This window comes from Nicotiana sylvestris, chromosome 3 (genome assembly GCF_000393655.2).
Source record: "Nicotiana sylvestris chromosome 3, ASM39365v2, whole genome shotgun sequence".
Taxonomy (NCBI): Eukaryota; Viridiplantae; Streptophyta; class Magnoliopsida; order Solanales; family Solanaceae; genus Nicotiana; species Nicotiana sylvestris.
Window position 1 is genome coordinate 218,158,865 of NC_091059.1, and position 72,089 is coordinate 218,230,953.

At 35.8% G+C, this 72,089-nt stretch overlaps 3 protein-coding genes and 6 pseudogenes across 15 annotated transcripts; 4 read left to right on the top strand and 5 right to left on the bottom strand.

The window, feature by feature from the left end:
• Positions 1–2,554: 2,554 nt before the first annotated feature.
• Positions 2,555–4,693, bottom strand: LOC104213370 (zinc finger protein ZAT1-like). Its single transcript, XM_009762871.2, has one exon. It carries the CDS (start codon positions 4,437–4,439, stop codon positions 3,051–3,053), a length of 1,389 nt encoding a protein of 462 aa, XP_009761173.1. The 5' UTR covers positions 4,440–4,693; the 3' UTR covers positions 2,555–3,050.
• Positions 4,694–14,090: 9,397 nt separating this feature from the next.
• On the bottom strand, positions 14,091–17,986 carry LOC104213369 (uncharacterized). 2 transcript variants are annotated; one of them, XM_009762870.2, is made up of 3 exons: positions 17,309–17,986; positions 16,195–16,339; positions 14,091–15,920 (listed from the first exon to the last, which is right to left on the bottom strand). In XM_009762870.2, exons 2-3 carry the CDS (start codon positions 16,331–16,333, stop codon positions 14,479–14,481), a joined length of 1,581 nt encoding a protein of 526 aa, XP_009761172.1. In that variant the 5' UTR covers positions 16,334–16,339; positions 17,309–17,986; the 3' UTR covers positions 14,091–14,478. The 2 variants fall into 2 exon arrangements, with proteins under 2 accessions (XP_009761172.1, XP_009761171.1); XM_009762869.2 differs by having other exon boundaries at positions 14,091–15,923; positions 17,309–17,985.
• Positions 17,987–21,622: 3,636 nt separating this feature from the next.
• On the top strand, positions 21,623–22,464 carry LOC104213378 (3-isopropylmalate dehydratase small subunit 1-like; annotated as a pseudogene).
• Positions 22,465–23,536: 1,072 nt separating this feature from the next.
• LOC138888860 (U6atac minor spliceosomal RNA) lies at positions 23,537–23,673 on the bottom strand (annotated as a pseudogene).
• Positions 23,674–25,862: 2,189 nt separating this feature from the next.
• On the top strand, positions 25,863–26,641 carry LOC104213377 (3-isopropylmalate dehydratase small subunit 1-like; annotated as a pseudogene).
• A 1,138-nt stretch (positions 26,642–27,779) lies between these two features.
• Positions 27,780–27,916, bottom strand: LOC138888858 (U6atac minor spliceosomal RNA; annotated as a pseudogene).
• A 2,174-nt stretch (positions 27,917–30,090) lies between these two features.
• On the top strand, positions 30,091–30,858 carry LOC104213368 (3-isopropylmalate dehydratase small subunit 1-like; annotated as a pseudogene).
• Positions 30,859–41,802: 10,944 nt separating this feature from the next.
• On the bottom strand, positions 41,803–41,939 carry LOC138888855 (U6atac minor spliceosomal RNA; annotated as a pseudogene).
• A 7,885-nt stretch (positions 41,940–49,824) lies between these two features.
• On the top strand, positions 49,825–57,520 carry LOC104219802 (3-isopropylmalate dehydratase small subunit 1-like). 12 transcript variants are annotated; one of them, XR_011406366.1, is made up of 6 exons: positions 49,825–50,712; positions 54,269–54,466; positions 54,869–54,962; positions 55,073–55,490; positions 56,673–56,755; positions 57,174–57,520. XR_011406366.1 is itself a non-coding variant. In XM_009770542.2 (2 exons), exon 1 carries the CDS (start codon positions 49,924–49,926, stop codon positions 50,698–50,700), a length of 777 nt encoding a protein of 258 aa, XP_009768844.2. In that variant the 5' UTR covers positions 49,825–49,923; the 3' UTR covers positions 50,701–50,712; positions 56,673–57,520. The 12 variants fall into 12 exon arrangements, 2 of the variants coding, with proteins under 2 accessions (XP_009768844.2, XP_009768842.2); XR_011406367.1 differs by having other exon boundaries at positions 57,445–57,520; XR_011406364.1 differs by having other exon boundaries at positions 55,073–55,145; positions 55,377–55,490; positions 56,673–57,520.
• The last annotated feature ends 14,569 nt before the right edge of the window (positions 57,521–72,089 follow it).

The window sequence follows — 72,089 nt, forward strand, 5'->3', positions numbered from 1 at the left end:
TGTCTCAGTCTATTTCACTAAGCTAAAGAGCCTTTGGAATAAATATGATGCCCTAGTACCTGCTCCATGTTGCCAAAATGGTAACAATGAAATCAGTGATTGCCTTAGCAGCTTCAAAAGGCTGGACTCTATATCAAATGGATATCTATAATGCTTTCTTACAAGGTGATCTATGTGAGGAAGTATACATGGAATTATCAAAAGGCTTTAGGAAGTAGGGGGAGAAGAAAGTTTGCATATTGCTCAAGTCATTGTATGGGCTTAAGCAAGCATCTAGGAAATGGAACATTAAGTTGACAGATGCATTATTAAAAGCAGGTTTCTCTCAAAGCAATCATGACTACTCCTTGTTTACTCTGCGCAAATAGGCTGATATGGTGGTGATTTTGGTGTATGTGGATGATTTGCTAATTACATGCAGTAGTGAAACCTTAATTAATCAAGCAAAACAAGTCTTGCATCAGAATTTCAAACTCAAGGATTTGGGTGAGCAAATATTTCTTAGACATTGAGGTGCAGAGGTCTAAGTCTAGAGTTATCTTTGAACCAAAGGAAGTATGTGCTTGAGCTGGTTTCTGAATTGGGACTTAGTGGAGCCAAGCCTGCCATTACTCCTATAGAGTCCAACTTGAAACTCACAACTGTAGAGCATAACAAAGCAACAAGTGCCAAAGGAGATTCACTACTACCTGATGTTGGGCCTTATTAAAGACTTATAGGGAAGCTCATGTATGTTACAATCGCTAGACCTGGCATTTGTTATGCCATTCAGACACTTAGTCAATTCATGCAGCAATCCAAGAGGTCTCATTGGGAATCTTCTCTTCGAGCGGTCAGATATCTTAAGAATTCACCAGGCTAAGGTATTTGGGTGAAACCTGGTTCTACAAATGAGCTCAGCTATTGGTGTGACTCTGATTGGGCAGCCTGCCCCAACACTCGTAGGTCTGTCACTTGATATGTTATTAAATTTGGTGATTCACTTATCTCTTGGAAGTAAAAAAAAAAAAGCAACAAACTGTTTCTATGAGCTCTGCTGAAGTAGAGTATCGAAGCATGGCTTCAGCAGTTGCGGAAGTCACTTGGTTAATTAGCCTTTTCAAGGACTTGGGTGTCACTATTCACGCTCATATCCCTGTGTTGAGTGATAGTAAGTCAGCCATTCAGCTCACTACCAATCACATCTTCCATGAATGTACCAACACATCGAAATTGATTGTCATTTCATTCGAGATAAGGTCAAGACTGGCATGGTCAAGACTGTGTATATGAACACCAAGGATCAGCTAGTAGACTTACTCACAAAGGAGTTGAGTCAAGCTCAACATTTGCATCTGCTAGGGAAGTTTGGTGTGCTCAACACTCTGCACCCTGTAGCTTGAGGGGGAGTCTTATGATATATATACACACACGTGGCTTAACTAGTTGAAGTTAGTTAAGTTTGTTATGCTTAGTTGTCATTAGCTTAGTTGTCATTAGCTGTATAATTATTCTTTATTGGTTAACTAGTTGTATGCTTGTATATATAGTGATTGACGGGTGTAATAAGATTGGCGGTTATCATTTTCTTCTCAACTCTTCTGAATATTCTCTCGAAGCTTCCGCCATTGATGAGCTTGCTAGCTCAAGCTGCAGCTCACTGATTCTCCAATATTTTGGCAATAGTATATGTTCTTTACAGTAGCAGATCCACATGGGCGCTTATGGGTGCTTAAGCACTCATTAACTTTGATCATATTTGGTAAAGTTGCATAGACAATTATAAAAATATTTAAATAAATATTGAGTGAGCATCCACAACTAAACTCATTTTTTCTTTTCTTATGGAATTTTTTTTGGCAAACACCCATGACTTTAAAATTCTAAATCCACCACTGGTTCAGTGTAACAATACTTCACTATAGCAGCCAAAAAATATCGAAACAAATAAGGTTGTTATAAAGAGATTTGGTTGTATAGGGAATGACATATAAGCTAATACTCAGTAGGACATATGAGCTAATACTCAGTAGCAGAGCAGAGTAGAAGCTATTTATTGATTAGCAAGAAAATTATGTAATCAATCCTAAGTCTTATATATTTCCAACATGTATTAAACAAATTGCACGTCGAAATAGGTGTAGTAGTTAAAGTGACTAGGTAAATGAACAATATAGAATATTGTGGAGTGTAAGGACTCTAACAATGCATATAATCAATCAACTAGATAAGTTTACTACTGATATTTCTTTATTTCTTTCAAGTGTAGAGGTGGTCCAATCTACTAAGTCTTCCTTTTTCAGTTGCGTGATAACCGTTCAAGTTAGAGTTTTGTGTATAGCATTAAAGACACTAATTGAAAAGCACTAGCATATTGTGACACTAAGAAAGGGAAATGAGAATGGGTTGTCATGTTATTTGGTAGGTCACTAAACAACCACCTTTGAGCTCACTTATCTTTGTTTACAATACATAATGGAGCTTTTTTTTTTCTCCCTCATGACTTCATAGTATAGTCCTATCTTCAACACCTCACTCAATTCCCCTTCAATTTCAAGAAAAGATTATCACATCATTAAAAAAATTACTCTTCATTACAATTAAGTCTAGCTCAAGATGAAGCTAGAATGTATACAAAAAAGAATCCAATATAGAAAAAGAAGCTTACATCTTGTACATATGAATTTTCATTCCCTAATTAAAATTGGTAAAAGATAATAGAATTGAGCCCCCCGGGGGAGGGGGACTTGTTCAATGAGCAAAATGGAGTTTGTTAAATGGGCTGGTTGAATAGGGATCAAGAGGGTCTATCGGAAAGAGCTTCTCTGCTCTTTCAGGGTAGGGATAAGATTTCTCTGCTCTTTCAGGGTAGGGATAAGACGATGTACGTCCTACCCTTTCCAAACCCTACTAGTGGAATTTATTGGAGTTGCAGTTGTTGTTGCGGCAGGTTAACAAATTTGGGTTGAATATTGCCACCACTAAGTTACTATTGAGAATTTAAACACTTCAATCATGTAAAGAATCAATGAATCTGTACACTTGTGAACCTTAGATGAAATTCCCAATGATTAATTAGAAATAAGGCCAAGTAGCTGCTCATGTTTGTGACTGTTTTCCATCCACCATTGCTGGAAACCAATATTCTCACTGCTAGAATCAAACATGTTCTCTTCTTCAACAGGAGCAGGCAGATTTAGATCCAAGAAATTTCTGATTTCTGGTACTGGTTTCTGTACTATTTCAACTGCTTGGTTATTGTGTCTTTTAGCATCAGCAATCAAATGGGATCTCTTATGACCACCTAAAGCTTGACCTGATGAGAAAATCTTGAAACAAATTGGACACTCATGATTCTTTAACTTCTTGGATCCAGAATTGGTCTCAATCTTTTCATTTATTGCACTTTCACTGCTGCAGTTTTTGATGAGTTTGATATGATCAACACCTTTATTTTCAATATTTTTGTGGCTTGCCCTATGACCTCCTAGTGCTTGGTAGGAATGGAAATTCTTATTGCAAATAGTACACTCAAATTTTTTCTTCTTGGAATTGAAATCCTCAGTAAAATCACTCCCTTTGACTAACTTAATAGCAAATTCAACTTCAGACTCTTTAACAAATCTGTTTTCATTGTCTACTTTAATCTTCTTCTTTTTCTCATCATCAGTTGGAACTTGTGATTTGTCCCTTTTTTGACCATTTGACTTGGAGCTCTCACCTTGTTCTGTTTTCCCATTTTTGACCATTTTCAGCTTGACCAATTCACCATCTTTATCATTTTGATGGGGTTGATAATTGTTATCAGAACACTCAATGACATGATTTTGACCAACCCAATTTCCCATATCTTTTGAAAGTAAGATCAAACTCATAGCAACTTCCTCTTGTAATTGATCATGTTCAATCTCAGAGATACAAGGAGAAGCATTATAAGCAATAGTTAAAGAAGAGGAAGTTGTAGTAGCCATGTACCTTTTCATCTTTCTTGATGATCTCTTCTTCTTATTTGGTGTTGCTGTTTCAGTATCAGATTGACTATCCATAACTTGTTTCTGATTAGTATTAGCACTGTTCCAAGAATCTTGTTCAACACTGTTGTTTATTGATGAGATTCTCTCTGAGTGACACTTCATATGGCCAAATAAAGCTTTCCAAGATTGGAAACTTTTGCCACATTCTTTGCATATTTTGTTCTTCTGATTTTGAAGCAAAGTATCTTCTTCACTTGACCCAGTAAATTTTGAAGTTTTCTTGGGATTTTCCCTCAGCACATAATTAACACTTTGATTACCTGCTTCAGTGCTCATATCTAAATTTGGAAGCATTTTTCTTGTAGTATTTCCATCAGTTGAATTAATCATATGAGACCTCATATGACCACCTAATGATCTACCACTATTGAAACTTTTGTTGCAGAATTTGCATACATGTTTCAGTATTTCTTGATCTTCTCCCATTGAAATTGAATCAAATAAAAATTCAAGAATCAAGAATATCAGATCAGATGATCAAGAAAAAAGTCCAACTTTTACCTAGTCTTGTTCCTTCCTATCTCAAAATGCTACAATTCTGTATGTAGAAAATATCCAAATTATGATGTGGAGAACAAGCTAAAAAAAAAAAGGAAAAAAGCTTAAAAGAAAGAGTAGTTTTAGTACTTTCTCTTTCTTAAGTTTTTTCTCTCTCTTAGAAAAAAACTATGTTTGGCAAATTGGAGGAGAAATCCATGCATGGAAGCAAAGATAAAAAGAAGTGGTAAAGGGAAAGATAGTAGTAGCACGTGTACTCAACTGACAATATTACGCCAACCCAAATCCAACGGCTGAGATTGATCCTCTCATTTAGTATTTCTATTGTGTTGAGCTAACAACTGAGCTTAGCTAGCTAATTGTCATGACCCGTCATATCATCATGCCATATAAGCGCCATTTGACATATATTAATGTCATGTGGAAGCTTACATAAGAAGAATGCTAGTATTTGTGAGAAGATTATAGAGAGGTATGAACATTTTCTTAGGAAGAACCTAGATCCTTATGAATTTGCTAGGAAAGTCCTTGGAATCTTCTAGGCTTGAGAATTCTAGAAAAAGTCCTTATCTTGTAAATATCAAAGACTTGTGTAATAATTAATATTTACACACTGGCCCCTAGGAGACTAGTATATAAAGGGGGTCATTCATTTATAATTCATCAAGCAAACAATTCAAGTTCTCTGTAATACAAAACTTCCTTTAGCAATTCTCTTGTGTTCTTTCGTCCATTCTCTTAGCGATCTTGAAACTAACTTGACATAGTAAGAACGTGAGCATGTTGTGCAAGATCGTGAGCGAGTTGTCAAGTGCTGCACGTATACTTAGTTAGCAACTAAGGACGTGACACAATGCTCAAAATAACTTACAACTGCTCTCAATAACTATTCTTTCCTTTGTCTTTGCTATTAAAGAAGCCCACAACTCAAAGTGAGACCAAAATTAAAAATTAAAGGTTCCACTCTTTGGCTGTTATTCTTTTAGGCTTATACTATTAAACTTTTCGTTTCTTTTGTATTTCCATTATTTTATGAGTGTAACTTCTTCTACACATTCATGGTCTAATACAATTCTTACATTGTCAAATCACAAGTAACCACAACAACAATCCAGTATAATTTTACTAGGGGGGTCTGGGGAGGGTAGTGTGTACGCAGACCCTATCCTGGGGCTGTTTCCAAATAGACCCTCGGTATCCTTCCCTCCAAGAAATCTTCACCTTGCTCTTGGAGTAACTCGAACTCACAACCTCTTGATTGGAAGTGGAGATTGCTTACCATCAGAGCAACCCCTCTTGTCAAATAATAGTAGAACGGTAACCTAAAAATTATGTACTACAACATATTAAAGTATTAATAGTACAAAAATCCTTCGCAAGGTTAGTATATACAAGTTAAATTTTCCAAAGACTTGAAATGATCCTTATTATGGTCCTGTCGTAGCTTGTTTGGATGGTTGTTACTTGTTGTATTGTATCGTATTGTTACTTTAAATATAATATTTATTTTATTGTTACTTAAATTTTGTTATATTGTATCGTTAAATTCATAGTTACGTAACGTCGAAAAGTGTCACTTTATGTATCAACCAATTTGATCATAAGGTGGCGTCGTTACCTTACTTTTTTTTTTTCATCTTGCCCTTATTATTATTAAATAATCATTTCATCCTTGACCTTACATTTTTATATAGTAATTCTACTCCATATCCTATTTTTTCTTACTAATTTTGCAAGTTTAATCTTTATATTGTTGGTGTGGGACATTATGAAATGAACAATACAATTTATCTAAACGTTGTATGCATTAAACAATGCAATACAATACGATACATTATGAAACGATCGACATGAACAACCATCCAAACAAGCTGTCAATTCCCATTACTGTTGTTACTTCGATTGGCAATTAAAACATTTTTCTATGTAAAAAAAATTCAGACTCACAACCACAAGTTTAGATCGAACCTATGGAGCGTGACAGCATGAGCAACAAAAGGCATCACCAGCACTCACAATTTCCTTGGAGGCATTTAATTATTTACTTATTAATTAATTCTAGGCCAACCCAGAATATTTTTTTGAATTTAGCTTCATTTAACATATAGTACTTGCATTGATTTTAGTATCATAACTCTAAGTTGTAGGGAGAAACTCAAAAATAACTAAATTTATAAGTGGCCATTCAAAAATCGCCACAGTTTCAAAAGTCATCAAAATTTAGCCATTTTTCATGTAAAGATAAATCTGAACGAAAGCACTGTTCAAAATCCGGAAAATACTCCAACATAATATACTGGAACTTCAGTATACCAATACTGGAGTTCCAGTAAAGTATATCGGTCCAGCATAATATGTGGAAGTTCATATACAGGTGCACCGAACTCCAGTATATTATGCTAGATTGGTCTCTGTTGCAGCAAAATAGTGGCTATTTTTCAATGACTTGACAAGTGCTGACTATTTTTGAATGACCAGTCTGAAAACTGGTTAGCCCGTGCTATTTTAACCAAGTTGTAGCACAAAGTTGACAGCAAAGAGAGCTAAATAGATGAAGTGAGAAAAGTTGCCGGCCTTAATTAAGTTGTTAGCAGCTAATTAAGCCGGCTTTCATAGCACTAACCGCAACGTGAATATGTCTTAATATTAAGGACAAACTAATCACAATTTTGATGAAAGTTCCTCACCTTTTGTGCCTATTTTAGCCGGCAATATTAGTGCAACTTTAGCTGTGAATTACTTGTCTATTTATTCATTTCTTTGATTTTTGCTAAGCAGTAGCACATTGAGAGTAGTAGTTATTATACGTTTATAAATAATATAAATATATGTGTGTGATTACGAGGAACAAGAAAGACCCCCCTTTATTTCCTTCTTTACTTAAAACCGTAATAAACAAACATTTTTTAAAGATCAAACATGTGCTTGCACATTATTTTGTGCCTAACTTTAGCTTGTGAACTATACACAATACATGCACTATGATGATTTTGTGTGGCAAAATTGTCTTGTGATTGGCCGAAGAATCTTGGATTTTAAAAGGCGAGTTCTTGACTAAATTTTAGTTTTTTTCTAGATTGATAGGTACCATTAATTAATTAAAAATTTAGAATAAAACATACTTAGATAACCTGAATTAAATGATAAATAACCACAAAAGATATGGCTGACATGGGTGAAATTGTTTTAGAATTCAAATTTTGACTAATTCGTGTGAAACACTGCAAAAATAAGAGATAGTATTTTGCTAAGCCATGTGGTAACTACATAAAAGGAAGTGGGGTTCTTCATTTAACAAAAATAAAATAAAAATTGAAATCATTGTGGAGTTATAGAAAGATAAAAATATTACAGTTACTGTTTATTTTACTTCCAATCAGAGATAGTTTAAATTGAACGCGGTAATTCGCAGAGGCGGATCAAAAATTTCAATTAAATGCCTTCAACATTTAAGGTTTTAGCATTGAACCTACGTACTTTTAAAATTATGAGTTCAGACCTACTATTTGTTATAATTTTAATGAATAAAAAAAAAGGCAGCACGGTGCACTAAGCTTCCACTATACGCGGGGTTGGAGGAACGACCGGACCACAAGGGTCTGTTTTACATAGTCTTACCCTGCATTTCTGCAAGAGACTGTTTTCACGGCTCGAATCCGTAACCTCCTGGTCATATGACACATAATTTTAATGAATATTTACACATAAATTTATATTTCGCATCGAAAGTAATAAATTCATCTAAACTGGATGTTAATGTGTTGTATCCGTCTCTGGTAACTCGTATGAAACATGCACTAAATAGAATAACATTTTCTCAATGTTTTCCCCATTTCCTCTAGCTGACTTACTATATATATAGCTGGTGAGAAAGCAGCTCAACCACTTCTCCTTAATTAAGGCCTAAGGGGTTGCACCAAACCAACTGGTGTCAAGTGCATGTCCTATGATTTTACATGTTAATTTGATATCCTAATTTACATCTTGTTTATTTTGACAAAGAGATGCAAAATCTTGTAGAAATTAATTAGAATCTCCTAGTTTAATTTGATGAGCTTCTACCATGTGGCTCAATTTATTACTACTATATACATACCACTTGACTACCTAGCTATAGCTAGTAGCAGCAATGGACCAAAGATTAGGTCATCTATACAACCACATTAAGGTTTTATTTGTGTAAAAAAAAATGAAAAGCCTGCTAATATACATAATGCAGCATCAGCAAAAGAAGACTATTGTAAAATGCTTACTAATGGAAACTTTATTTTTGACTCAATCATCTTTGAATGTAGGTCAATCGTTCAAAGGCTAGGAAACGTGGTGGTGAAGCACAGCTACAGGGAGACGAAAAGAGTATCTGATATACTAGCCAATGAGGGAGCCAAGAAGATTTTTTGAAAATATTTTTGTAACAACAGTTCTTCCGATGTTTGCCGCACATATTTTTTGGACAGACATCACACGAACTATTTCATCAAGACAAATTTTGGATTGTAATATCGATAACTTTAGTCACAATGAGGGTGAATTGATATATCCCTCGAACTAATGCTACTGTCAATTAGCACCCTAATGGGTAGTTTTTTTAATGAAATACAGCTTTTTAACCAAAAATAAATGATTAAGCACATAAAGATATTGCTGCATATGTTATTACTCAAAGTGACTTCACTTGAGAGTGAAGAAGTCTTTTGGGTGTTTTTGTTTTTCCAAAAGTGGATGCTACATATATATATATATATATATATATATATATATATATATATATATATATATATATATATATATATATATATATATATATATATATATTGACAACTGACACTCTTCCAAGTAAAGTTAATTTGGCCACTCCTTGTCTTTCTCCCATACCCATTATAAACATCAAGATGCCTACTTTGGCTTCATGCTTGTTCAGTCAAGCTCACTCATGTATTCTTGAAACCACTTTATTATATGCGAGTTCGATCGAACCTACTTAATTTTGTTTAAATATTATATCTGTATCTAATTACAAATTTAATAACTGAGACAAGCTACGAGTTTTGTGAAAATTTCAGAATTCATAAACTTTAAATTTGGCTCCGTCTTTGTGTCCCACTACATTTGGGGAAGGGAAAACGGGTGAATTTTTAGAATTACTATTAATACTGGAGAAAAATAATTTCCTCTGGCTACAAAGACTAGGAACTAAAATCCAAAATTCCCTATATCTAAAGCTTTAACAACTCTTGTATATTTCTCTTCTTCTGTCTTCTCTTTCACTCTTTGTTACAATATTGTCGAGGCTGTATATTTCAGCAACTAATTCCCCTTTTTTGTCATAGAGTATAAATCCAAAATTACAGTGAATTCATAGTTTCATAGATTTTGTCATTAGGTTTAATTTTCTTAACGTAATTTACGGTAGGACTTGAATTAGCTCAATTTTACAAAATTTCAGTGGATTATTTATACTACTCATAGGGATTCTTTGGCAACATAACCAGTATTCATATTACTTATTTAAAGTTACAACAACAATAATAATAAATCCAATGTAATTCAATAAATGGGGTTTGAGAAAGATAGTGTATACGCAGATCTTACTTCTACCTTATAAAAGTAGAGAGATTGTTTCTGATATCACATATTTAAAGTTATGAAATAAAATAAAAGGCCAACATGTAAGACAATTAACTCTTTTGGAATTTCCTAATTGGGTACTGTAATTAATTCTTTCTTTTTCCCAAGAAGAAATAGATTACGTAAATATTTTTTTTAAATACCAGTAGAGACAAACAATATTAGATTTTCTTCCCCATTTATGTAAAATTTGGTGAATAGAGCTACGTGATATTTGTGCAGATAGAAAATAATAATTATCGGACAAATAATGATCACGTTTACGTGTGTTCAAACTGATTCGAGCATCATAATTTATAAATAAAAAATAAAAAATTGTCCATCTCGTGACACATCCCTTTTACCTCAAGTCAAAGCAAGAGCTTCACTTCCTCGCAAGCAAAAAACAAATTTAATGTGATATATATATAACTAAAGACTGACTCACTAATACCAGTAAAGTAAAGCTAATCTTTAGCTTAATTGGTCCACTATATTATGTGAATATGAGATCTGGTTATAGCTAGGTGACACCAGTCCATGATTAATAAAGAATTGGATTATAAGTAAAGTTCATTAATGATAAGCACGTCAATCCTTTAACAAATTAATATAAAAGATATTAACAATTAGCTAGTGTAGTATTTCTTTGGTGGTTAGGCTCTCGAGAGTTCATGCTTAACTGTATCTCTAAGTTGAGAAAAGTTAGATAACATGTTATTTCAGCAGTTACACCTCTTCCCCCTCTCCCGGCAAGTCCAGGATTTAAACTCTATGAGTTTAATATTTAAGATTCTTAATATTATTGATCTTATTATATTTTTAAAGTTATGGGTTCATATCTACTATTTAATTTGTTGCAATTTTAGTAAATATTTATACACAAATTTACTCCTCGCGTCGAAAGTTATTGGTTCAATTGAACTCGTAGATACCTACATCCACCCCTGCGTCACCCCCTCCCCCCATATAGTAGCAAAATCATGAAAGAGCGTGGCTTAGTGATCTGAGCTAAGTAAAAACCATGGTTCAAATTTCAGTAGAAACAAAAAATATTAGGTGATTTTGATTTTTTATAATTTGCTTCTTGATGGCAAAATATTAATACTTGCGCTGATAAGAAATCGCAAATATGTCTCCAGTGGCGAATTTAGAGGGGCAGAAGGGGTAACCCCCTTTGTCAAAAAATTACACTGTATATATAAGGCAAAATCTGTTTTTTACATCTATATATTAAGCTTTGAATCCCTTGATATGGCTCAAAAGCATATCTTAGTGGTCAAGGGGATTCAAAATTTTTATAAGGTCATAAGTTCAATTCCCACTAACTATAATCTTTTTTAACTTTTTTTTTTTAATCCCATTAGCGAAAATCCTACCTCGCCGCTGTATGTCTCGTATACGCATATATGTTTACAGAGAAATGGAAAACAACGGAAAGGGGAAGAGGAAATTGCAGAATTTTATTTAACTATAAGCCGCATATATATAAACATACGATCTACTTTTACAAAAAAAATCTTTTTTTCCTAATAATAGGTCGCGAGGAAATTTGCACCTTTTTAACTGTGGGCTGCTTTTGCCTCTCTTTTTTTAACAACGGGACAAGAGTAAAAATAGCACGGTATAGCCAGTTTTCGGATTGGTCATTCAAAAATAGTCAGCGTTTACGAAGTAAATAAAAAATAGCTACTATTTTGCTGCAACAGAGATCGGTCCAACATAATATACTGGAGTTCGGTGCACCTGTGTATGAACTCCATCATATTATGTTGGACCGGTATACTTTGCTGACTCCAGTATATTATACTGGACAATTATACTTGCTGGAACTCCAGTATATTATGTTGGAGTTCTAGTATACTTATGTTGGAACTCCATCATATTATGCTGGAGTTCTAGCATACTTATCCGGGAACTCCAGTATAATATACTGGCATATTTTCCGGGTTTTGAACAATGTTTTCGCTCAAATTTATCTTTACATGAAAAATGACTAAATTTCGATTACTTTTGAAATTGTGCTATTTTTGAACGACCAGTTATAAATCTGGCTATTTTTTAATTTCTCCTCGGGAAAGAAGTACACAAGTAGAGTAGATATATAAAGAAACATGGAGCTACTAGAAATCCACCACTCATATTTTTTTTAAGTCCTTTTCTCGTTTTTTGTGGGTATAAAAGGCTAATAATCATAAAGGTGCATGTGTTGCTTTATACAGCTAATAATGGCTCATGTGTTCATAGCAAGTTCTCACCAGCAATGCTTAGGAAATACTCATATAAAAAGGTCAATGAATTTATTTTATTTTATTTTTAAAAAAAAAAACAACTGAAGTTATTACGTGGGACCTTTCCTTTACCTGTTCCTTTGGATGGATCATGCAAAACTAAAATTGGTTAGGGTAGAGCACTCTTCCACTACTTCTTTGACTTGATACATTATTGAAGATTTTTTCTCTTATATATAACCAAGTAAAGAGCACCCGTGACTACTTGCTACTTCCCCTTTCCAGCATAAGTATACTTGAACTTCAGCATATTATACTGGGGTTCCAGAATAAGTATGTTGGAACTCCAGCATAATATGATGAAGTTCCAACAAGTATACCGGTCTAGCATAATATACTGGAGTTTAGAGCATCGGTGCTCCAGTCTCCAGTATATTATATTGGAGCCAGCAAAGTATACCGGTCCAGCATAATATGCTGGAGTTCATACACAGGTGCACAGAACTCCAGTATATTATGCTGGACCGGTCTCTATTGCAGCAAAATAGTGGATATTTTTCATTGACTTGATAAACGCTGAGTATTTTTGAATGATCAGTCCGAAAATTGGCTATACCGTGCTATTTTTACCCGGCGGCTGCATCTAAGGGCTGCCGATGTACATGTTGACATTGAGCGTGATAGCCCACAGTTGCATCTATGAGTGTATGTGCATCATCATAACAGGTGCAAGTGTCTGTTACTCATATTATAATATACTACTCCTATACATATTATTGAATTTTTTTTTTAAAAGTATAGATAAGAGTAAATCCATATTCCCATAATAAAAGCTTCTACTATATGGTATAGCCCAAGTGGTCAATGAAACGGCGTGGAACTTTTTGAAGAGAAAGGTTCAAATTCTAACCAGAGACAAAAATTACTAATAGATGATTTATTACATGACATGCTCTTTTCTTCTTTTCAATAGAGACTCTCAGTATTTAATGCCGTCAAGCCAATCAAGCAGTTTATACTTCACTCTCAACACAACCAACTCTTCTAAAAGTCTAATGATACACTCGAAAGCTTGGTAGGCACATGCCACAAGGTGTAGAGGTTAAAAACCATCCTTCCATGAAAGAATGCATTTTGATGGGTCTTATAGCCCGTTTAGCCAAGTTGCAAAAATCAGCTTATTTTGAAAAGTACTTTTTTTCAAAAATACTTTTGGTGAGAAGCAGTTTATGTTTGACTAATAAGTTGAAAAACACTTCTGAGCAGCAATTAGTGTTTGACCAAGCTTTAAAAAACTGTTTCTAAGTGTATTTTTCTCAAAAGTGCTTCTCAAAAAAGTATTTTTGGAGAAAAGCTATTTTTTTCTGCTTCTCCTCAAAAGCACTTTTTTTCCTTCCAAAAGCTTGGTCAAACACTTCAATTTTTAGCTAAAAGTGCTTTTGACCAAAAAAAAAAAAAAAAAAAAAAAAAAATTGGCCAAGAAAAAACTTGGCCAAACAGGCTATTATTACTCGACCAGAAGCAAAAACAACATGTTGTTAATCAGTCAGAGCTTTAAAAGGCTAAGAGCTTATATCATTAAAACTTCTGGTACGAATACCTTCACGAAACAAGATTATCCAGTGAAGCTATGTTTAAAGTTGGTAATTTCTTATAACCCATATCAAAGGTCTTCCCTTTATAGAGCTGAGAAATAGACAAAGGCTGACAAGGGAACATGAAAAGAGAGGAAATCAGCGACTGTACAAAACAACTAAACTTACGTATGTCAGAATTTTTACAAGGATCTTCATCCCTTTTTTTTGGAAATATGGCTCAATTGGCCATAGTTTAACTTTACAAATAAATTCTAAGAACCTGCGGTCAGTCAAAACAGCTTCCCAGGAAACTGGAGTTAAGTAAAGCAAATAATGGCTACTGTACAGTTCCAAAAGCTAAGCATCCATCAGCTCCTGTAACACCCTTGCAATGTCATTTCTTGCAAAGAGTAAAAACTATCTTCCACCAGCATTATTATGAATATACAAGGAAAACTGGAACCTGCAAATGAAGCATCACCAGATTGATTCAACCACACAAAACCAGCCTGTCTACAGCATGAATGTAAATGTCAAAACATAGCTTAACCCTTAACCATCTCGACTCTTGTATATCCAGGCTCCATCCCCAAAGACTTCTTCAATCATAGTGCGGGTTGGTAACAAATCAACTTCATTTCTGGCACAGCTCAAGTACCCAACATCCCATTCTTTGCCACCACATGGCCCCAACACACGATCATGCTCAATGCCACTGCCCATACCAGTAATATCATTTGCCCAACGTTTACCATTGTTGGTCTGCCCTAGTGATGATTCTGAAGTAACCCCAGCTGCAACAGTGGTACAGGAGCCATCTTGGACTTCTTGCTTAACCACTTTATTTGATAGGCCTTGGTCTTGAGGCTGCAAACTAAGTTTATAACTGCTGTTACTATCAAACAGCTCACCGGGACACGATTCCGGCACATCAGTGAAGACCTTCCTGCTACCAAAATTTAAAGCCTTATAATCTTCCCAGGTAGCATCACCACCATCCTCATCATGTTTATCGAGCTCCTCATGGATCCCATTGCCAATGAGATCATTATGATATGCTGGGGATTCAACCACAGACTCCTCATCTTCATCCGTCATATTAGCTTCCTGAGCAGCATCACCAACAATCTCCAGCCACTCATCGTTATCACTGTCTATGTGCAGCGGATCTAATCTGTTCTGCTCAGCACGTTTTCGCAAAATAAAAGCATTAAAATAATAGCTAACAAGTTCCTCTCTGCTTCGTGAAGGAAACTCAATAGCAAGATGGTTCCAGAAATTCTTGCCTACAGATGCAGGATTCGACAATACAACCTCATGAAATAATTCCTCTTCCTCTTCACTCCATTTTTCTGCCACTACCTCTCCCATGTCACAAAAACCCAACCTAAAAAATGTCTCCTCGCCAAGGGCTAGCTTTAGTTTTTCCCTTGCTTCCATGATGTGCAGCCGAACACATCTTATGGAACCTATATCTTCACATGAACATTCGCCTCCTCTCTCCACAATATTCTCCCCATTATCTGCACATAGCTCCATTGCAGGCATTGGAATGATACTCGTACCAGCAAGTTTATTTTCATAAGCTTGCGATGAAGGACACATAGTTTCGCACATGCCCTCCATGTACGGTTTATCCTGATTAACAAATGCACCCCATTCGGGTAATTCTGCTTGAAAATCAGGTCCAATAGGGACCATCTTTTGAGGAGGATCACTCAATAGAGAAGAATACATCTCCCCGTGATGAGCAGCGCCCCTGAACGGATGATCAAAATAGTAATATTCAGGAGACATCAATATGTGAAAAGGCGCCTCAGGCCTGATGTCTTCCTCACTGGTGCAACTGGTGGGCCAGGAAGAGTTAGAAGCAGAGCCATAAATGCACATATCAGTTTCTTTCCCAGAAGAAAAAAGAGCTTCAGCCACATTGTGACTATCAAGTTCGTTGTCAGCATCAGGGTTGATACTTGAAGAGTTTTCCTCATCACCACCTACTGAAGATATAGAGATACAGATCAATCCATCGGAACCCACACTATAAAGAGTATGGAGCTAAAAGATTCACTTAACATCCCAAATCTGCTCCTAAAAGGAGCAAGCCTGTAAAGAGAGGTGTGGAGAAAACTGCTCCAACCTCAAAAAATACTTGGCAAGTCTTGCAGGGTGCTGCACTCCACCAGTGACTGAGAATTTTAAAATATGGTACACAAAGCAGCAAAAGCAGTGCAAAGAATATCTCAAACTAACAAAATAATCTCTTGTTACCTGAAGCATAAGCCTTCACAGCCACTGATTCACGAGAAAGTTCCAAAACGGAAACTATCTGACAGCTAGGTTCATGTCTTGGTTGCTTAGATGAAACCTCATACAACTCCTCTTCACCATACGACCTTTTTTGCACCATAATTAGCTACACAAGGAACTAAAAAATATGAGATATTTATACATAAACTCGAAGAACGTCAAAGATTTGGGGGGGGGGGGGGGGGTTGAAGTTCCATATGTAACAATACATATGATTCCATAATCACAAAAGACAACCACAAAATAACTTCAAAGAAAATAAAGGGATAATAACTATACTTCAGAGACCACAGAATTGCACTAGAACACCACTAGATTCAACACAGAAAACCTGAACAATGAGCACTCCAACCCAGTTCTATACAGCACAGGAAGGCATTCTAATTAAATATATAGTTGTATTATCTAGCTGAAAAGAAAGACACTAAGGTAAACACCACATCAACTCTCAATAAACAGAAAAACCGACATGATGTTGTTAGTCAGAGGCTCAGAGCATTTGGATATACAGTCACAACTTTGTCAAAAATAAAGAACTGAGCTATGTCAGGCTAAGCCATTCATGATAAAAATAATCCAATCTCATAAGTTACACCGTTTAATAAATGTAAGTCCAGCATAGTCGGAGCACCCATCTAACTATGAAAGGTTACAAGCACTAAAAGATACTGACCCGGAAAAGAATACAAACACCAATTTTTCTTTAATGACCAGAAATTACCAGACAAGACAACAGCTTACAGGAAACACATACATAAATGTTTGAGCAAGTAGCAAATACAGACAAGACTAGACACTGTCACACTGATAAGCGCGATAACATATAGAACAGCTCATTCTGTTTTCGAGCAAAGAAGGCTGCACAGAATAATGGCAAACCAAATCTCCAATTAGTGACACGTGGCAGGGGACGAAACATTGACGCCCCTTAAATTAGTTTTATCATAGTATGGCCCTAAAGAACGAAAAGCTGGAAAAGAGAACCATAAGTTTGTCTAATTACATGTAGTAACAAATTTACTTTTGCACCTTAACGACTGCAAAATAAATAGGGGAAGATGGACGGTTCGGGTACCTTGAACGGGAAGCCGGTCTTCGTCAAAACTGAGATAGTCAATCTTTCAATTTGAGGACAGCAATATAAATACGGGTAGAATTATTTAAAAAGAATTCTTTCTTCTTTTTTTTTTTGGAAAATTGAGAGGTAAAAGTATGAATTGCAATTTTTTATGAAAACCCTAACTCTAAATCCCCAAATTCAGATACAACTCTTCAATCAAAAAAAATAAATTAATTAAATCAACCAAAAATTGGTTCAAAGAATTTAAAACTGGACAAGAAATCCCAAATCCACAAATTATTTATATCGGGAGAAGATCAACCCTATTTTTCTTTCAAAAAACAAGAGAAATCAAGGGAGAAAAAAAAAATTAAGATATAATAACGATTAATTTTACAAAAAGAACTCGGAATTGAACAGATCTATAGAAAATAGAGGAGATCCGAAACCCTAAAATCGAAATTTGGTTTTCAAAACGGCTATAGCCGAAAAAAGTATAGATTGATAGAGGAGAGAACGAATTAGACAAATCAAAACTTGATTTGAAGGTCGAGAAGAAAAATCGAGGTCGATTTGAGGGGAAGAATAGTAGGGATTGGAATTGGGGGAAATTCGTTGACGATAAAAAGGTAGAGAAATCTGTTATTGGCGCGTCCGGAAATAGTAAAGCGGGTGATCTAAAAAATTGCGCCAAATAACCGAGTTAGTTTGGTAACTAGAAAAAATAACCGAGGCTAAGTAGGCATAATAATTAACGGCTGCATTCCCAATATGATTTATTGCCTAATTCTTTTTCCAATATTCATTAGCCTAATTTGTTCAGAAATTAACTAGTCACTTACGTGCAGAGGTGGATCCAGGACTTGAAGTTTCCGGATACCACACTACTTTGAGCATAGAATTACTATTTTTACGATCGAAATAGGATAAATATTGGTCAATTTAATCCATTTTAGGCTTATGTTCGGATTATTCTTCGTTTCGATTTATATAGGTAAATCGCTCGAAAAAAGAATATAATAACTATGATAACTTTGCACAAAGCATAAAACTTTCAAAATATTACTAATATTATAAATATAGATCTTTTATTTACAATTGTCGTCGACGAATTTTCAAAATTTGAAGATGATCAATAAAGTCATCATTACTTACATTTACAAATATTTCACTCTTTTTGGTGAAAGGTAAAAAAATCATTGCAAATTTAAAAAACTAATATAATCCACATTCATCGTTTTCAAAATTTAAACCTTTTTTCTATTTATATTTTACTATTTAAACACATTTTTATAACACTTACCGGCAAGGGGAAAACAATAACAACAAGTCAAACATCTCGGCAAGGGAGAATCAGCTATAACCAATATTATTTAACTTCTACTTGGCACCACTAATACCAATATTCAATCACAACTTCCCTAGGATCAATTAAGGATACACGATTATCAATTTAAGACTTACGGTCATGCTGGATACCAATGTATAGATACTCATCACCATGCCTATACATCGTACTCGATCAGTTAGCAAATAGCAAATAAGACTCAACTCTTATTCCCTCAAGCTAAGGTTAAACCAAACACTTACCTCAAACTTCCACAGTCAATTCAATCCTCAACAACAGCTTTCCCTCTCGAATTCGACTCCAACTCAATCAAATCTATACAATAATGACTTCGTAGTATCAATATGTGCTAAACAAATCAAACCCAATGTCTAATTATAGCTTTTTCATCATTTTTCCCCAAAAGGTCAGAAATGCCCCAGCCCCACATGGTCAAAACCCGAGGTTTGAATCAAAACCTAATTATCCATTCCCCCATGAACTCAAATATATAATTTATTTTGGAATCGGACCTCAAATTGAGGTTCAAAACCTCCAAATTTTGAAAACCTAGGTTCTACCCAAAATTTCCAAATTTCTCCATTAAAATCTTTGTGTTGAAGTTGAAATTAAGTTTAAAAAATGTTAAGGAGTGAAGAAAATGAGTTAGAAATCACTTACCAATCATTTTGAAGAAGAAGAATTGTTTGCAAAATCGCCTCTTATGTTTTGGATTTTTGAAAAAGTGAAAAATAGCTGAAATTCCCGTCTTTATATACCCCCCCTGAAGTCCCAGTGCGGACCGCGCAAAAATGGACCGTGGACACGCTGAAGAACTGAACAAAATACAACTCTCTGAATCCTCCAGCGTGGACCGCACAAAAAGGGAATGCGGCCGCGCTGGTAGACCTAGAGAGTGCTGGCTCTCTGAAGTTAGCTACGCGGACCGCGTATGGACGACCGCGGACCGCACTAAGGCAACCGCATTTGCGCAGCACGCATCGCGGAACCTACTCAAAATTCTCCTGAATTTGCAACACCTGATATTTTAAGTCTAAGACCTCCCGAAACCTACTCAAAATTCACCCGAGCCCTCGAGGCTCCAAACCAAACATACAAAAACCTCAAAAATATCCCACGAACTTATCCGTGATATTAAATCACCAAAACAACATCATAAACATCAAACTAGGCCTCAAGACCCCTGATTTCCTCCCAAGTTTTCACAAAACATCAATTTTAGAGTTTTAAGTCTAAAACACGTCAAATGGCGTCCGATTTCAACCAAACTTTACAGAAAGCTCTTAAACCATATATAAGGCTTGTACCGGGAGTCGAAACCAAAATACGGGCCCGATACTATAGTCTTTTAATCAAATTTCATTTCCAATTTCCTTAATTATTTTCAGAAAATAATTTCACACAAAAATTTATTTCTCGGGCTTGGGACCTCGGAATTGGATTCCGGGCATACACCCAAGTCTCATATTTTCCTACGGACCCTCCAGGACCGTCAAATCACGGGTCCGGGTCCGTTTTCCCAAAATATTGACCGAAGTCAAACTTAATCCATTTAACATCAAGATTTAACATTTTTCTCACAGAATTCATATTTAAGTTTTCCAGCTACACGCTCGGACTGTGCACGCAAATCGAGGCAATTCTAAATGAGGTTTTCAAGGCCTCAAAGGCACAGAAAGGGTAAGGAAACAAGTGATGACCCTTTGGGTCGTCACACTGGGATGGTTTGAAGTACTTTATATTAACTGCTTATCATTTAATTTGACTTGAGACTATATTCTTTAAAATTGCTAAATTTGAAGGAAAATCCTAGATTTCAATAGTACTAAAATGAGATTTTGATTAAGTAATTTGGTTGGCTTGCCTGACAGTAGTGTCCGACGCCATCACGCCCCTTAGTGGATTTTGGGTCGTGACAATATTCAATATTGTTCTTTGTCACCTTTATTTTCTTTTGGGTTGACCATCATTTAAATCTTAGTTGCAAATATAGAGTAAATATAAGCAGAGATTTTAGCGTGGCAATGATGGAGTAATGTATGACGTTGGAATTGTAAATCAATTGACCTTGCTAACTTGTACAGTATCTGCATCAAAATTTCACATCATAGCAGTGGCTTTTCTTGTCTTAGAACTGCATGGTTTGTCCTTGTATTAAATTCAGTATGTTATGGATCATTGAAGAAGGTTCAATACTTGATATCTTTGCTAATTGCTACAAGTAAAACGCCGGGAAAAGAGAAATCAATTATTTTTTGTAAGAATTAACACACTTCTCAAGTAATTAAGTATTTATAATCCTCGCCTACATGAAAGACAAAAATGGAGTTTATAATCACTAAAATTCAACCATATCTTAAGCAATTAAATGAGATGTTGAGGTGGACCTAGGCATATTACATGTTTGTTCCTGCGCTCTTTTATGTCGGATGCACTGTTCACTTTTCTTAAACGGTATACATAGATTATATACGGTTTATGTTGCTAGCTAGGGATGTTCATGATTCGGTTTGGGTCCTTTTTGTTTGTAAGGAGAAAGAAAAAATACTGCATATACAACTTCAACACTATTGCCCGTCGATGGACCAAAAGCATTTAGTGTATCCCAATGTCTATACTGGTGTTTGGTTATGCTACTACCATTGCTAGGGTGGTTATCTGGTTTTGGAAAAAAGTATTCCACGATGCTATTCAAACAAGACATTGAAATATTTGGCTACATATATTGGTTTATTGAAACATGAGTTCCTACTACTACTTAACACATACTAAAAAAAAAGAGGAGAATATGAAATAAATATAGGGTTAGAGAGAGTAGGGTTAGGTGGACTCTAAAAATGGCGATACTGGTCCATTAAACTGGCGGCTCATCTACTTTTATGATCCATAATAATAAGGCCCAATATCTAATCAGTACTGCCCACATTTTTAACACACTCCACTCTCTCAGCAAAAATTAGCAATCTCTGAAGCTTTCTTCAATGGAGTCAATAACTCTTTCCAGTTCCATCACTACCTTCAAACTATTTACGTGCCAATCACGCGCTTCCTTTATTACCGCCTCCGTCAAACCCCCTTCAATTTTCTCCAATAACCCTTTCAATCCTTTAATTTCTCATTTTGGCCAAACTCCAAAAAAAACCACCATCGCACCCCTCCGTTGTTCCGCCGCTTCCGCCACACTAGAAACCACCACCACGACCGCCACCATATTTCACAGCCTATGCTACATCGTTGGGGATAATATCGACACTGACCAAATCATCCCCGCGGAATACCTAACCCTAGTCCCGTCAAACCCATCTGAGTACAAAAAACTCGGGTCCTACGCCCTGTGCGGACTCCCTTCATCATACCAAACCCGTTTCGTCGACCCGAATGAATTCACATCCAAGTACTCCCTCATCATAGGCGGCGACAACTTCGGGTGCGGTCGTCGCGTGAGCACGCCCCGGTTGCTTTAGGAGCTGCGGGCATGGCGGCGGTGGTGGCAGAGTCGTATGCTAGGATTTTCTTCTGGAATTCGGTTGCGACAGGCGAAGTTTATTCGCTTGAATCTGAAGTGAGGATTTGTGAGGAGTGTAAGACGGGTGATGTGGTGATTGTTGAGCTAGGAGAGAGTAGGTTGATTAATCATACGAGTTGAAAAGAGTATAAATTGAAGCCAATTGGTGATGCTGGTCGTGTCATTCAAGCTGGTGGCATTTTTGCTTATGCAAGAAAGGCTGGAATGATTCCTTCCCGAGAAGCTTAGTATTTGAAGTGGTAATTGATTCAGTTCACATGTTTTCTTTTAAAGTTTTGTACTTTAGGCTTGCTGAAAACAGATGATTGCATAATAAATATGGTGTTTGTTGTATTATTTAGAGAAAAAAATAGCACCTTTAAAAAGGTGTCTTCTATTCTGTTATGCCTATTTCCGTACAATTCAATGGACAAACAACATCTGAATTCCAAAATAGTTGGGTTGACTATATGATCCTCAGGGATTTGTCATACTAATTCATTATAATTAGATTGTTTTTGTGTTTGCTGCCAACTTAGCATTGTTCTCCTTTATCCGAGCTAGAGACCGCATTGCTTTGTGACAATGGCGATGTATTGTTTTCTTAGAAGAGGAAAAATGGAAAGATGTTGGTTGTGTTATGGTGGTTGCTTTATGATTTGGGAAGAAGAATTAGTTATCCTAAAAGGGTATGTTAGAATGTTTTCTTATGCCTATATCAGAATAATACTTGAAAGATGTTTGTCACTATGGCAACTTGTACTTTGAAGAGACCCAAAAGCCTTACTTTGCTATACTTTGCTAGATCTTTCATGTTACTAAATTTCAAGGGTTCAACTCATATTTGGCCTTATGTATGTCTCACACAATTTCTTCCCTGTCTTCCTCAAATTGTCTTAACAAAGGAACCTGGTCTTTTTATAAAGACCTTCAAAATTACAATTTGGTCCTACAGAAACTTAGAGAATGGTTCCTCAATAATCTTACAAGGAAATTGAAACTAACTTTAACTATCTATAGTGATTATATTTAGGTGACAATCAGTCAAACACACTATAAAGTAATTGTATCTTCTAAGGAAATTAGTAACTGTCTGATGATTAATAAGGTTTGAACTACATCGAAGGTCGTCCTTGACCAGTAATCAAGGTTTAGATGAAACTAGAGTTGATATGAGGAACTGCCAAGTAAAATAACTGTTGACATATTATATCAAATAAAAGTCAAGTTCTGTTGGCATTGGATTCTTAAGAGTAGAGCAACATTACTTGAGATGGTTTGAAAGGGGTTGGGAAATTTGACTAGGATATGATTAGTGGATCTTACTAGGGATGAGCAAGAACAATCATCGAGATAGTTCACTATGTTTCAAAAAAATATTTTTTGGTTGATAAAGTTGGGGTAAGATCCACCGAAGTGGTAGCCTTAATCGCGGATGTGTGTGGCAACAGGTAAAGCCCGAAGGCGGTTCCCGACTTCCTGTCCCTATTGGGGGAGATGCCAACCATCTCTTCTTTCCACGAACACACGTTTGATGTTCCAAATATAATGCTTGAATCTTCTGCATTCAATTTCTATAAAATGCTATCATTTTGGTCTAGGAGCAGTTGACAACATGAAGATTTTGATTCAGGAGTTTCTGTGTCATGTAATTTTATCCCCGTAGATATTAACTTACATAGTTTGCCTAGCAATGATCGACGGACCTACATGATACAAATCGTTTATTGGTTGATCCTGTAAGGTGATTTTTCTGCTTATCCCAGGTTCGAAGTTGGAAATTTTGTGTCTTTTGTCTTGCACCGATTCACTCTGTTGCCCCACACAACCCTAAGACTCTAAATTGCTCGTTCCTGGCATCATCTCTTATTTTGTTTTCTTTGTCACCTTATGTCATGTGGACTTTCCTCCTTTTCCTTCACAATGAAATCAAGTTTCGTGGACCTATAAGTATACCCTCCTCTTTTTAGACTTAATTATGATCTTCTGGAACTTCAGTTATATTGCAAGTTTCTGGTGCTTTCTTCCATTAGGATGTATGAGATCCAAATTGCATTCAATAACCAATGTATGTAGTGTCTACATTTCTGCTAATAGCATAATTACTTTTGCACTCTACTAATGATTGAAACATTATCTAATGAGAAATGTGATTTATTATCTATGATCCTCTGGCTTTGAGTAGTTCTTTTATGCAAGTAATCCAACTTGAGTCCTTTGTCATCTCTGTAATTTGGTTTCCGAGGCATGTTGTTCTAACCATGTTTATGCAATTACAGAATGATAATCTTATAATGGTTATTCTAACGGGGCCTGGTATTGTCTTCGTCCAAAACATGCCTTTTCACAGGCTTTCTCAATGCATTGCTAGGTAAATCTCCTAGCAGCACCACCAAGTGGAACTAGTTGCATTATTGGATAGCCTTCCTGTCAGTTAAACTCAAGCTTTGGAGAAAATTGATCAGTTGTTTTGATTCTCTATTGCAGGGCGGTAACATCTCCAAACACGAGGGACAATCCAAAATTCTTCCTTCAGATAGCAATATTTTTCTTTATAGCATATGTTGTCATTGTATCATCTTTAATCTTAACTTATGTTTGAGCCTTCTTATTTCCTTTTTGTTTCTGTTAATATTCTATATCGTTCTCTGTCACCTTTATTTTCTTTTGGGTTGAACATCATTGAAATCTTAGTTGCAAATATAGAGTAAATATAAGCAGGGATTTTAGCGTGGTAATGATGGAGTCATGTATGACGTTGGAATTGTAAATCAATTGACCTTGCTAACTTGTACAGTATCTGCATCAAAATTTCACATCATAGCAGTGGCTTTTCTTGTCTTAGAACTGCATGGTTTGTCCCTGTATTAAATTCAGTATGTTATGGATCATTGAAAAAGGTTCAATACTTGATATCTTTGCTAATTGCTACAAGTGAAACGCCGGGAAAAGAGAAATTAATTATTTTTTGTAAGAATTAAAAAACTTCTCAAGTAATTAAGTATTTATAATCCTCGCCTACATGAAAGACAAAAATGGAGTTTATAATCATTAAAATTCAACCATACCTTAAGCAATTAAATGAGATGTTGAGGCGGACCTAGGCATATTACATGTTTGTCCTGCGCTCTTTTTATGTCGGATGCACTGTTTACTTTTCTTAGACGGTATACATAGATTATATACTGATTATGTTGCTAGCTAGGGATGTTCATGATTCGGTTTGGGTCCTTTTTGTTTTTAAGGAGAAAGAAAAAATACTGCATATACAACTTCAACACTATTGGCCGTCGATGGACCAAAAGCATTTAGTGTCTCCCAATGTCTATACTGGTGTTTGGTTATGCTACTACCATTGCTAGGGTGGTTATTTGGTTTTGGAAAAAAGTATTCCACGACGCTATTCAAATAAGACATTGAAATATTTGGCTACATATATTGGTTTATTGAAACATGAGTTCTTGTAATAAAATAATCTTATGTCCTACTACTACTTAACACATACTCAAAAAAAGAGGAGAATATGAAATAAATATAGGGTTAGAGAGAGTAGGGTTAGGTGGACTCTAAAAATGGCGGCACTGGTCCATTAAACTGGCGTCTCGCCTGCTTTTCTGATCCATAATAATAAGGCCCGATATCTAATCAGTACTGCCCACATTTTTAACACACTCCACTCTCTCAGCAAAAATTAGCAATCTCCGAAGCTTTCTTCAATGGCGGCTTCATCAACTCTTTCCAGTTCCATCACCACCTTCAAACTGTGTACGTGCCAACCATGTGCTTCCTTTATTACCACCTCCATCGAACTCCCTTCAATTTTCTCCGATAACCCTTTCAATCCTTTAATTTCTCATTTTGGCCCAACTCCCAAAAACACCACCGTCGCCCCCCTCCGTTGTTTCGCTGCCTCCGCCACACTGGAAACCACCACCACGACCGGCACCATATTTCACGGCCTCTGCTACATCGTCGGGGATAATATCGACAGTGACCAAATCATCCCCGCGGAATACCCAACCTTAGTCCCGTCAAACCCATACGAATACAAAAAACTCGGGTCCTACGCGCTGTGCGGACTCCCTTCATCATACTAAACCTGTTTCGTCGACCCGGATGAATTCACATCCAAGTACTCCCTCATCATAGGTGGCGACAACTTCGGGTGCGGGTTGTAGCGTGAGCACGCCCCGATTGCTTTAGGAGCCGCGGGCGTGGCGGTGACATCAGCAAAGTCGTATGCGTGGATTTTCTTCAGGAATTCGGTTGCGACAGGCGATGTTTATCCACTTGAATTGGAAGTGAGGATTTGTGAGAAGTGTAAGACGGGTAATGTGGTGACTTTTGAGCTAGGAGAGAGTATGTTGATTAATCATACGACCGGAAAAGAGTATAAATTGAAGCCAATTGGTGATGCTGGTCCTGTCATTGAAGCTGGTGGCAGTTTTTCTTATGCAAGAAAGGCTGGAATGATTCCTTCCCGAGAAGCTTAGTATTTTAAGTGGTAATTGATTCAGTTCACATGTTTTCTTTTAAAGTTTTGTCCTTTAGGCACTCTGAAAACAGATGATTGCATAATAAATATGGTGTTTGTTGTATTATTTAGAGAAAAAAATAGCACCTTTAAAAAGGTATCTTCTATTCTGTTATGCCTATTTCAGTACAATTCAATGGATAAACAACATCTGAATTCCAAAATAGTTGGGTTGACTATATGATCCTTAGGGATTCGTCATACTAATTCATTATAATTAGATTATTTTTGTGTTTGCTGTTAACTTAGCATTGTTCTCCTTTATCTGAGCTAGAGACCGTATTGCTTTGTGACAATGGCGATGTAATGTTTTATGAGAAAAAGAAAAAAGAAAAAATGTAGGTTGTGTTATGGTGGTTGCTTTATGATTTGGGAAGAAGAATCAGTTATCCTAAAATGGTATGTTAGAATATTTTCTTATGCCTATATCAGAATCATACTTGAAAGATGTTTGTCATTATGGCAACTTATACTTTGAAGAGACCCAAGAGCCTTGCTTTGCTATATTTTGCTAGATCTTTCATGTTACTAAATTTCAATGGTTCAACTCATATTTGGACTTATGCATGTCTCACACAATTCCTTACCAATCTTCCTCAAATTGTCTTAACAAAGGAACCTGGTCTTTTTATAAAGACCTTCAAAATTACAATTTAGTCCTACAGAAACTTAGAAAATGGTTCCTCAATAATCTTACAAGGAAAATGAAACTAACTTTAACTATCTATAGTGATTATATTTAGGTGACAATCAGGCAAACACACTATAAAGTAATTGTATCTTCTAAGGAAATTAGTGACTGCCTGATGATTAATAAGGTTTGAACTACATCGAAGGTCGTCCTTGGCCAGTAATCAAGGTTTAGATGAAACTAGAGTTGATATGAGGAACTGCCAAGTAAAATAACTGCTGACATATTATATCAAATAAAAGTCAAGTTTTGTTGGCATTGGATTCTTAAGAGTAGAGCAACACTACTTGAGATGGTTTGAAAGGGGTTGGGAAATTAACTAGGATATGATTAGTGGATCTTACTAGGGATGAGCAAAAACGATCATCAAGATAGTTCGCTATGTTTCAAAAAAATATTTTTTGGTTGATAAAGTTGGGGTAAGATCCACCGAAGTGGTAGCCTTAACCGCGGATGTTTGTGGCAACAGGTAAAGCCCGAAGGCTATTCCCGACTTCCTGTCCCTATTGGGGGAGATGCCAACCATCTCTTTTTTCTAAGAACACACATTTGATATTTTAAATATAATGCTTGAATCTTCTGCATTCAATTACTAGAAAATACCATCATTTTGGTCTAGGAGCCGTTGAAAACATGAAGATTTTGATTCAGGAGTTTCTTTGTCATGTAATTTTATCCTTGTAGATATTAACTTACATAGTTTGCCTAGTAATGATCGACGGACCTACATGATGCACATCGTTTGTTGGTTGATCCAGTAAGGTGATTTTTCTGCTTATCCCAGGTTCGAAGTTGGAAATTTTGTGTCTCTTGTCTTGCACCGATTCACTATGTTGCCCCACACAACCCTAAGACTCGGCATCATCTCTTATGTTGTTTTCTTTGTCGCCTTATATCACGTGGACTTTTCTCCTTTTCCTTCAAAATGAAAGCAAGTTTCGTGGACCTATAAGTATACCCTCCTCTTTTTAGACTTAATCCTGATATTTTGGAACTTCAGTTATACTGCAGGTTTATGGTGCTTTCTTCCATTAGAATGACTGAGATCCAAATTGCATTCAATAACCAATGTATGTAGTGTCTACATTTATGCTAATAGCATAATTACTTTGGCACTCTACTAATGATTGAAACATTATCCAATGAGAAATGTGATTTATTATCTACGATCCTCTGACTTTGAGTAGTTCTTTTATGCAAGTAATCCAACTTGAGTCCTTTGTCATCTCTGTAATTTGGTTTCCGAGGCATGTTGTTCTGACCATGTTTATGCAATTACAGAATGATAATCTGATAATGGTTGTTCTAACGGGGCCATGTATTGTCTTCATCCAAAGCATGCCTTTTCACAGGCTTTCTCAATGCATTGCTAGGTAAATCTCCTAGCAGCACCAACAAGTGGAACTAGTTGAATTATTGGACAACCTTCATGTCAGTTAAACTCTAGCTTTGGAGAAAATTGATCAGTTGTTTTGATTCTCTGTTGCAGGGCGGTAACATCTCCAAACATGAGGGACAATCCAAAATTCTTCCTTCAGATAGCAATATTTTTCTTTATAGCATATGTTGTTATTGTATCATCTTTAATCTTAACTTATGTTTGAGCCTTCTTATTTCCTTTTTGTTTCTGTTAATATTCTATATCGTTCTTTGTCACCTTTATTTTCTTTTGGGTTGACCATCATTTAAATCTTAGTTGTAAATATAAAGTAAATATAAGCAGGGATTTTAGCATGGCAATGATGGAGTCATGTATGACATTGGAATTGCAAATCAATTGACCTTGCTAACTTGTACAGTATCTGCTTCAAAATTTCACATCATAGCAACGACTTTTCTTGTCTTAGAACTGCATGGTTTGTCCCTGTATTAAATTCAGTATGTTTTGGATCATTGAAGAAGGTTCAATACTTGATATCTTTGCTAATTGCTACAAGTGAAACGCCGGGAAAAGAGAAGTCTATTATTTTTTGTAAGAATTAAAAAACATATTAAGTAATTAAGTATTTATAATCCTCGCCTACATGAAAGACAAAAATGGAGTTTATAATCACTAAAATTCAACCATAGCTTAAGCAATTAAATGAGATGTTTAGGTGGACCTAGGCATATTACATGTTTGTCCTGCGCTTTTTTTATGTCGGATGCACTGTTTACTTTTCTTAGACGGTATACGTAGATTATATAATGATTATATTGCTATCTAGGGATGTTCATGATTCGGTTTGGGTCCTTTTTGTTTTTAAGGAGAAAGAAAAAATACTGCATATACAACTTCAACACTATTGCCCGTCGATGGACCAAAAGCATTTAGTGTCTCCCAATGTCTATACTGGTGTTTGGTTATGCTACTACCATTGCTAGGGTGGTTATTTGGTTTTGGAAAAAAGTATTCCACGACGCTATTCAAACAAGACATTGAAGTATTTGGCTACATATATTGGTTTATTGAAACATGAGTTCTTGTGATAAAATAATCTTATGTCCTACTACTAGTTAACACATACTCAAAAAAGAGAGGAGAATATGAAATAAATATAGGGTTAGAGAGAGTAGGGTTAGGTGGACTCTAAAAATGGCGGCACTAGTCCATTAAACTAGTGGCTCGCCTGCTTTTCTGATCCATAATAATAAGGCCCAATATCTAATCAGTACTGCCCACATTTTTAACACACTCCACTCTCTCAGCAAAAATTAGCAATCTCCGAAGCTTTCTTCAATGGCGGCTTCATCAACTCTTTCCAGTTCGATCACCACCTTCAAACTGTCTCCGTGCCAACCACGCGCTTCCTTTATTACCGCCTCCGTCAAACTCCCTTCAATTTTCTCCAATAACTCTTTCAATCCTTTAATTTCTCATTTTAGCCCAACTCCCAAAAACCCCACCATCACACCTCTCCGTTGTTCTGCCGCCTCCACCACACCGAAAACCACCACCACGACCGCCACCATATTCCACGGCCTCTGCTACGTCGTCGGGAATAATATCGACACTAACCAAATCATCCCCGCGGAATACCTAACCCTAGTACTGTCAAACCCATACGAGTACAAAAAAATCGGGTCCTACGCGCTGCGCGGACTCCCTTCATCATACCAAACCCGTTTCGACGACTCGAATGAATTCACATCCAAGTACTCCCTCATCATAGGCGGAGACAACTTCGGGTGCGGGTTGTCGCGTGAGCACGCCCCGGTTGCTTTAGGAGCCGCGGGCGTGGCGGCGGTGGTAGCAGAGTCATAAGCGAGGATTTTCTTCAGGAATTCGGTTGCGACAGGCGAAGTTTATTCGCTTGAATCTGAAGTGAGAATTTGTGAGGAGTGTAAGACGGGTGATGTGGTGACTGTTGAGCTAGGAGAGAGTAGGTTGATTAATCATACGACCGGAAAAGAGTATAAATTGAAGCCAATTGGTGATGTTGGTCCTGTCATTCAAGTTGGTGGCATTTTTGCTTATGCAAGAAAGGCTGGAATGATTCCTTCCTGAGAAGCTTAGTATTTGAAGTGGTAATTGATTCAGTTCACATGTTTTCTTTTAAAGTTTTGTACTTTAGGCTTGCTGAAAACAGATGATTGCATAATAAATATGGTGTTTGCTATATTTTTTGGAGAAAAAAATAGCACCTTTAAAAAGGTGTCTTCTCTTCTGTTATGCCTATTTCAGTACAATTCAATGGATAAACAACATCTGAATTCCAAAATAGTTGGGTTGACTATATGATCCTCAGAGGATTCGTCATACTAATTCATTATAATTAGATTGTTTTTGTGTTTGCTGTCAACTTAGAATTGTTATCCTTTATCCGAGCTTGAGACCGCATTGCTTTGTGACAATGGCGATGTAATGTTTTATCAGAAGAAGAAAAAAGGAAAGATGTAGGCTGTGTTATGGTGGTTGCTTTATGATTTGGGAAGAAGAATCAGTTATCCTAAAATGGTATGTTAGAATGTTTTCTTATGCCTATATCAGAATCATACTTGAAAGATGTTTGTCACTATGGCAACTTGTACTTTGAAGAAACCCAAGAGCCTTACTTTGTTATACTTTGCTAGATCTTTCATGTTACTAAATTTCAAGGGTTCAACTCATATTTGGCCTTATGCATGTCTCACACAATTCCTTCCCCGTATTACTCAAATTGTCTTAACAAATGAACCTAGCCTTTTTATGAAGACCTTCAAAATTACAATTTGGTCTACAGAAACTTAGAGAATGCTTCCTCAATAATATTACAGGGAAAATGAAACTAACTTTAACTATCTATAGTGATTATATTTAGGTGACAATCAGGCAAACACACTATAAAGTAATTGTATCTTCTAAGGAAATTAGTGATTGCCTGATGATTAATAAGGTTTGAACTACATCGAAAGTCGTCCTTGATTAGTAATCAAGGTTTAGATGAAACTAGAGTTGATATGAGGAACTGCCAAGTAAAATAACTGCTGACATATTATATCAAATAAAAGTCAAGTTCTGTTAGCATTGGATTCTTAAGAGTAGAGCAACATTACTTGAGATGGTTTGAAAGGGGTTGGGAAATTGACTAGGATATGATTAGTGGATCTTACTAGGGATGAGTGTAACGACCCGACCGATTGTTTTGAGCTTTTACACCTTGATCGTAGTTCTCGAGCATTACTTGCCCCGTGTAATGTATTATGGCTGATGTGGATCGTTGGTTTTGGTTTCGGGTAAATCGAAATGAATTTGAAAGAACAGTTTCAGTTGAAAGCTTTGAATTTGAAAGGTTTGACCAAGAGTTGACTTATTTGTATATGAGTTCGGATTAAAAAATTTACGATTTGGCTAGCTCCGTTAGGTGAATTATGACTTAAGAGCATGATCGCATTGCATTTTGGAAGTCCGCGGAAGGATTTGGCTCGAATTGGCAAAGTTAGTATTTTGGCGATTTCCGGTCGATAGGTGCGATTTTTTATCTGAGGGCCGGAATGGAATTCCGAGACTTGATGTAGCTTTGTCATGTGATTTGGGATGTGTGTGTAAAATTTCAGGTTATTCGGACGTGGTTTGGTTGAGTTTTTTATCAAAAAATGGAATTTGGAAGTTCTTGAAATTGTTAGGCTTGAATCCGATGCAAATTTGGTGTTTTAATGTTGTTTTGAGCGTTCTGAAGGTTGGAACAAGTTTGAATAATGTTATGGGATATGTTGGCGTGTTTGGTTGAGGTCCCGAGGGCCTCTAGTGTGTTTCGGAGTGGTTTCGGATCATTTTGGGTTGTTTTGTAATAGCTAAAGCTAGTATCTGGTATTGTTCTTCGCGTTCGCGAGGGTCCCCTCGCGTTCGCGAAGAAGGATTTTGTTCTTTGCGTTCGCGAAGAGAGCCTCGCGTTCGCGAAGAAGAAGAAATTCTGTTGCGCAAGTCTTACTTCGGAGGCTCGTATCTCTCAATCTACAATGAATTTTGAGATAACTCAAAAATGAAAGTTGTAGCTCTTTGAATCTAGTTTTCAGAAATATAAATTAATTGTAATTTAAAAGTTGTGTACAAAAAGTTATGGTGGTTACACTATAGGCTGTCCGGGAAGGTCTCTATTACACAGCGCTGATTTTAGAAGCTTATATCTCGCAATGTATAAGGAGTTAGGAAATGAGCAACATATGAAATTATAGCCCTTTGCATCTAGTTTTCAGAACATCAAACCATTTGTCATTTGGAGTTGCGTGCAAAAAGTTATGACTATTATGCTAGAGGCTGTTCGAGAAGAGTTTCAAAAATAATTTTTGGAAATTTTTTTCTTCGCGAATGCGAGAGGAGGACCGCGAACGTGAAGAACAAATCCCTGGGCAGCAGAATAAAGTCCAAAATCGTCTCACTCTTTCATTTTTAGACCAAGGGAGCTCGGGTGAGGCCATTTTTTGAGAAATTTTCAAGAAAAGCATCGGGGTAAGTGTTCTTAACTCAGTTTTGGTTAGATTACCCAAATCCGTTGTTATTTTTAACATGTAATTGATGATTTTAAGTTGGAAAAGTTTAAAAACCCTCTTGTATATATATTTGAGGATTTGAGGGTCGAAATGTTATCGAAAATTAGTAATTTTGGTATGGTTGGACTCGTGGCGAGATAAGGAACCCGTTAATGTGAAAAATTTTGAGTTTCGAGAAGTGGGCCTGGGGCTCGGGTTTTGCTAATTTCGGGATTTTTGATATTTTCGATTGTTTTTGATTGGATTTTGTTCCCTTAGCATATAGTGACGTATTCGTTGTGGTTTTGCTTTAACACTTGAAATGATATTTCCAATACTATTTTTGGGCTGAGCATCATGTTTTACTGTTGCCCGAGGGGCTTATGTGATTTTTGATTGAGTAAGGCCGAGGGCCTAAGTTGTGAGGATACTTTTGGATCGGGCTGCGCACCACAGCAGTGTTATATTGATACTGATATAAGGCCGAGGGCCTAGACTTTATGCCATGAGATGGCTTTATATTGCGTTTGGGCCGTAAGGGGCCCTTCCCGGAGTCTGCACACCCCCAATGAGCGCCGTAGACATTAAATGTATCGGGATGCACGCTGCAACGAATGTGGATCGGGCTGCACGACGCAGCAGTACTGGTACTGTTTTATGTGTTTACTTTATTTCATTTGTCTGCCATTATCTGTTGTTTGTGCTACTTCTTGCAATATTTACTTGATATTCTGACATTATCTGATAACTGAGTGTTGTGCCCGAGGGGCGGAATTCTGTGCTTATCTGCACTATTTGTTTTGCATTCATATGCGTAATCGCTGAAAAAGTCATTTTCAAAAGAGGCTTAAACTGAGTTAAGATATTTCTAAAGGTTTCACAGCTTCACTACTTTACTCAAAAGGGTTTTTCTCCGCTTCTATACAACATGATTGTTACTACTCAGTTATTATTTACCTTTATTACTCACCGAGTTGGAGTACTCACTTTACTCCCTGCACCTCGTGTGCAGATGTAGGTATTTGTTCATCCGGTAGCGGGTTTTGAGCTGATTGGGGATTTAGTTATCGGAGTTGAGCAAGCTGACTGCCAGCGTTCGCAGCACCACATTTCTTCCTTTTTATTAAGAATCCTATTCTATATATTACAGGCCTTGTAGTTGTATTTAGACTCTTATAGATGCTCGTGACTTGTGACACCCCAGTTTGGGCTGTGTTTGGGGTTGTTTTCCGCACTTAAATGAGAAATCTTCTGTTTAAATTGTGGTTATTTAATCATATTAAAATTATGTATTACTTTAATTATTCTGTAAAGGCAAATAGGTTGGTTGGCTGGCCTTGTCTTCACGAGAGGCGCCATTACGACCAGATCGGGGTTTGGGTCGTGACAAGTTGGTATCAGAGCCTAGGTTACATAGGTCTCACGAGTCATGAGCAGATTTAGTAGAGTCTCGCGGATCGGTACGGAGACGTCTGTATTTATCCTCGAGAGGCTGCAGAACCTTTAGTAAAACTTCGCATTCTTGGAATTCTTATCGTGCGTTATTGATTCAGCTTGAAATATAACTCTTGAAATCCCTTCCACGTGTTTGCATGCGCGCATGAGCGCTCAGTATTAGATGTGCCTTGATGGCTTGTGATTCCCTGATCGAGGGGCGAGATGTGATTTTTGTGAGTTTGATGTTGGGCCAGTCTGGAGGACTTGAGGCCGGATCTTTGCCTATGGCTTGAGCACTTAGGTGCTAATTGTGTGAGCAAGTATTTTTGAACTTATATGCTCGGTATTGTCCATATTAGTGGAAGTGACGGCTGGATGGCTATGTGATGAGTATGTTAGTACTGCGAGATGCATCCATATAATTTGGAAGTGTCGAGGAAGGTTTGTTGGATGATAGAAGAACTACTAGGTGTTGGAAATCCATCTTGATTCGAGGTATAGCCTCGAGTTATGGGCGTTTGAATAATCTTTCATGTTTCCCAATTGTGAGTGAAGTAAACTTCATGTTGCGGTATGAGTTCAGACTCAGGAAGACTAAGTGACTGCGAACAGTTTATGACGGTGGAAGGTATACAGAAATATTATATTGAGGCGAAGCAGGTGGGTTATCTCCTGCGGAGTGTTCTGAAGTGGTGTGATCCCTATGTGTATGTTAGAAGATCTCATGTGTAATTGAAAGGTACATGTTGAAATTTGAAGTTTCGAGTCGCTTAAGAGAGTGGGCTCAACTGTTGCGGGGTTGAATGTGAGATTTGTAGAAGATTTACAGTACTAGATGATCTGTGTTTTCATAAACTTATAAATGATGTGAGTTCAATCTCACTATGGTATTGTGGCATCAATAGAGTAAAAGTGTTATGAGTTATTGAGTGTATCTTGATCTATGGTTTCGAGCCAAGTGGGGGGAGTATGTTGTGAGCAGTTGATTGCACAGTTAGGTGCTATGTTGGTTCCAGTTTGGGGCGTGCGAGTGAATTAGATATGGCTAGGGTAAAGGAAATTTTTTACAAGGGTTATATTAAGCTTCATAGGTATGAGAATCAGGGGATGTCTTGAGTTATTGTTGGCAAGAATGCCCGGTGCATAGTACATGAAGTTACTTGGTGGTATTGGGATGAGGTTACATTATGTAGTATCGGAGTGCCAGTGAGGCACGAGTTGTTCGGTTTCTTTGATCAGACTAATTGCGGTTTGAGGAGAGTGGATGACCTGCGAGAGTGGTTCTAATATGTTCAAGATTCTGCATATATCAATTGGGCAATTTGAAGTTGCATCTGTGGTTAAAAAGTGGGTTTCGTTGGAAGATATCATCGACTCGTAGTATTTCTATAAATTGTGGGTTTCTATGTATGAGTATCAGGAAGGTCAAGGTAACAAATTTAGATTCGTAGGGAGTTTCTTCAGAGAAGTATTTTTGGAATGTGGTACTTTTGGGAATATTTAAGGGAGTATTCAGCGGCTTATGGGTTTCGAATAGTGTGGTTTTATGCTTGGGTCTCGTGTGGTAAGCCTGGGTTGGGGAATTGTGGTGCTACAACAAGAGGGAATATCAAGTTGAAGATGAATCAAAAGGAAATTTAGATAGATAGAGTAGCTCGATAGTAGACCGGATCGGTATGGTAAGGATATGATTAATTCCTTGTGTGTGTTCGAGGTAATGAGTTCTTACAGGTATTTTGCAGCAATGCTCTTGGGTTTTGATGGCTTGCTTAGCTTGGTCTAGTTAGAAGGATTAAGTCCTGGCAGTTTAATTTGTGCAAACGGAATTGGGAGAGTTCTTGTTGATTTCTACCGTGGTTGGAGAGGTGCATTTTCTACGAGTGTGAGAAGTATGTGATGTGTAATGATTTCTCTTCTAGATGGGATCAATGGAATTTCTTGGCTAGATGGGTTACAATTCGGTTCTGAAAGAGAGTTCATAAAACCCTTAGGCAGCGGGTAGCCTCAGATAATCAAAAAGAATGGTACTGCTATTTGAAAGTGATTAGACGAGAGTATATGTTTCAGAAAAAAGGGCAATGTGATTAAGTTGATGGCACTTCGGTGGTATTGCGGCACTTTCTTGTTAGATCGACTAGTGATATTCGGGTTGGCTTGGTGGCACAAGGGAAATTTTAGAGCATCTATCGTAGAATTATTGAGTATTGAAGGTGTGGTATGTGTTCAGACGACGAAATTGAGATCAGGTATGAGGATTCGTGTGCTATATGGAGTTGGAGACTAGAGTTCTCATGTTCAGGCTATGTTCTAGAAGAGTGGTTTTTGTTTCGAAGAACCAGCGGACGGCTGGGGAGAATTGCTTTCCTTGATTGGGCCTTCGTGATGGATGTCAGTGTAGAGGTTCCTACCATTGATTCAGTTCCGGTGTTGAAGGACTTTTCGGATGTGTTTCTTGTGGCCGGGCATGTCGCCGGGCGAAGTTGTTGATTTCAGTATTGATTTGGTGCAGGGCACCGTATGGCTCTGGCAGGAGTATAGTCGTGGAAGGAACAACTTCAGGATTTCCTTAATAAAGAGTTCGTTGGTAGACCAATGTGGATGCGTGTTCTAGCTTGAGTCGACTTGGTTGGCCCCAAATTGCATTGTTGAGGGATAGGTTAATTCGATCGTTATTGAGCTTGTCAGTGATCTGGGGAGATCTATGAGTGGCCCGTCTATGTTGGGAGAAGTTATGATTTGTTGGTTATGGGCACATATGGTGCGGTTCTATCGGGGTTCATAGTGGAAGTCGAGAGGGAAGAGTAATTGGGTGTTGCTCGGCGAATGGCGTATTGGTTATATTCTATCGGGTGCATGGTATATGTTACTTGTTTCACCGTGGGTGTAATGATTTGTTTCGGTTCCCAACATCAAATTGTGTGTGGTTGTCAATTTCGAGCATAGCGACTTGAGGTGTCTCATGTGGAGCAGTGTTTGGATAGGATCGCGCATTGCAGCGATGCTATGTGAGGGTATGACCTTATGGGCTAGATTCATGTGTTCTATTCTATGATGTGAGACAGGTTCTCAGCCTTGTGTTGTGCTGGTGCTGATGAGCTTGAAGTGCAGCTCTTTCATTTGAATCATTTCCATGATTTGAGTATGTTCGGACTGTTGTTATTTGGTGCGCGTATCATGCTAGTTGCAGCTTAGGCCTTTATTGATGTGTCGTGTCACCAGGGTGGTGTGTTGGATTAGAGGAGATCGGTGGGATCATTAATGGGTATGTACAGGATTGATTTCAGCATGTTGGACGATTAATATCAAGGTTCGACTCGAAAATTGCTATGGAAATTGTCAGAGGAGAAATGGCTTCATGAATAGTTGATCTGAGAAATGGTTGTGGTTTATTGCGCGTTTCATTTTTCGTTGGCAGTATATAAAAGTGTTGGAATGAGACTTAGTTGATAAGAGGTTTTCTATCGGTATTTGGTTGTCGTGGGCAGCTGTTGTGAATAAAAGTTATTGTTGCGAGCGTTAGGGTTATGTGGTTTATCATGTAATGGCACCGAGGTTGCAAGTATGGATTATTGCAGCTGGTTTGGGCTTATTCAGAGTATAGATGTGATATTCTGATCTTGTGGATGATTTTGGTAGTGGAAATGTGGTTCTATAGTTTATGGACTAGGATGGATTGTGAAATTTCAGTTATATTGTGTTATCGGACCTATATGAGATAGGGTGAAGTGAGATCACCCCCGGGTATACGCTTGGTAAGGTTATTTAGCTATTGGTTGGCTTTTAGAACAACTCTGGGAACGTTCGAGGACGAACGTGTGTTTAAGTGGGGGAGGATGTAACGACTCGACCAGTCGTTTTGAGCTTTTGCAACTTGATCGCAGTTCTCGGGCATGACTTGCCCCGTGTAATGTATTATGGCTGATGTGGATCGTTGGTTTTCGTTTCGGGTAAATCGGAATGAATTTGAAAGAACAGTTTTAGTTGAAATCTTTGAATTTGAAAGGTTTGACCGAGAGTTGACTTATTTGTATATGAGTTCGGATTGGAATTTTTACGATTTGGCTAGCTCCGTTAGGTGAATTATGACTTAGGAGCGTGATCGGAATGCATTTTGGAAGTCCGTGGAAGGATTTGGCTCGAATTGACAAAGTTAGTATTTTGGCGAATTCCGCTCGATAGGTGAGATTTTGATCTGAGGGCTGAAATGGAATTCCGAGAGTTGTTGTAGCTTCGTCATGTGATTTGGGATGTGTGTGTAAAATTTCAGGTCATTCGGACGTGGTTTGGTTGGATTTTTGATCAAAAAATGGAATTTGGAAGTTCTTGAAATTGTTAGGCTTGAATCCGATGCAAATTTGGTGTTTTAATGTTGTTTTGAGCATTCCGAAGGTTGGAACAAGTTTGAATAATGATATGGGATATGTTGGTGTGTTTGGTTAAGATCCCGAGAGCCTCGGGTGTGTTTCGGGGTGGTTTGGGATCATTTTAGGTTGTTTTGCAATAGCTGAAGCTCGTATCTGGTATTGTTCTTCGCGTTCGCGAGGGTCCCCTCGTGTTCGCGAAGAAGGACTTGGCTTCTGGGATTTTGTTCTTCGCGTTCGCGAAGAGAGCCTCGCGTTCGCGAAGAAGAAGCAATTCTGTTGCGCAGGTCTTACTTCGGAGGCTCGTATCTCTCAATCTACAATGGATTTTGAGATGATTCAAAAACAAAAGTTGTATCTCTTTGAATTTAGTTTTCAGAAATATAAATTAATTGGAATTTAAAAGTTGTGTACAAAAAGTTATGGTGGTTACACTATAGGCTGTCCGGGAAGGTCTCTATTACACAGGGCTGATTTTGGAAGCTTATATCTCGCAATGTATAAGGAGTCAGGAAATGAGCAATATATGAAATTATATCCCTTTGCATCTAGTTTTCATAACATCAAACCATTTGTCATTTGGAGTTGTGTGCAAAAAGTTATGACCATTACACTAGAGACTGTTCGAGAAGAGTTTGAAAAATGATTTTTGGAAATTTTGTTCTTCGCGAACGCGAAAGGAGGACCGCAAACGCGAAGAACAAATCCCTGGGCAGCAGAATAAAGTCCAAACTCGTCTCACCCTTTCATTTTTGGACCAAAGGAGCTCGGGTGAGGCCATTTTTCGAGAGATTTTCAAAAAAAAACATCGGGGTAAGTGTTCCCAACTCAATTTTGGTTAGATTACCCGAATCCGTTGTTATTTTTAACATGTAATTGATGATTTTAAGTTGGAAGAGTTTGAAAATCCTCTTGTATATATTTGAGGATTTGAGGGTCGAAATGTTATCGAAAATTAGTAATTTTGGTATGGTTGGACTCATGGCGAGATAAGGAACCCGTTGATGTGAAAATTTCTGAGTTTCGAGAAGTGGGCTTGGGGCTCGGGTTTTGCTAATTTCGGGATTTTTGATATTTTTCGATTGTTTCGATTGGGTTTTGTTCCCTTAGCATATTGTGACGTATTCGTTGTGGTTTTGGTCAGATTCGGCGCGCGTGGAAGCCGATTTGAAGAGCAAAGGCGTCGCGAGCTAGAGATTTAGCCGGTTCGAGGTGAGTAATGATTGTAAATGATATCCTGAGGGTTTGAAACCCCGTATTGCACATCGTAGTGCTATATTGAGGTGATACACGCGCTTGATGATGAGCGTGGGGTCGTTTACTACTAGGGATTGTGACTTGATCCGTCCCGATTGATGATTTTACCGCGTATTTGACTGAAACTTATCTGTTATCATCATGATTTGGATTGATTGTCATATTTGGGCTTCGTGCCAGTTATTTGAACCCCTTCCGGGATGGTTGTTGATATTTTCTCACTATTTTGATGTTATACTTGAACTCAGTCATGTATTTTCCATTGTTTTCAAAACTCAACCAAGTTATTTTACTTTAACACTTGAAATGATATTTCCAATACTATTTTTGGGCTGAGCATCATGTTTTTCTATTGTCCGAGGGGCTTATGTGATTTTTAACTGAGTAAGGCCAATGGTCTGAGTTGTGAGGATACTTTTGGATCGGGCTGCACGCCGCAGCAGTGTTATACTGATACTGATATGAGGCCGAGGGCCTAAACTTGATGCCACGAGATGGCTTGATATTGCGCTTGGGCCGTAAGGGGCCCTCCCGGAGTCTGCACACCCCCAGTGAGCGTCGTCGACGTTAAATGGATCGAGCTGCATGCCGCAGCGAATATGGATCGGGCTGCATGCCGCAGCGGTACTGGTACTATTTTATGTGTTTACTTTATTTCATTTGTCTGCCATTATCTGTTGTTTGTGCTACTTCTTGCAATATTTACATGATATTCTAACATTATCTGATAACTGAGTGTTGTGCCCGAGGGGCGGAATTCTGTGCTTATCTGCACTATTTGTTTTGCATTCATATGCGTAATCGCTGAAAAAGTCATTTTCAAAAGAGGCTTAAACTGAGTTAAGATATTTATAAAGGTTTCACAGCTTCACTGCTTTACTCAAAAGGGTTTTTCTCCGCTTCTATACAACATGATGATCTGTTATACGTGATTTGTTACTGTTCAGTTATTATTTACCTTTATTACTCACCGAGTTGGAGTACTCACTTTACTCTCTGTACCTCGTGTGCAGATGCAGGTATTTGTTCATCAGGTAGCGGGTTTTGAGATGATTGGGGATTTAGTTATCGGAGTTGAGCAAGGTGACCGCCAGGGTTCGCGGAACCACATTTCTTCCTTTTGATTAAAAATCCTATTCTGTATATTACAGGCCTTGTAGTTGTATTTAGACTCTTAAAGATGTTCGTGACTTGTGACACCCCGATTTGGGCTGTGTTTGGGATTGTTTTCCGCACTTAAATGAGAAATTTTCTGTTTAAATTGTGGTTATTAATCATATTAAAATTGTGTATTACTTTAATTATTTTGGAAAGGCAAAATGGGTTGGTTGGCTTGCCTTGTCTTCATGAGATGCGCCATCACGACCGGATTGGGGTTTAAGTCGTGACAATGAGCAAGAACAATCATCGAGATAGTTTGCTATGTTTCAAAAAAAAAAAATTGGTTGATAAAATTGGGGTAAGATCCACCAAAGTGGTAGCCTTAACCGCGGATGTGTGTGGCAACAGGTAAAGCCCGAAGGCTGTTCCCGACTTCCTGTCCCTATTGTGGGAGATGCCAACCATCTCTTCTTTCTACGAACACACATTTGATGTTCCAAATATAATGCTTGAATCTTTTGCATTCAATTACTAGAAAAATACCATCATTTTGGTCTAGGAGCAGTTGACAACATGAAGATTTTGATTCAGGAGTTTCTGTGTCTTGTAATTTTATCCCCGTAGATATTAACTTACATAGTTTGTCTAGCAATGATCGATGGACCTACATGATGCACATCGTTTGTTGGTTGATCCTGTAAGGTAATTTTTCTGCTTATCCCAGGTTCGAAGTTGGAAATTTTGTGTCTCTTATCTTGCACCGATTCACTATGCTGCCCCACACAACCCTAAAACTCTAAATTGCTCGTTCCTGGCATCATCTCTTATGTTATTTTCTTTGTCACCTTATGTCATGTGGACTTTCCTCCTTTTCCTTCATAATGAAAGTAAGTTTCGTGGACCTATAAGTATACCCTCCTCTTTTTAGACTTAATCCCGATCTTTTGGAACTTCAGTTATATTGCAAGTTTCTGGTGCTTTCTTCTATTAGAATGTTTGAGATCCAAATTGCATTCAATAACCAATGTATGTAGTGTCTACATTTATGTTAATAGCATAATTACTTTGGCACTCTACTAATGATTGCAACATTATCCAATGAGAAATGTGATTTATTATCTACGATCCTTTGGCTTTGCGTAGTTCTTTTATACAAGTAATCCAACTTGAGTCCTTTGTCATCTCTGCAATTTGGTTTCCGAGGCATGTTGTCTTGACCATGTTTATGCAATTACAGAATGATAATCTGATAATGGCTGTTCTAACGGGGCCAGGTATTGTTTGTCCAAATCATGCCTTTTCAAAGGCTTTCTCAATGCATTGCTAGGTAAATCTCCTAGCAGTACCAGCAAGTGGAACTAGTTTAATTATTGGACAGCCTTCATGTCAGTTAAACTCTAGCTTTGGAGAAAATTGATCAGTTGTTTTGTTTCTCTGTTGCAGGGCGGTAACATCTCCAAACATGAGGGACAATCCAAAATTCTTCCTTCAGATAGCAATATTTTTCTTTATATCATATGTTGTCATTGTATCATCTTTAATCTTAACTTATGTTTGAGCCTTCTTATTTCCTTTTTATTTCTGTTAATATTCTATATCGTTCTTTGTCACCTTTATTTTCTTTTGGGTTGACCAACATTTAAATCTTAGTTGCAAATATAGAGTAAATATAAGCAGGGATTTTAGCGTGGCAATGATGGAGTCATGTATGACGTTGGAATTGTAAATCAATTGACCTTGCTAACTTGTACAATATCTGCATCAAAATTTCACATCATAGCAGTGGCTTTTCTTGTCTTAGAACTGCATGGTTTGTCCCTGTATTAAATTCAGTATGTTATGGATCATCGAAGAAGGTGCAATACTTGATATCTTTGCTAATTGCTACAAGTGAAACGTCGGGAAAAGAGAAATCTATTATTTTTTATAAGAATTAACAAACTTCTGCAGTAATTAAGTATTTATAATCCTCGCCTATTTGAAAGACAAAATGGAGTTTATAATCACTAAAATTCAACCATTTCAAATTTTTAGTACTTCATATACAACTTCAGCACTATTGCCCGTCGATGGACCAAAAACATTTAGTGTCTCCCAACGTCTATACTGGTGTTTGGTTATGCTACCATTGGCTAGGGTGGTTATTTGGTTTTGGAAAAATGTATTCCACGACGCTATTCAAACAAGACTTTGAAATATTTGGCTACATATATTGATACACATAGTTTAAGAAAAAATAAAGACTTTTAGAATTTGTGGTCCTAAACAATTCAAAAAGGGGCCCAAAGTATTTGTGTGGTTATAAATGTTTCTCATTAAGGATAGAATTGTAAGTTTAAGCTAAATTGTTTCCAAATTTTGAAAGGGGTTATTCTTTTTGGAACTGATCAAAAAGTAAATAGGTTCACATAAACTGGAACGGAGGGAGTACTACTTAACACATCTATACTATATTAAAAGCACGAAGACCCTTAGCGAATTGTTGTTCGTCTTTTTTACCCTCCGTAAATGCACTTTATAATGGATAAAATTGTAAACACAAATAAATAAATTTAAAAAAGAAGAAAAAAAATTAAGAATAAGAGAAGAAGAAGGAAAGTCAAACTTTTAGGTAAAGTTTTCGTAGGTTAAAAAGGGAAAAAGAATAAGACAATAAGTAGGAGATCCATTATTTAATATCACTATTTAATATGTTATTAAAGAGGTCAAATTCGATTAATTGCTACGGATCTAAAAGATGTTCGTAATTTCGTAAGCACCTATAATGATTTTTCCAGCTGCATATAAGACCTAATCTCATTGCTAAAATTCTACATTTGTCTCTCCAAGATAGAGCCTATTTGGCCAAATTCTCAAGTTTATTTATTTATTTTAGTTGTTTTATAATTTCTATAATATATTTTTATTGATTAAAGAAATAGAATAATTTACATTTTGATTGTGATAAGAAAGAAAAATGTCTATTATCAGTTAGATGATCCTATATGTGTTTTTTTAGAATGAATTTAAGAATTTATATTTCTCAAGAAGATTTTAGAAAAAAAATTTAAATTTTCAAAAGTTTATGTGTTCTCGATGAAAGTAAAAAATAATCATGACAACTTCTAATATTCATAAATGTTAAGTTAAATATTGACTAAGATGATTGAGAACTTCAATATTATTATTGTTTCTCATTTATTGAATTGTTGAACAAAATCAACTATCATCATTTTTCAGGAACTCATATTTTTTTCTTACACTTTTTTTAATAACTCAAATGTAATTAGTTAATATATATTTATGCAATTTAAAAAATATATGTATTCACTGAGACGAGATACACGTGCAATGCGCGTACTGTAGGACTAACACTATATTAAAAGCACGAAGACCCTTAGCGAAATGTCGTTCGCCTTTTTTATCCTTCAAAAATAAACTTTACATTGGACAATAATGTAATTTAAGTTAATTTCTTAATATTTAGGACTTTAAAATTAGCTAAAATTTTGATTATTAAATTTTCCTTATTTGAACTTCAAATAAACTCCTAATATTTAGGTTACATATATATGTTTCTTATTTTAACTGTCTAAATTAATATAACTTCTCTCCTACAGGTACATTAGATATTTACCAATAAAAATAGATCTATCTTAAGACTTTAATTATTGAAGTTGACTAGGAAAATTCTAAACCAAACTTAAAGGCACATCAGTAAGAAATATCTTTAAGTAAATTTACAAACGATATGTCAATATTTGAAAATAATAATAGTTTGTAGTGGTAAAGAATACTACAATATATTTTAAGTTTTTTTTTTAACGTATTGTAATATTTACATGTATCAAATCAAAAGCTCAATTAGAATATTGGATAAGTGAAGGGTATGTAAGATGCTCTAATTTATATATTGAAATTAACAACAATAAATTGTATTGTAATTATTTTATCCATTTAAAATATTTTCTTATTCTTTAAGATACATGATACAATTTTATCCAGCACAAAATTTATTTTTAAAGAGTAACGATTAAAATTTTGCAAAAATTATTTTTAATGAAACTTCAACACGAAATATTTTTGATCGATTTTTTTATCCTTTAAACATATATTTCTCCTTGGAATAAATATTATTTAATTATATTTTAATACTTTAGGGCTTTGAAATCAACTAAAACTTTGCTTATTAATCTTTGTTTATTTTTTAAGAAACACTAATTTTTACTCTTTTTGGCCACTGAGCACGAAGTTTAAGAAAGAAGAAAAACTTTTAAAATTTATGATCTAAAATAAGACGCAAATATTTATGCAGCTACAAATTATCTCCTTAAGAGTAAATTAGAAAATTTAAAATTAAATAATCTATCTATATTTATCTATATCTATACTATATTAAAAGCACGAAGGCCCTTAGCGAAATGTCATTCGCCTTTTTTACCCTTTAAAAATTAATTTTGCACTAGACAAAATAGTCATTTAACTCATTTTCCTAATATTTAGGACTTGAAAATTAATTACTATATTTTAAGTATTAAATCATTCCTTATTTAAATTGGGTCGAAAATCCTAAAATTTAGGACTTTAAAATCAATTTAACTTTTACCTTATATTAATCACTTAAAAAAAACACCAACGTTTCCTTTCATTAACAAGAGATATATTACCTATTATATATTTTCTTAATTCTACAATATCAGTAAAATACTACTACAAATGAATTAATATTTTCCTAGAATAGACTATTGGAACTTAAAACTAGCGGGTTATTTTTGTCTCAATTATAAATAAACAAAAACTATAGTCCTTGGAGTATGTGTCAAGTAGTATAAGAAATAATTTATTGAATAGTCAATTAATTATTTCTTAATATTTAACAGTTAAATCAATTAAAATTTTACGCATTAAAATCTTTCTTATTTGAATTATGCAGAAAGTTCTACCATTTACAACTTTAAAACTGTTTAGAGTTTACTTTATACAAATCTATGTTTAGGAGTTTAAAATTAATTAAAATTTTACTTATTAATTTTTTTCTTATTTAAATTATGTAAAAAGTCCAAAACCTTTAAAAATATTAAGAGTTATTTTATGTAAATCTTACACTTAAAAACTTATACTATATTAAAAGCACAAAGGCCCTTGGCGAAATGTGTTCGTCTTTTTTACCCTTTTAAAATTAGAGTTCACCCTAGACAAAAAAGTTATTTAATTATCTCCATAAGATTTAGGACCTTTAAATTAACTAATTTTTTTTAAGAATTTAAAATAAACTATATAACCATATTCTATTTACCAACGCCATATCTTTTAGAAAAGATAATTACCTTCGTTGTCTTTTAATTTTGATACAAAGTTAGAAAAATTCTAAGTCTATATGAACGAATACTATGTATCTTGATTACAAAAAACAAATATTACCACCATGTAAGAAATAGACATATAGATTTCAAGGGGGAAAAAAAACTCAATCCGAGAAAAAAATCAGAACATATTTTAAATCTTTAAATCTCTTTGTTATATAAAAATAATTTATTTTCTACATAAAATATTTATTTTAGAATGTTGACAAATTAAATTAGGTTTTATTTATTATTCTTCATGGAAATGGAAAACTAATTATACTTACTTATAATCTATAGTCGTAATAAATATTGTTTACTAAACCTTCCTCTACATTAGAAAAATCAATTCTTTAAATATATAATTCTCTACTATATACCACGTATTTTTTATATTTGGAAAGTTTTTTAAATTTGTAATCTTTTGTTATAAAAAATAGCTTACCTTCAATTTTCTACATAAAATATTTGTGTTAGAATCTTGAAGATAAATTAATTGTGAAAAAGTTACCATTTATTTTAAAGCTTCATTATTTTTTGTATTCATTATTTGATAATTAATAAAAAAATGTTATTATTTCCTTGTAGGGTGATTTTAGGAATGCACTATATCTCCTTTTCAAAAATTTAAGTTATTATTCAATTTTTCAAGCTTTTAATATTTTTAAGAAAAATAATAACTATTTAATTAATATTATTGGATGAAGATCTAAGAAAATTTATTTAAAGAACAACTTCCTGAAGACTGGCCTAATTAGGTGACTGAAGTTTTATGAAAAATTACATTATTTAGTAGATATATTTGGGAATGTAGTGACGCATCTACCGAATAAACAATCAAATTAAATATTTATATCCAGTAGTTAAAGTTTATAATATTTTGATGAAATAAAAATTTTGACAAATTGTGACGTAATATAATACTATCATTGGTCTAATTGATAGTCGAAATTTGTATTACTTGTATTCCAAAGAGATGTTAGACGAGATACAACAGCATGACATATTTATTTCTTATTTCACAAGATATTATATTATATAACTAATTCAACTATATTCATCATCTTTGTATGTTAAGAAGATATTGTTTCAATGTATACAATAATTTATTTATTTATTTTATATATTTTATATTGAATGACGTGAAACACACGTGCAACGCACGTACGTTAAAACTAGTACTATATTAAAAGCACGAAGGCCCTTAACGAAATGTCATTCGCCTTTTTACTCTTATAAAACAGAGTTCACACTGGGTAAAATAGTCATTCACTTATTTTCCTAATATTAGAACTTAAAAATTAACTAAATATTTTTCATTAATTCATTCCTTATTTAAACTAAGTACGAAGCCTCAATATACTAGGCATCATATTCTGATATCTTATAACTTAATTTGAGCAACATTCTACACGTGTTATGCAGTTATTATATACTTTAAATAGGAAAAAAATAAAATCTGAGGTCTTTACACGACAAAGAGTTGTGTAATTTCGTGTCCTTTGTCTTTGTATTTTAATCAAGAACAATTTTGCCTCTTAATTTATTTGTCCTTCCCAATGAAACTACTTGTTTATATTTATATATTAAATTCTTTCTATTTAAACTATATAGTAGTATAAAATATTTTGTAGTAGAAAATCAAAATAATTTTAACCGATTAATTTTAGGTGAAGATTTGGAGCATCTTCAATTTTGGTCGTCTTTTTTACCTTTTTAAAATAAATTTCACACCTAAAAAAAAGTCATTGTAATTATTTTTCTCATATTTAAAAATAATCATTTAATTATTTTTCTAATATTTAATCCTCTAAATGCTTCCTTATTTAAATTATATAAAGTATCTAAAATTCAATCAGTCGTTATTTCTCTTGAATTACCTGTTAACAATTAGTCAAACCATCTTGACGTGCATTCAGCTAAAATAAATATATCTATACTATATTAAGAGCATGAAACCCCTATCGAAATGTTGTTCGCTTTTTTTTACCTTTTAAAAGTTAATTTTATACTAGACAAATAGTCATTTAATTATTTTTCTAATACTTAGACTTCAAATTCAACTAAATTTTTCCTTATTAAATTTTTTCCTTATGTGACCAATTTTTATAAATATCCTTTTGGAGTTTACTGTGTGGCCATTAAAGTTGTTTTAATTCTTAGACTCCAGGTATATAATAGTATAGTTTTTCTCCAAATTACTAATAATTGTTTACTTAAAAATATGGTACATCCCTCAGTAATGCATGTTTGCCTTTTTCCTATTAAATTCTTAAGAGTTTTGATTTAATCTTAACTTTAAAATTCTAGAAGTCTGAACTAATATGGTGTTAATTTAGAAATAAATTAAGCCACACCCATACTATGATCAAATACAATTAATTTTTAAACTTAAAATAAACTGATGTATATGAAACTCTCGAAATAACTATAAATTTTTTCTCCAATAATTTTGAAAAATTGACCTCAACATTGTGAACTCTTAAAATTTTAATATTGTTATTAGCAGAGTGCATTCGGAGTGAGTTTAGGATAGTATTAAATTTTATTTGGTATTGGTTGAATGCGCAAAGAAGGGAATTTAGACTTAAATCAATAAGAATCCAGGCAACTTTTTTTACACAAGAAGAGGTTCAGTTGGCTTGTCTATAATTTTGATTAACTTTGAATGAAGAATAATTTTTTTGTTTTTGTATAATGACATTATGAACGTAGAGTTTACAAAGAGATGCTAAATGAGATAAAACAATATCTGCATCTTATATAAATACTATAAAACTAATTACACTAATATTCATTCAGAAAATACTGAATTTAACTATATATTATATCAATGTACTAATATTTATTTTCATCATTTAAACATATTACCTCCATTGCTATTTTTAATAATTTATATGTATTTTATATTGATTAACGTGATACACACGTGTAACGTACGTACATTAAAATTAGTACTTACAAAAAGAGAGGAGAATATGAAATAAATACAGGGTTAGAGAGATTAGGGTTAGCACTTGTCCATTCAAATGGCGGCTCGCCTGCTTTTCTGATCCATAATAATATGGCCCAATATCTAATAAGTACTGCCCACATTTTTAACACACTCCACTCTCAGCAAAATTAGCAATCTCCAAGCTTTCAGCAATGGCGGCTTCATCAACTCTTTCTAGTTCCATCACCACCTTCAAACTATCCCCGTGCCAACCACGCGCTTCCTTTATTATCGCCTCCGTCAAACTCCCTTCAGTTTCCTCCGATAACCCTTTCAATCCTTTAATTTCTCATTTTGGCCCAACTCCCAAAAGCCCCACCATCGCACCCCTCCGTTGTTCCGCCGTCTCCACCACACCGGAAACCACCACCACGACCGCCACAGCATTCCACGGCCTTTGCTACGTCGTCGGGGACAACATCGACACTGACCAAATCATCCCCGCAGAATACCTAACCCTAGTCCCGTCAAACCCAGACGAGTACAAAAAACTCGGGTCCTACGCGCTGTGCGGACTCCCTTCATCGTACCAAACCCGTTTCATCGACCCGGATGAATTCACATCCAAGTACTCCATCATCATAGGCGGCGACAACTTCGGGTGCGGGTCGTCGCGGGAGCACGCGCCGGTTGCTTTAGGAGCTGCGGGCGTGGCGGCGGTGGTGGCGGAGTCGTACGCGAGGATATTCTTCAGGAACTCGGTTGCGACTGGTGAAGTTTATCCGCTTGAATCGGAAGTGAGGATTTGTGAGGAGTGTAAGACGGGTGATGTGGTGACTGTTGAACTAGGAGAGAGTAGGTTGATTAATCATACGACTGGGAAAGAGTATAAATTGAAGCCAATTGGTGATGCTGGTCCTGTCATTGAAGCTGGTGGCATTTTTGCTTATGCAAGAAAGGCTGGAATGATTCCTTCCCGAGATGCTTAGTTTTTCAAAGTGGTAATTGATTCGGTTCAAATATTTTCTTTTAAAGTTTTGTATTGGTGAAAACAAATGATTGCATAATAAATATGGTGTTTGTTGTATGATTTGGAGAAAAAATCAGCACCTTTAAAAAGGTGTCTTGTGTTCTGTTATGCCTATTTCAGTATAATGGATAAACAACATCTGAATTCCAAAATAGTTGGGTTGACTGTATGATCCAAAATAGTTCTGTTATGTCTTAATTCTTTAAAATTAGATTGTTTTTATGTTTACTGTCAGCTCAGCATTGTTGCATCTTTGTCCGAGCTTGAGACGGCTTTGCTTTGTGACATAGGCTGTGTTATGTTTTATCAGAAGAACAAAAGGAAAGATGTAGGCTCTAGGTTGTGTTATAGTGGTTGCTGTATGATTTGGGAAAAAGATTCAGTTATCCTGAAAGGGTATGTTAGTAATGTTTTCTTATGCCTATATCATGAATCATACTTGTAATATGCTTATCATTATGACAATTTGTACTTTGAAGAGACCCGGTGAGCTTTACTTTGCTAGATCTTTCATGTTACTAGAGTTGGCTTCCTGATGATTCTTTGTCACTAGCGTAAAACTCGAAAATCCGGAGTGACTTTGCTATGTGAAAAGCTTGAGTGTTTCTATTTTTCACTCTATGACGCTTGTTTGTTTTATCCAGCGCGATTGTGTGGTGATATATTGTTAGATTAAGTGAGGTCTTCATGATTTGAAATGATATTAGCTCTATCTATGTCTTGTGCTCTTCGGTTTAAAGCTCAACACCACTGTCCGAACATGATCCATGTTAGATCTCTCTGATTCTCGTTGCCTGTAGGTTAAGTTTTGTGAATTAGGATCCCGAAATGGTCGCTAAAACCTGGAATTTGATGTCCTGGCTTGGTAGCTTCAGTTGTAACTTTATACCACTGGATCTTCATTAGTTTTCAGTTAGCAAAGAGCAATAGATAAGGTGTGCCTGTGTTAAGATGAGAAGTTCTGGAATATCCATGACTAACTTGATATGTCCAGGGATTTTTTTTAAAAAAAAAACTCTAGCTGAATAGTTTTGCTTCTGCAAATAGCAAATAATCTGTTAAAATCATGTTATACCAATAGCTGTGACACTGTGACTCCAAAATAATGTACAAACTCATGGCGAAATTATTTCTAAGCTGGGTAATTCTGCTTCTGTCACTTGGTGATTTGCTCATTGGTTGAAATGTTTGAGCATGAGCATTGGGAAAGATGAGGCGTTCAGATTATACATTAGTTTGCAGGAACTGATCAATTCGCCTCTGGTTTATTGAATGCCTCGATTGGTTTGTCTTTGCTAGTTTCTGTTTGATGCTCGTCCCAATTTATTTCGCGTTGAAGTGCTCTCTGATCTTCTCGTCTTAAGAATTGTACACCTGCTGCATTCATAAGCAACTCCCTTGAGCATTTTATTTGTTCCTTAGGATTACACATGAAATAGGTAAGTTTAAGGTGTTTTTTCTGGTTTCTTGTTGAGTCCTGAAGAGCTGTAGCAGCCTGAAATTACTACTATTAATAAGCGGGAATGATGAGCTGCATCCGGTAAAACAAAAGAGCAGCATCCGGTCAGAAAGCGGGTCAGAAGGGTTTAATCATAATTTAATCAAAATACCCAACGTTATAGTTCGAAGCGTGCTGCCAGCTTTCTTCCAGGTTTGACATGTCGTTACCTAGCAAAATTTTGGATTGCTCATGGACTTCCTCTGTGAAATTATTCTCGCTTCTTCTGTTTTGTTTGTGCAAATCTTTGATGATTTTTCAAGTTCCTCCTCTTCTTTGCTCCGTCTTTCTCTTCCAAGTTTTTGCTATTTGGCTCATATACAGTAAAGGTATGATACCACCGTTATTTAGATTTAAGATTCAGTTTATTTTTAATCTGAACAATGTTTGCTTCTCATGTTTGAACTTGGGTTTGCATTAGAAGTGTTTGCGAAATTGCCCGAAAGAAACTACGATTGATCTAAGTTTTTTTAATATGTTGTTTCAACGAATCTTAACTCACACCTTCAAAGTGATTTAAACGTGCGGTTTACCTTTACAAAATTAGTTTTTTGATGTAGTTCTTGTGAACAATTTGATAAACCTATTTCTTCAAAATTTGAACTTTTTGCTTTTTGGATTTTTGTTTTTGGTTGATTCTTGAGGTTCTTTGAAACTGTTGCTTTTGTTAGGTTCTTTCAATTCTGATCTTGAGTAAACATTACTGTAATCTTGAGTGTTGAGAGAATTATTGGCAAAATAATGAGAACTTCTGCTTTTTTAATAGTTTTAGTTACTTTGGGACTGTATATTATGATCTGTGATGTTTTTCCATAAAATGAAAGTGTGTGTTTCAGCTTAGATCTTAATGTGCTTAAGATACTTTTGGCCAATTAGTTCACAAGAAAAATATGCTAGAAGTTCCTTCAGATGCGGATCTTGGCTGAGAAAATTGAGTTTGAATGGCTCTCGAGGTGGCTGACACGAGCCTCTTAGTACAATTACAGGAAATATAATAGCTATGAAATAAGTAGGAGAATCAAAAGAAAGGGTAATGCAACAGAGATAAGTTGGGGATGGGGGGACTTAGGACCTGGTCCTGACTTGTGAGATAAGAACACTATCATCTCTTCCCCTGTATATCCTTCTATTTTTCTCTTCACTTCTCGATTATTCACTGTGAATTATTTCGTTCGTATCTACAGATAGTTTATCTATCTTTGTTCTATTTAAATTTACCGCAAGCTCCCTAAATTTTGGTTGGAGCGTTGGTAATCACAATTTTTGTTGATAACTGTTAGTTTTCAGTTGTTTTGAATATTTTTTGATAGCATCTTTACGTACATGTTAGTAACTATTCTTGATTTGCACAAATCTACTATGTCTTTTTGATAATATTTGGTAATATTCTTGATTTGCACACATCTACTATGTCTTTTTGATAAAATTTGTCATCTGGTACCAACTAATCAGTTCAAAATTAAACACTCTTATCAAAACTTATAGTATCGGCTATTTTTATTTCAGAATCTCTGTTAGGAGACTTGTGCTTTTTGCTACTCTGGAGTGTAATTAGCCACTTCTATTGCCTACTTCGGAAATTTTTTATAAGTGAATTTGTGTTTCAATTGTGAACATACATTGTAGTCTACAGTTACTTTGCATTACTGTAAATAGGTACACCTATTATTTGTTTTTCATATTTCATGGATTTTTGTTTTCATTGTGGAGATAATTACGGATTCGTATTTTCCCATTTAGAAGAACTATATCAGTTGCTCTTCCGTCCTTAGATATTCAGGAGGTTTACAAGTTTCATGCTTTGGTCTGATAAAGGACCGCTTAAAAGATCAAGTTGGCTCTGACATACCTTTTTAAAGGTAGCAACTAAATCAGGCAGAGAAAAAAGAGAGTATGTACATAAAATCTCTCCATGACTAACTTGATATGTCCAGGGATTTTTTTTAAAAAAAAAACTCTAGTTGAATAGTTTTGCTTCTGCAAATAGCAAATCTATATGTTTTGCTGAGTTGCTTCTCTCTATTGTCAGTTTGTCGGAGTTTAAAAGGTAGATTGTGGGGGTGCATGTGTATCGTCTTTTATAATCGAGTTTCCCATAGGTATCGTACTCCAGGAAAGAACAGAAAAGCCAGGTTTGGCATCAAAGGGTTCAATAGAAGTTCCAAGAGTGGTAGTTTTCCTCGGGTAACTACTGAAGTGATCATTTGGTGGTGCCTCATCTTTCTAGGTAAGGGATGAACTTCTCAATTCAGGGTAAATTATAAGAATTTTTATGTGATTACTTTGGTGATGACTTGTAATTAGATAACATATCTTTCTCCTTCTTTGTTTTACTTGAATAGAATGGGAGAAGTTTTTTGGTTCTACTGCTTTTCCCTTCTTCTTTCTTACCAGTAATCTGTTTCGCCTTGCGCTTCTTGAGTTGTATTTGCATTTTTTTCGTCGTTGCTTTCATGATTCTACTGTATTTGTCGCTCTGTTGAGGTTTCTTTTTTGTTCTTTCTTTATTGCTACCCTTTGTTACTCATGGGAGTTTGATGGTCATTTGTTAGTAGTCCCCTTCGTTTGGGGGTTCTTTTGTTGTTTAATCCTGTCAATGTCTTTTTAATATTTGTTCCTCATTTTCAAGGATGTCATTGTCTAGCAGAATTGGATGTCACACTGATAGTAATTTTTGGGTTGTTCTTGTGGAGGAAATTCGCCTTGTGAATCCTTAGAGCCAAGTAAGTATACTTGAAATGTAGTAACTAGGCTTAAAACTATACTCTTTTCCTTTTTGTTTCCAGAGAACAACTTGCAGCAGATTTGTCATTCTCCTTTTACGGATTTTCAGGATCGAATTCTTACTGTTGCTGAATATTGCTGTAAAAGAAATCCAGTTCTACTTATGATGAGTAATCCCTAAAGTATGCCAGCTGATCTTTTTCCAATGTTGCATAATTTTTGCATATTCTCTCATCTTTCATGGTTGGGACAAAGTTCATACACATACTTATCTTCTAATATCTTGTGATAACCAATGTGCTCAAATGCTTTTTATTTTGTGCTTTTAGTTTTACTATCATATTCCTACACAAATAACGCATATATGCACGAATGTGCAAATATTGTATAAATTGTTCATTCTTTTCCTTTAGGTACTGATTTTCCTGCTTTGCTTTGGTTAGTGATACATAAGACATCACTGTTTTTACTTCTGTCATGGAGACTTTAGGACTGCAAGTGTTTATGGAGTCAATGCAATATATGGTGTAAGTTAGTCAAATTTTTATTACATTGAGATGTATGTTCTATGTGTGGTTGAAACATTACATCATTTCTTACAATCCTTCCTCTTAATTTTTTACACTAATGAGTGTCTACTTGACCTTCTATAGGAGGAAGAGTTCAATTTTACATCTCTCTTGCTATTAGAATGTAATATGGGTATGCTGCAATTATGAAAACGAACCTAAGGGATAATAGTTCCTACACGATAGTGCTAATTTGGTGTCTCTTTGTGTTTATTCGTGAACAATTTTAGGATTTTCTCCTCATGGTATTATTTATATTATAAATCAAAGTTTATTGTCTTGGGATTTTTCTCAATCATTTCCATGTGAATCGAGTCCTCTCTCTATTTGACCATGCATGTCTAAATCTGATCTGAAATCGGACAGAAATAATTTGGTTGAGTATTAGAGTTTTGATTTTGAACAATTAGTGAAAGTGTGCAATGAAGTTCAGATAGGACTTCTGTTTGTAATGTGCTCTTTTATCTTTTGGTATTATAAGAATGTTTTTAACTTCTATGTACTACATTAGTTGCATATTGGACTATATGTATGTTGCCACGGGAATAGGTGATGTGCGACATGCCTCAATTTTGTGGTAGGTTCTCTTTCATTGTTCAGAAATATCTAGATTAGTAAGTGCTGAGCAAAATCCAACAGTCTGCAATTAAATACAGTATCAAACTATAAATATTCGTGTGTTTCTCTATTTGTGAGGCAATTCATTTCTATTCTCACTTCTTCTGATATGCTTCAAAACAAAGGGAAAGTTAACAAATTTACTTGGTAAGTATGGATAATGTGAATGGAAATATGGTTTCATCTGGATTACTACTCTTAAGTCTTAATTGCCACTAGATTCGTATAAAATCTAGATTAGTTTAACTTTTCTCCACCTATGAAGGAATGCACCACATTGGTACCGTACTCATCTATAGTACGAAACAGACATATTTTTGATAGTTTTGACATGATCTAGGTCCCCAAACAGTGAGCATCAAGTGTTTGTTAAAATGCTTGTTTATATGTCTCAACTGGACAACGTGCACAAATGACTAAAGAATCTAAAATTGAAAGAATCATCCTGATAAGTTGTAAAATCCTTCAACTCTATTAACTTTCTGCTAACTCTGTCCTACTACATGGTTTTTTATTTTGCAGTAAATTGAAGGCCGCTGAGACTGTCTTTAAATGAAGAATAAGGGGAAAAAACTCAAATTGTAACTGCCTCTGATTCCAATAGGGTAACATGTCACTCCCCCTAATCTTAATCAAGAATGTGAAAATAAAGACACTTCCTTGATCCCCATAAAGATGCATCTTAATCAAATCAAATAGGCTAACGAATACACCATTTGACAGCAAGGAAATGACCAGTCATATATTAAATTATTAGCCTTTGTCTTCAAGACAACTATAAATTGAACTAAAACCATCGATATCTTGTGTCTATTTGCACAAAGCAGATAATTTGTGAATGTTAAGTTTAGTAGAAGCCCTATTTTTTGTTCTCCCATTTGGCCTTTGTCAGTGAGAGTGTGGAACTTAAAAAATAAACATATGATTGTAGAGTTACCATTCTTAGTTGGTATTGTAGTTGAGCTATCCTCTTATTAAGTAACTCTTTTGTAGTTTCTTTGAGTTGTTTCTCCTTTTGTTCAGTATATATCAATCATTTCGGTGAGGCACATGGCATTTTGAAGGAAAATAATAGTGGGAAGTTTTCCCATTTTCTATTCTTCTATACCTTGTCATTGTACATTCGTCAAGAGTCCACATTGTAAAGTGCCGATGAAGTTTTTGCCTTTAGCATCAAGTGGAAGTGGACACTGTTGATATATAAAACTCTGAAATATATAGAGCTAATATATGTTTTATCTATAGTATCGGTTGAGCGTTGATAAGTTAGTAAGAGCGATTTTATTTTCAGCAGACCTTATTGAATGTATGGAAGTCCACAACTGCTGTCAAAGTTTTGCTATCTTGTATAGAAGAGGATGTTTCGAAGATATTATTTTAACATTAGAAGCTATGAAGAGTATCTATTCTGTTTTGGTGGTGTCTTCAATTTCTTATACAGGACATGGAATAGAAAAAACTAATTTCTCACCAATTCCATTATGTGCAGTGGTGCTTTCTTACTTTCAGTTTCCTGTCAATTTTTACGATTAAGGATGTGTCACGACCCCAACCCCAGTCATGATGGCGCCCAACACACTGCTAGGCAAGCCGGACCATTCAATAACATTATCCCAAATTCTTATTCAGATTATAGAAAAATATCACAGAGAATTTACTAAGTCATCACTCTCAAGTGTATAATTAATAATAAAACCTGCGGAAATTCAACTAAAATTCCACACCATAGCCCAATAGAATCCGGTGTCACGAATATGAGCCTCTAATACAGAATATCCATCTATTACAAGTCTGTCTAGGAAAAGTGCGGAATAAAAGATAAAGATAGAGGGGAGAGATCAAGGCTGCGAACGTCATGCATCTACCTCAATACTGCCGGATACTGCTGTTCAGCTAAACAAATCCTTACTCAGCCTGTGGTGTACCTGGATCTGCACGCAAGGTGCAGGGAGTAATGTGAGTACTCCGACCCAGTGAGTAGTAAACATAAATAAAGACTGAGAATAAGAAATCGTGAAAAAATACAAAGTAAACAATAACTGGCAGTTTAGAACAACAAATAGTGAAGCAACAAGTTAATTAAATCAGAGTACCAAATACTGAGACAGGTATAACAGATAAAAACAAATGCATGAGTGCAATGCAATGCATATGATGGTACTCTCTAGTACCCACTGCGGCGTGCAGCCCGAGCCATCCATTTTATTTATCGTCGACGACGCTCACTGGAGGTGTGTACAGACTCTGGAGGGGCTCCTACAACCCAAGCGCAATATCAAGCCATCTCGTGGCATCAAATCTAGGCCCTCGGCCTCATATCAATCTCAGTATAATCACCCAGGCTCTCGGCCTCAATATCAATATAACACTGATGCGGCGCGCAGCCCGATCCATGCTCAGTCCAGAAATCATCATAAGCCCCTTGGACATTTGTAAAACAGTAGTTCTCAGCCCGAAATATCATTTAAGTTTTCAAATCTTAGAAAGATGGCTGAGTTTGCAAAACAGTATTTAAAACCTTGGACTGAGGTCAAATGATATGCAAAATATGCGAAAGTAGTGATGTCAATCCCTGAAGGATTCAAATAATTGGCAAGAAGCCTACAATTGGAAACATGACTGAGGATATAAATTCTTTAACAAAATAAGTGAGGAAAACCAGTCAAAAATCCCCTAAGGGTTCTACAGGTCGGCACAAGGCCCCAAGCATGGCAACAAGCCCAATTCACAATAATAAAGTATACGTCTCAACCAAAAATGTAGTAAAATATCTCTCGGGACAGACCAAGTCACAATCCCTAACGGTGCTCTACCCAACGCCCGTTATCCGGTGTGCAAGTCACCTCAATATAGCGTTACGATGTGAAATTTCGGGGTTTCAAACCCTCAGAACATCATTTACAACCATTACTCACCTCGAACTGGCTAATTCTCTAGCTCACGACGCCTTTGCCCCTTGAATTGGCCTCCACGCGCGTCGAATCTATCCAAAATCAGAACGAATACGTCACAATATGCTAAGGGAACAAAGCTCAAGCGAAAACATTCGAAAAATATCAAAAATCTCGAACAGAATCCTTAGCAAAACCCGAGCCTCGGGCCCACGTCTCGGAATCGGGTAAAATTTACATTTTCAGAATCCTCATACCCTCACGAGTCTAACCGTGCCAAAATTATCCAACTCCGATACCATTTGGTCCTTCAAATCATCATTTTACATTTTTGAAAGGTTCCACAATTTTCTTCCCAAATTCCATCTCAAATCAGGAATTAAATGATGAATTCAGTGATAGATTCATGTACTTTAACCAAATCTGAGTTAGAATCACTTACCCCGACCAATTTCTTGAAAAACCTTCGAAAAATCGCCAAAATCCGAGCTCTCTAGGTCAAAATATCAAATAAAACCCAAAACCTCGTATTTATAGAGTACCCCTCGGATTACGACACCGCTTACCGCACAAAAATGACCGCGGTCCGTGTAAAATCAGCGGGGTCCGCGCAGAAACGTCCGCGGCCTTGCTCTACAGGGACAGGCTTTAGTATTTTGGCCATAACTTTCGCTACAGATGTCCAAATTACGATATCGTTACCTTTCTGGAAACTAGACACGAAGGGCTACAACCTTTGTTTTTGAATCACCTCAAAATTCCTTGTGGATCAAAAGATATGAGCTTCCGAAGTAGGACCAGCAACCTGCAGTCTTGAGTGACCGCGGCCGCGGCCACTGTGACGCGTTCAGCGCTAGGCCAGCGTGCCTAGTGCGAAAAAGAGCGCGGTCCGCACCACAACTACTGCCCCCTCCATTTTCTAAGTTTCGGGGTGTCCATACTCGCTCAAAACGCACCCGAAACACACCCGAGGCCCCCAGGACCTCAACTAAAAGCACCAACGCATCCTAAACATTATTCAACCTCGTTTCAATCATCAAAACACCTCGACTAACACCAAAAATCATCAAATCACATCGAATTCAAGCCTATGAATCTCAAGAACTATCAAATTCCATTTTTGATCAAAAACCCAACCAAACCACGTTCGAATGACCTCAAATTTTGCAGACAAGTTCAAAATGACATAACGAAGCTACAGAAACTCTCGGAATTCCATTCTGACCCTCGGATCAAAATCTCACCTATCAACCGAAATTCGCCAAAATACTAACTTCGCCAATTCACGCCTAATTCTATACCGTACCTCCAAAACCACTTCCGATCACTCTCCTAAGTCACAAATCACCTCCCGAAGCTAACTGAACCATCGGAACTCACATCCGAACCCTTTAACCCATAAGTCAATATCCGGTTGACTTTTCCAACTTAAGCCTTCTTAAAAGAGACTAAGTGTCTTATTTTTTATTAAAACCAATCCGATTTAACTCTAACACACTGAATACCGATAACGAAACATGAAAAAACATAAAATGGGGGAAACGGGGTGATAACTTACGTGTCGACGGGTCGGGTCGTCAAAGGATGGCTAAAAATTTGACTTGTGTGGGAGCTTCTTACCAAGCCAACCGAAATACTTAAAAATATTAGTATATAATAGTGGTTAACTGGATTGCACAGTTAGGAACGAATTGAAATTCGGTTTCCAAAAAAAATTGTTTTTATTGTAAAGCTTCAGTCTTCCAAGTGAAGTAGTCGAAACTTCAAAACTTTTTCAGCCGAGAGGAAAAAGCGTAAATAATTGTCCGAAATCTACAAGCATTCTCTTCTTTACCTTTAATATTAGAAAGATGCATATGCCACTAATGTAAGATTTAATGTTTAGCATGGTGAAATGAGAATTTTTTAAGTCATTCATACTTTTACGCCCATAGTGTAAGATTTATTTAGTGTTTAGTATGGTGAAATAAGGAATTTTTAAGTCATTGGCGTTTGTTGTTGTTTCTCTTTTAATCAACTTAATGATTTTGTGATTGTCCGATTACCTAACTTCTACTGTATTGTGTGATTTTTAGTTCTTTTCTTTTGGTATATATTCCCTTGCTTGTAAACATTAGGTCCTGTATTGTTTACCGCTTAAGAGCGTGGAAGAAGTCATGGTGAGAGGTCTAAAATAAAATTGTTAAATTGATGTGGCTGTTTTTTAAAACATATTTGCCTTTGTTCTTGATATACGGTGACTTTGCTAGATTTCATATTGTTGAAGTTATTTTAGAAGGTAATAGAATGTAGGGAAATTTTCGTTCCTATACCGTATAGGAAACTATATTACCAAATATGTTCATAGTTTGCATATTACCCTTCATGCTAATAGTATTTCTACAAAATATAGACTATGCATTAAATAAGGAATCATTGTAGCTGTAGGCTTCCTTATTTAGGCACGCTAAAATTGGGGGATTAAATATTCTTCCAAATCTTCCAAACGCAAATCACGCACATTAATCTTCTTCGTCAGTTTCGTCTCAAATTTAGCGTCTCTACATCAAATGCAATTATTCTTCTACAATTCAAAAACGAATTGATTATTCTTCTACAATTCACAAATCAAAAACGACTAAATCTTCTACAATTCTTCTACATCAGACGCAATTATGTCCAAATTTCAGTAATACAAAGCAAAGGAAAAGAGAGCAGCAATTCTACCATTAACAACCATTAAAAAGCTTTGAAGCTTTGAATTCAAATTTGGGTTTTCAAAAATCATTATTTGTTTGGATTGGGTGTTGTTGCAAATAATTGGGAATATGGTTTAGAGTTTATATCTCAATTTTGAGGGGTTTTGGTGAAGATTAGACTTGGTTTTGGCTGAATTTCGGATTGAAACTCGAAGAAGAAGAAGACATGACATACATTATATTGCAGAAATTGCAGAAAAATTATAGAAAAATTGTATTATGTTGTTTATTTATTTTTCTTTTATTCATTTAACTATTGTATGAAAGTTGAACAACATTGTATAAAAATTATATTTAAGTGGTATTATATTGTAGTTGTATATAACTTAGTAGAAATAATGTACGAAAATTGTAGATAATTTGTAGATAAGTTGTATAATATATAATTAGTTGTATGAAAATTATTTTTAGTATGTATAAATCAGATACAAAATATACAAAAGACATATTGTATAAATTTTGTATAAAATTTGTATGTAAGTTTTATGTTATTGTAGTTGTATTTCACTGGGTGGAAATAATGTGTGAAAATTATAGAAAATTGTAGATAAGTTGTATTCCTCTATAACGGGAGATGTTGGCATACCAAGTAACTTTAGTGTTCCAGACGAACATGCATGAAAATAAAGATAAATTATGTTATGAAGAGTTTGTAGATATTTTGTAGAAACATTGAAATTCTGTATTCTCATATTAATTTTTCAAATGATATGTAGTTTTGTTGTAGATTAAATGTAGAAAACAAGCCATTGTGAGTCTTATTTGATTCAATCCTCACAAATTCACGTCTCTTTGAATACAATACAACCATACTTTCTTGAATTTAAAGGTATAACAATATATATAAATTAAAAAATATCTTCTCCTCTGCACAAGTTAGCTCCAAAACAGACGAAGTGGAATAACAAGCTCCCATCAAAACTTTTAACACAACACAAAAGCTCAAAAATAAATAAAAAACAGTCTACAATTTTTCTACAATTTATCTACAATATAATGTATGTCATGTCTTCTTCTTCTTCTTTTTCGACGAGTTTCAATCTGAAATTCAGCCAAAACCAAGTCTAATCTTCACCAAAACCCCTCAAAATTGAGATATAAACTCCAAACCATATTCCCAATTATTTCCAACAACACCCAATCCAAATAAATAATTATCTTTGAAATCCCTAATTTGAATTCAAGACTTTAAAGCTTTTTAATGGCTGTCAATGGTGGAATGACTGTCAATGGTGTATTTTTGAAAACCCAAATTTGAATTCAAAACTCGGCTTCTTCTGTTTTGTTTGTGCAAATCTTTGATGATTTTTCAAGTTCCTCCTCTTCTTTGCTCCGTCTTTCTCTTCCAAGTTTTTGCTATTTGGCTCATATACAGTAAAGGTATGATACCACCGTTATTTAGATTTAAGATTCAGTTTATTTTTAATCTGAACAATGTTTGCTTCTCATGTTTGAACTTGGGTTTGCATTAGAAGTGTTTGCGAAATTGCCCGAAAGAAATTACGATTGATCTAAGTTTTTTTAATATGTTGTTTCAACGAATCTTAACTCACACCTTCAAAGTGATTTAAACGTGTGGTTTACCTTTACAAAATTAGTTTTTTGATGTAGTTCTTGTGAACAATTTGATAAACCTATTTCTTCAAAATTTGAACTTTTTGCTTTTTGGATCTTTGTTTTTGGTTGATTCTTGAGGTTCTTTGAAACTGTTATTTTTGTTAGGTTCTTTCAATTCTGATCTTGAGTAAGCATTACTGTAATCTTGAGTGTTGAGAGAATTATTGGCAAAATAATGAGAACTTCTGCTTTTTTAATAGTTTTAGTTACTTTGGGACTGTATATCTTTAATTGCTGCTCTCTTTTCCTTCCCTCTTATATTACTGAAGGAACCGAAATCATAACCATCAAAAGTTATTGTTGTGTATGAACTTTGAAGATTTGACTTTAATTTTGACTGGTTGTAGAAGAAAAAACCTTTTTGGACGTTAATGGTAGAGGGTCTCAATTGTTTTTCTGGTTTTAGCAGAGGGAATAATGGTTTGAAACGTAAGTGTGTGGTGATACGTGGGTGAGGGTGTGAGGTTGGGAGAGAGAAACGGGGGGGGGGTGGATTTGGAGGAATATACAGTACCATAAATTTAGGAGCGATATAAGGTATAATTATTGTACAGTTAAAACACCTTATGGTATAGAATTGGTAATTAGGTATACTAAATATAATTATATCAAACCTTAAACATTGAGGGTAATATAGTTTTCTATATGACATAAAAATGTAAAAATTCCTAGAATGTAAGAGCGGTAAGAATACTCTATTCATGTTGGGCCCGTGCTTTTGCACGGGCTACACCTTACTAGTATAATAGCTATGAAATAAGTAGGAGAATCAAAAGAAAGGGTAATGCAACAGACATAAGTTGGGGGTGGGGGGACTTAGGACCTGGTCCTGACTTGTGAGATAAGAACACTATCATCTCTTCCCCTGTATATCCTTCTATTTTTCTGTTCACTTCTCGATTATTCACTGTGAATTATTTCGTTCGTATCTACAGATAGTTTATCTATCTTTGTTCTATTTAAATTTACCGCAAGCTCCCTAAATTTTGGTTGGAGCGTTGGTAATCACAAATTTGGTTGATAACTGTTAGTTTTCAGTTGTTTTGAATATTTTTTGATAGCATCTTTACGTACATGTTAGTAACTATTCTTGATTTGCACAAATCTACTATGTCTTTTTGATAATATTTGGTAATATTCTTGATTTGCACATATCTACTATGTCTTTTTGATAAAATTTGTCATCTGGTACCAACTAATCAGTTCAAAATTAAACACTCTTATCAAAACTTATAGTATCGGCTATTTTTATTTCAGAATCTCTGTTAGCTTGTTTGAGATGAATACTCTCGTTGAATCCCGAAGTTGTCCATATTGGAAATCAATTTCTCATTTCAATCAGAATCAAATTACTTTGAAGATAGTTCATACATAAAAGTGGTTGATCAAATAAGTGAAGTGGTATTAGCAACTTTGAAAAATTATTTTAACTTTTCTCATGGAGTTGATCCTTTGGAAAACCTGCAATTGGATCCTCCTCAAGGACATTAATAGTTCCTTCTACGTCGTCTTTTAACTTTATTAGTTGATTCTAATCTTCTAAAATACATAGTTGAACCTATAAATTTGTATAAATGTGAATAGAATTTGTGAACTTTACTAGCAACACAAAAAATTACACGAGATTCCATTAGATTGAGTACATATGTGGATAATTATCTTGCCTCGGACAACTTTACCTGAGTACACAATTTTTTCTTCACTGGTCTTACTGCATCTTCTCTGTAATTTTTTTTAGGTAGTTCATTTTCTCATTTCTAGCAGCTATTATATTCTAAGGTTTTGTTTAATGAATTTTTATCAGATTTCATTGGTATTTTTCTGCTTTCGAGCAGCTACTCTTATTTGGAGATTCATGTTGTTCCTTTGCTTCTTGTCGATGTGTCCTACTGACCATCTTTTTTTGGGTCTTCCTCACCATGCTATTAGTTTCTCTTCGGTATTCCTTACCCTTCATATATGATTGTCACTATCTCTATATATGTTTATGTGTGTGCTTTTGTTGAATTCTAAGTTGGCATTTCTGGCTCACAAATATAAATTTATAAATTGGGATAAGTTTTTTTGGGTGATTGGTGCTCATCCTTTTAGGTGTTTGGCTTGAATTTTTATTTCCCCTTATGAGTGGACACATCATCTCTAAGTCGAATGTTAGATGGCTAAGAAAGGAAAGTGAGTCGTGATGATAGGGGAATCCTACATCCTTTTGATGTATCTCATCAATTCCCTTCATGTAATGCTGGAGACATCGACACCAATTTATTTTTGTGTTAATACCGTTGTTAAACTGTCACACCTCCTTTTTGCGCGCCCAGCCCCGAAGGGTAAAATGCGCGAGGGAGTTTTTCCAATTTAAGTGACAATATTCGAAATGAGATTATTTATTTAATTCAGAGTCGCCACTTGGGAAAGGTTTGGCTTTTGGTGTCCCAAGTCACCAGTTTATCTTGAATCCCAAATCGAGGAAATTTTCGACTTTCCAAATGAAGTATGCAAACCAGAAATTCTAAGTAAGGAATTCTGTTGACCCAAGGGAAGGTGTTAGGCACCCTCGAATCCCGTGGTTCTAGCACGGTCGCTTAAATTATTATAATAGCTAAATATCTGATTTAAATACATGTTGTGACTTATGTGCTTTTATTAAGTTTAAACCGCTTTTATTATTATCATTTATTTTTTATAGAATTGCAACGTCGTGAAAATGCATCTCGAACCACGTCACAATCAATGCACCCGTAGTTGTTAACACATTTCGACTCCGTTGAGATTTGAATTTGGGTCACATAAATGCGCACCCGAATTTAAGAATGTAATTTAATTAAGTCGCGCCTAAAGAGTCTAACGCGTTATTATCTTTGGGGAAGGCAGTGAAATTCACTAAACAGTCCATCCCAAATTGTAAGTATTTATTATGATCAATTATTGAGGGTCCATCCCAAATTCTAAGTATTTATTATGATCAATTATTGAGGGCCCCGCAATTTGTATTTTTATTTGGCGAGGCTCGCCTCATTATTTTTTTTTGAAGGATAATCTTAGCATGACTACATTTCCTATTTTTATTTTCTAAAAATAAATGAAAGAAAATACATGCTAATTAAATTACATGCTTAGCCAATTCTGGCCTCTTATTAATTATCGGATTAATTATTTACGAGGCGGGGAATTGTTTCAAGTCTTATTCCATGAGCGAACATGCTTTTAATTTGACATAAAAAATTGTATACAAGATTAATAAAATGCTAAACTCACGCTAAACATTTTTTTCAAGTTAAGTTGAGACTAACTCATTTGAACTAAGTTAATGGAATTAACTACTAGATTAATAGAATTAAACTACTAGAAGCTGCTACTAATGGGATTCGAACGTGGTCCTATAAACTGCCTAACGAGATCCGATAAAGTTAAAACTCAAAAGATTAAAACTACATTGTATTTAGCAAGGTTAAAACATTCTCCTCTATACATACAACATATGGCTGAAAGGAAATCTAGTTATCACTACACCAACTACTCGTGCATTCCACAAATTGCATGATTATATCATTCGTACAACCAAACAACTGTAAATCACAATACTTAAACAGACTAAGCTTCAGTTAATGTACAAAACTACCTACTGTATTATACTTTTGAGTTACAACCTAGCAAGTTACACAAATCTAATAACATCTACAAAAGCTGTAATTACTGCAGCAAATGATTAAACTTCTTCACATCTTTCATTTCATGCTTTCACTGTTACAACAATGTGAAATTCTAGTGTGTACCTGGATGTTGAAATGCAAAGAAGAAGAAGAAGGGAGAGAAGTCAGCATCAGTAACAGAGAATAGCAGCAGTAACAAAAATACAGCAGCAGTAGCACCCCCAGGCAGAATAAACCAGCAATAACTCAATGAAACAATACCCAATGTCCAAGTAAAAGACTCAACAAGGCTCAGTTGAGACCCAGGAAACTCCAATGTTAATCAACAGGTAATAGATGAATCCGACACAATAATGGAACACAGTTTCTGATTTTCAGACACTCAAAGGAAAGAAACCCAAGTTTCGAATAGAACAAAACAGTTGATGCTGATTTCAAAACAGAAAAAGTGAATAAAAGTAGAATTTTCAGCTTCTTCTTTTGTTCTCAAATCTCTTTTGGTCCCAAAACCCCTTTCCCTTTCCAGTTTTTCTCTCTTCTCTCTTTCTGATTTTTTTGAACTATTCTGCCTCCCTATTTTCTGATCTCTTTCCTCTCTTTTCTCTCAACCCCTCCCTGTCTCCCCTTAAACTAGTGGAAAACTCCTCCTTTATATCCTATTCAAACTATCCACCAACATGTTAAACAATTCAAACTCCTCCCATCTCTCCTCCTGTTTTTCCACTCACAGACATAAAGAAAAGCCCTTCCCATCAGATTCCCTGACAGCCCCCTTTTGTTGTTAAAATGACCTATCTTTATTAAATTAAGCAAAACATGGGCATCAGGAATATGCTCTGACAGCACATGCTGTCCAATTAACCCTAACTTATTAACAACTGACAATGCACATACTGTCCACGCAGGGACAAAATTCCATGTCAATTTGAACTTTGAAATCTATGTTAAACTGCAGCTATAAACCAATCTTTAAGTGTTTTCTGATTCAAACTGAACAAACTACAAGCAGCTATACTCAATTCTTAATTGGATTCAAACAAAGCTTCAGCAGAAAACAAATAACACGAATCAAATTATTACCATTCAAAGCTAAAACTAATTGACGACATATATCGAATCGACTACGCGAGTTACGATACATTCAATCAATACCCAATGAATCAGAATCGAACAGTATCAACAGGGGTTTCCAATTTCACTGCCTAACACAAAGTTAACCCTGGAACTAATTAATCGACCAAACTTATTTTCAATCGATTATAGTTTACACACATACACTTAATTAGTTAATAGAGAAAAACTCGACCAAATAAAAGGTCCGGGTAGGATGGACAGAATAGTTGACACAATAACAGATCAAACTTACACTCAACATACGAACAAATAACAAAACCAAACAAACATGGAAACAACAAAGAAAAGAAGGAGAAATACCTTAAAGGGTTAAAAATCAAGACTGCCCTGTCCCGGATTTGGAATCGAACCTCTTTTGGGGTTGAACGGACTTTAATCGAAGTGTTCTCAACCGAGCATGCTTCTATTAAGGTCTATTAGACCCCAACCTTTTCATTTAATTGGACAAAAACTCGGATTCTGAATTTCTAGGGTTTTTAGGGCAGATTTGGGATTCAGGTTTTCCTGGTTAGATTCGGACCAAACCAAGCCTGGTTTGGTCACGAGGGAGGTTAGGGGAGTGCCTGGTGTGAATTTGGGGTGGGTTGGTGTAGATCGGGATTTTTCTCGAACCTTCAAACGAAGATTCGAGGCGATGGGGAATGATTCGAGGCAAGGGGGTAACAAATCCTTGTTCAGGGGGTTGAGGTATACTAGGGGTGTTAAGATGGTGGTCACCGGCGTTGTTGCCGCCGGGTTTACGGTGAAGGGAAAGGGGGGCAGCGCTAGGGTTCTAAGGGATTTGGGGTTTGGTGAGGGAGACGACCCAAGGAAAGGAGGGGGGGTCTGGCTTAGGGGGCGTGGGGGTAAGATTTGGGGTTTATATACGTAGTGGGTGGTTAGATCCTGGCCGTTGGATGAAGTAAGATTGAGGTCCAGGATCTTTCAACTAATGGGGAACAGTGTCGTTCCAACTAAAAGGGGGTTGGGTTGGTCCGGGGTTGAACAGGTCGGGTTTAAAAGTGGGTATGGAGATGTGATCTTGGTCGTTGATCATTCTGAGATCAACGGCCCAGATCAAGCATGATTAAAACGACGTCGTTTGGATGCCCCTGAGGCCAACTAATCTGGACCGGGCAAAGCAACGTTTTTGGGCCTGATTTTGGGTCCAATTTAATGGCCCAATTCCGATTTTAAACTCATTTTCTTTTTCCTTCTTTTAATTTTTGATTTAAATAAAACTCCTAACTAAATTGTAAAATCAAAATAAAACCATGCAAATATTAATTAATACTCAAACAACAATTATCACTCACATTAACATCTAATTAAAATAAAATCACTTAATGACAACAAATAGAATAAAAGATGCATATTTTGTGATTTTCCTTTTAATAACCAAATTATGGTTTGATTAATTCCTAATAGTAGAATGACATCCTAAACTCAACATGTGACGTACATATATTTTTTATTTATTTTGTTCGACGATACTAAACAATCACAAACAACACTACAAATAACTACCACAAAGATCCCGCAAATTCCAAAAATTGTACAACAAGACCATTTATTTTATTTTCGATTTCTTTTGGAGTAATTGTTGTGTAAACAAAAATCACGTGCTCACAGCTGCCCCTCTTTGTCCGAAAACACGAAGAGTTTTCGTGCAAAGATAAAGTGAGCGGATATGAGCGATTTTGCCCATTGGAATACTCCGTGTGAAGCACATTTTTTGAAAGATTTGACCGAATCTTTGCTTCAAGGATTTCCTACATATCCTGGGCTAAACAGGAATCAGGTCAATGTAGTTCGGGAAACCTTGGTAGCTGGGACTACCATGGGATTGCAATGCTTGCTATTACTGTTGTTGCTGTTGCCACTACTGCTTTACCGACCTCCTTATTACAACCAAAGGAAATTGAAACTGAACTAACTATTTATGCCTGTCAACCGCTAGTTACAAGATTCCTATCTATAATTCTTTTGCAACTTGATCTTGGGTCTTAGCTGATTCTGTTTGTAGACTTCGATCCGAATCTTGATGCTTGCAAGTTGTAGGCGCCTGTTTATTTCTACGGTATTGAATGAGACGGGATTGGCAGAGCTCGGGACGTTGATCAAATTTTGGAGCGACCCGCCGTTTGTTTGTTCCAGTATTTGGGAACATCTTCTCTTTTTGTTCTTTTCTTCTTTTCTTTATTCAAGATTGAGACTCATCCCGTAGGTCATCTCGATCCATGCGCCTCGAGGTCAGACTTGCTGAGACAAACAAAACAAACGAACAAAATTTTTCTGCCCCAGTTTTACTTGGAAAATTTCGTGAGTTAATTGCCATAATAATCTACAGCACTGATGCGGGGATTGGAAAAAACGCTAGTCTACAAAACGCAACTCAGGGATTGGAGCCCTAATGTCGTCAAAGGTGAAAATGCACAACTCAGGGATTGGAGCCCTAATGTCGGCTGAAGGAAGGTTGCTTAACTCAGGGATTGGAGCCCTAATATCGGCTAAAGGAAAAACACTCAGTTCAGGGTTTGGAGCCCTAATGCTGACTAAATGAAAAATGCTCAGTTCAGGGGTTGGAGCCCTAATGCTGGCTAACAGAAAAGCGCTCAGTTCAGGGATTGGAGACCTAATGCTGGCTAAATGGAAAAGTGCTCAACTCAGGGATTGGAGCCCTAATATCGGCTAAAAGAAAAACGCTCAGTTCAGGGGTTGGAGCCCTAATGCTGGCTAACAGAAAAACGCTCAGTTCAGGGGTTGGAGCCCTAATGCTGGCTAACAGAAAAACGCTCAGTTCAGGGGTTGGAGCCCTAATGCTGGCTAACAGAAAAACGCTCAGTTCAGGGGTTAGAGCCCTAATGCTGGCTAACAAAAAAACGCTCAGTTCAGGGGTTGGAGCCCTAATGCTGGCTAACAGAAAAACGCTCAGTTCAGGGATTGGAGCCCTAATGCTGGCTAACAGAAAAACGCTCAGTTCAGGGATTGGAGCCCTAATGCTGGCTAACAGAAAAATGCTCAGTTCAGGGATTGGAGCCCTAATGCTGGCTAAGTGAAGTGGTATTAGCAACTTTGAAAAATTATTTTAACTTTTCTCATGGAGTTGATCCTTTGGAAAACCTGCAATTGGATCCTCCTCAAGGACATTAATAGTTCCTTCTACAATGTCTTTTAACTTTATTAGTTGATTTTAATCTTCTAAAATACATAGTTGAACCTATAACTTTGTATAAATGTGAATAGAATTTGTGGACTTTACTAGCAACACAAAAAATTACATGGGATTCCATTAGATTGAGTAATCTGCTTACTTGATTTGTGCATCCATCTTTTTTATCCTAGAACAATCTAAAGTGATAGTATTAAATTTGAAGAGGGGAGAAAAGGTTTAGACTTGGCTAAAGAAGCTCGTGTTCCTTCTGGATATTTAAGTGTCAAATTGTAAAGCAGGAGCAGATTAGTTCTAACGATGATATTTGATTGGATTGGATTGAGAATTGAAGAAGAGCCTTATTGTCAGGCATCTGGATAGATTTCTTTTAGTTTAAAAAATCAAAACAATTACAGAAACACCTTAAAATTGGAGCAAACGTATAAGCTGTTGATCTAAAAATTGAGGTTTGATGCTGAAGCTCTGTTTACTAAGTTGATAACCCTACTGAACATAATAAATAAGTCTTCATTTACTTAGAGTTAGGGTTATTCTCACTTTCCAATCTGTCTAATATTTAACGGGGATCTCCTGTTGGCTATAACTTATTTTTCAGTTTGTCCTCCCTAACCGAATTACATTAGTAATGTATAATGGTGTTGATGATAACTAGTGTGTATCTTTTTAATTTGATGAGGTGATGAAAAGAGTTTCAGGAACTAGAATGAAGCTATATGGACAAACTTCTGAACTCTTTCAACGGATCCCGATTTTTGCCA

Excerpts from the sequence above, each read along its gene's own strand:
- LOC104213369 (XM_009762869.2), bottom strand. The coding sequence starts at position 16,333 with ATGGTGCAAAAAAGGTCGTATGGTGAAGAGGAGTTGTATGAGGTTTCA. Across the intron at positions 15,924-16,194 it reads TGTGAAGGCTTATGCTTCAG|TAGGTGGTGATGAGGAAAAC; the intron begins GTAACAAGAGAT and ends CTATATCTTCAG.
- LOC104219802 (XM_009770542.2), top strand. The coding sequence starts at position 49,924 with ATGGCGGCTTCATCAACTCTTTCTAGTTCCATCACCACCTTCAAACTA.
- LOC104213370 (XM_009762871.2), bottom strand. The coding sequence starts at position 4,439 with ATGGGAGAAGATCAAGAAATACTGAAACATGTATGCAAATTCTGCAAC.